This window comes from Hydra vulgaris, chromosome 11 (assembly GCF_038396675.1).
Source record: "Hydra vulgaris chromosome 11, alternate assembly HydraT2T_AEP".
Classification (NCBI taxonomy): Eukaryota; Metazoa; Cnidaria; class Hydrozoa; order Anthoathecata; family Hydridae; genus Hydra; species Hydra vulgaris.
Genome location: NC_088930.1, coordinates 36,946,944 through 37,019,032, shown reverse-complemented (window position 1 = coordinate 37,019,032; position 72,089 = coordinate 36,946,944). Strand labels below are relative to the sequence as shown.

Genomic DNA, 72,089 nt, shown 5'->3' with positions numbered 1-72,089 from the left:
AATTTTCTAAAATTATAATGGCTTCGTACATAGAATATGACAAAAAAAGTAATTCTGCTGTTTGGAAACATTTTTTAAGAGAAGAAAATGGGCAAACAGCAATGTTTAAGTCTACTGACTGCAAAAAAATTTTAAAAATTGGAGTTGGTTCAACGAAAGGTCTCCATACGCACTTACTTTCCGTCCATAAAATTAACCTCACACCAACTAATATTTCAGTAAACACACGAGATGAACCACCAATAAAAAAAAAAAAACGTTAACCAATTATTTTCCGATATTGGAGCGAGAAGAAAAATCACTTCCTGCTACACTTGCACGATTAACAGCCATTGATGGGATTTCGTTCAACGTGATATGCAGTTCTAGTGATATACGTGCAGGTCTTATAGCTACAGGATTCAAAAGTTGACCCACAACAGTCAACACTGTGCGTAAAATGGTTGTAGATTACAGCAAAAAAATAAGGAGTTTTTTTATTACTGAAATAGCTAGCAAAAAAAAACCTGAATTCGGTGTAGGAGAAAGATTTTCTTTATCTTTTGATGAATGGACATCATTGCGTAACCGCTGCTACGTGAATATTAATTTACATGCACGAAATTTTCAGTTCTGGAGCTTAGGCTTAATTCGTATCACGGGATCAATGTCTGCAGATAAGTGTATTGAGCTATTAGAACAAAAGCTTGCACAACATGGACTTGATTTGAGAAAAGATATTGTTGGTATTATGACTGACGGAGCAAGTGTGATGAAAAAAGTTGGGAGAATATTACCTGTAAATCAACAGTTATGTTTTGGCCATGGTGTGCAACTGGCCGTTATTGAAGTACTATATCAAAAGCAGGATATAGAAAGAGAAATAGATCAGCAATTCGACGAAGACGAACAATCAGATATAGAAGACGATTTTTCAGAGAGTAACTCTTGCGAGGATGATGATTTTTCTGACAACGATAAACTGGTTGATCTTGATGCTAGTCATAATTGGCATCGAGGAAACAAACTTGATGTTACTGAGGTAAATTGTGGTCCAGTGATCAAAAAGGTACGAAAAGTAATAGTAATGTTCAGACGATCACCAAAAAAAAACGATATCTTGCAGAAGTATGTTGCGGCTGAATTTGGGAAACAAACAGCTCTAATTAAAGACTGCAAGACAAGATGGAATAGTCTTTTGTCAATGCTTCAACGCGTTTATTTATTAAAAAATTGTATACAAAAGGCATTAATAGACATAAGTCTACCGGAAGGTGAATCTTTGGTTTTATATAATATTGAGCTTAAAACTGTATCTGCTATCATTAATGCGCTACTTCCAGTAAAAGCAACAGTTGAGGCCCTTTGCCGTCGGGATGCTAATTTGTTTACAGCCGATGTTGCCATAACTTTTATGTTAAAAAAACTTAAAGATGCTAACAACGTTATGTCAAAAGTTGCATTCATCTCTCGTTCTTCGAATGCAACAAAGGCGTACCAATGCAAGTGGGATCCTTCAGTATCTGCACAATGGTAGAACCAACATTCAGTCCGAATCTGAAATAGAGCTAGTAACAGTTCCGACTTCAATAAAATGTCGCAAATTAATAGTTGAGTTACTTGAAAGACTAGACGCTACAAATCCAGCTACATCATTAACAGCTAATGAGTCTGAATCAGAAGTTGAACTTTCTGTTTCAAATGAGGCACTACTCGAAATTGTTTCTGATTTTTCTGACTCTTCATCTGAATCTTTTTCTTTTGCTCTTAAAAACAGCAAAAGAATCACAGACGAGCTTAATAAAGCTATAAAAAAAGCACATTTACCCAGCATACCAACTCGATGTGAGACGTTATCGATGAAAATTCAAAAGGAAATGGTGTTGTTTGAAAATAGAGGAACACGTGGTGATTTTTTGCAAATAGCGTATGATTTTTTAATGACTATTAAGCCTACCAGTGTGGAATCAGAACGTGCTTTTTCTGCGGCCGGACTTTTTGCAACAAAAATAAGAAGTCGTCTGGGGGATGAAACTTTGGATGTGCTCTGCTTCCTCAAAACGTATTTTAAGAATAATCAAAAACAATGCATACGTATATTATATTTACAAAAACAACGTCTTTATAATTTAATAATTAAGTATGTATAATATTAACAAACCAAAGAACTTCCTTGAAATTTGTAAGTTTTTTCTAAACATACTTTAAATGTCTTATTAATTTCCTTAAAATCTTTCTAAAATAATATGTTAAAACCTTTCAAAAACAGGTATTTCAAAATCCCGGGATCCCGGGAATAGGTTAATGTAATCCCGAAATCCCGGGATTTTAAATATAGCACGGGATTACAAACCCTAAAATAAGATTATTTAATTGAATTCGCAAGTTTAGCTAATAGTAGAAAAAGCAGAAGATAAATCTTCAAAGATTGATAATTATACTTAATATATTAGAAGTCAAATAGACCTTTATCATTTTTTAGTTGTGGAAAAATGTTTATTGATACTGTTTCTTAAAAGTAAAATTTCTAGAAATAAACGTATTGATTTGAATTCAAGTAAGCTGATAGAGAACCTAGTTACTGTCATTCTCACATAAAACTTGCCTCCACAACAAAAAAATAAGCAATACATTAAAAGAAAGATGCCTATTGACTTGATTAAAAAATAAAAAAGAAGCGTTGCTTGCAAAACTAAAGGATTCGAGAAGAATCCTTTAGTTTTGCAAACAACGCTTCGGACCTTTAATAAAAACGGTAGAAATTGGACCTTTTTTTCATTTCTTGCAAGACAAAAAGGTCCAATTTCTACAGTATTTATTAGATGATCAAGCTAATTCGGCGTAATGTTGTTAATAAGATTAAAGAAGGTGATAAAAAAGAGTATTTTTGATGCAAAGCAGATGTTGTTAGAATGGTGTAAGTTGGAAAAAGTTTTTTTAGAAAATGCCGTTACTTATCTTTGCAGACACTTGTCATATATATTGATGCCATTTCATTCTTTCGTGCCACGGAATGCCCAGACTGGTAGCGGTTTTGTCTTTTCAAATGTCAACAAAAAAATAATCAATGGCACCTATTATTCTTTTACGTTCTAACCTTTTTGAAACTGTTAGTAAACATTTTTTTCTAAAAATCTAGAACCGAAAACGCTAACCAAAAACTTATGTTAAGCAGACCTCATTTTGATAGTCGATATAAAATTCAGCGGTTAAAAGTTGAGCCAAACGTCATGTGTTTGCTATTTGGAATATAATTATGGAGCCCAATTAATATGTCATAACTTTTTAAGACTAAACTTTAGCTTAGCTTGTAAATTTTTAATGAATTTATTTATTTCAGAACGTAAAAGTGTTAACAACAAATATTTCTAATTTTTATATGTTGACATCTTCAATAAATTGTATTTGTAAAAATAATTTTTTAAAAAACTTCTTTTTATGGATTAACTTCTATTTGTTAAAAGTATATTTATTTTTACAATATTTCGAGGGAATATAGATACCCTCGTTATCAAGTATATTAATATTTCTAATGTTTAACCTCGAAACAAAATGCTCGAAGTTTTGCGGAACTCAAAATGGCGTAAAGATTTATAATAAAGCATTTTTTAATAAAATATCTAAAAACGATTTTAAATAGTTTTTTTTAGTAAAATACCATAATATAATTGATCTAATTTTCTTTTCATGACATAAATCACGGAAAAATTAAAAGTTTTTATGTTGCATTTTCTGTGGCCTTTGATCTCAATCTGACAAAAAACTCTCAAAGTGGTACTCTTCATTGATTAAAAAGTGCGGGTAAACTTTAAACTTTTAATCAAATAAATATGCATTTGTAATATCGTATTTTTATGTTTTTTAAAAGATTGACGTGGTTACATTTTCTATAACTCAAATTGTAACCACGTGATAGACACGTATTTTATGTTTAAATGTTGCTTTGTAAAAGTAAATTTTGAAGTTTTTATGTTTCCAAATAATATATAGTTTGTGCTTGCTTTTTTAAGTTATGTAATAGCGTATTGGCTCAGTGGTTCTTAAAAATTTTTTTGTGCAAGTTCACTCTTTCTAATAGGTAAAAAATGTTTTAAAAATTTAAAAACAATGCCTAAAACAAATAAATATTTTCAACATTTAGTTTTTTTTTAGTTTTCTTTTCTTGTTTTATTGAAACTGTTTTCACTTCTGATGTTTATGATTATTATTTTATTAGCCTTTTATTTCGTCTTCAAAATTTTTGTTTCTACAACAACTCTACAATAATTCACTGACTTCTTTTTCTACTTCTTTTATGGTTTATGTTTTCTTTTTAAAACAACTTTTTAGATGAATGATTTTGGAATAATTTAAAATATGCGAGTTTAGTCTCTTTAATAGTTAATACATTGTCTCGTTATATTTATCAAGCTGTGATTAATTACAGATAAGTATAGAACTTCAGAAGAGATATCAACAATGGTAAAAACCTCATTTTTAATTTTTTTTTCGTTTTCTGTTGTACTGTTTGGTGGCGCTGCACTGGTTGCGGGTAAGTTTAAATCAAGTTTAACTATATATATATATATATATATATATATATATATATATATATATATATATATATATATATATATATATATATATATATATATATATATATATATATATATATATATATATATATACACTATATTAATCTATTATGTAAGCAAGTATTCTAAATATAATTTTTAAACCAGCTGATAATAGTTACCTAATACAAATATTAAAATTATACAACTCATAAAAATGTATTTTAACTATTCTGAATTACTGTGTATCCTCGTGATTTTTATTAATATTATGTTCAATCAAGATTTGATTTACTTTATAACATAATCAATCAAATTTGATCCACATTTATAGTTAAAATATTTTTTCTTTAACCTAACTTTATACATGGTCGGCATAATGTGTAATTAAACAACTTTTTACTAACTTGCATTTAGTGATGTAAATTTACCGGTAAATTTTGATTTCAAATTTCAAGGGAAAATTTTCCGGTAAATTTTATATCTGTAAGGGTAAATTTTCGTTTAAAAAAAAAGTTTTTTGAAAAAACTTCGAAAATATTTGGGGGATTTTCTCTTATTGAGTTACTTTCCTGACTACATCCTAACTGACGAGGATTACTTGCTGAGCGCTTAGGCGTTGCCAAATCAACTTGGGGTTGAAAACGGGGTGTGGAATCTAGCATTCAACAAACCAGCCATTTTTGAACCTACCTTCACATTAATGCTTTCTTTCAAAAAATGTTTCTCAATATTCTAATAAAAATAAAAAGTCTAATCATAATATAATGTTTGCTGTAGATGTCTAAAATGAAAGTTTATTTTAGACATTCACAGCAAAAAATATACTTTTTGCTGTAAATGTTTATAATTAACTTCCCTCATTTAAGAGCACTAATTGAAAATGTAGAGGCCCGCTAGATAATAAATATACAATTTTCGTCCTTATTTAACTTTGAGGTCCTGGCGTAAGAGTTTAGAATAAAGAAATAATCATTAAAATAACTAACAAAACATTCTTTGAAAGCATAACTTAACTACTACCTAATTCTTATATTGGCATTTTGTCCATTTTTTTCCTGCAAATTTTTTAATGATAATGTTGACATCAATGCTTTTCAAGATAGAAATTGATTTGATTGCTTTTGTGCTTGTGCTACGAAGCTTGTTTTTTTATTAACTTATTGATGTTTATTATTATAGCCAGCCCTTTGTTTCACAGTTAAAACAGTCTGTTTTATTTTTTTTACTATTTTTCTTTATCAAAAATATGATTTTGTAAAATATTTTTTATTATCTTATATATTTGCTACTAGCCAGACAAATTTTTTAGTTAAAACATTTACTTATAATGTACTTAATTCATGGATGTCGAGTGCTGTCGACTAAATCGACTAATATATTTTCTCAAGTCAAATAAAATTGACTATTACATTATTGAAATCGAGTAAGTTGACCAAAAGTCAATTTAGTCGAAACATGGGAATAAACTTTATTATTTTTTCAAAATAAATTGTATTGAAAATACTAAAGTAATTTGTATTCGCTTTCTATATGTTAATATCAAAATATTTAAATAATAATAGTGCAACACAATTTGGGAGCAGGAGCAATTAATTCGCAGACCCCTATGATTTAGGAGACGCCTTAAATACTTGCTAAATATCAAAAAGTCTTTACAATCATATTAAAAATATGATTGTACTGATGACATTTAGAACTTAGAGCTTCACAATTTGATTTTTCCCAAAGGCCCTAAGCCAACTTGGAACGGTACGAAAGTATTTTATGAAAATCAAAATCATAGAGTAAAAAAACAAATAATAAAAAAAAAAAAAATGAAATACATAACCGAGTGTTCAATTAGATATAAATATTACAAACATACAAAAATTAGATTTATAAACTTTAAATGAATAAACAAACAAAAAAAAAACAGTATGTAATATTTGTAGTAGTACATACTTTTGTTATTAAATAAACAAAAATTAAAGATTGAAAAAAATAAACCAAAAAAAAGTTATATTGACTTTCAGATCATTACTCGACTAAATCGACTTTTGGTTGATGAGAAGTAAACCCAAAGTCGATTAAATCGACTATTTTGTTTTTCAAAATTGACTAATTTTGATGTAGATTTTGAGAATAACTACTTTTGATAGAAAAAAGAAAATCTTCACATTTTTAAAGCCATCATAAAAGGTTCTGATGAACTTGTCTTTTTATCTAATAATTAAACTGATGCAGTTTTGAGTAGAGTAAAGGACCATGTCGCAAAAATAAAAGGACAAAAATATATATGTGTGTATGTATGTATGTATGTATGTATGTATGTATGTATGTATGTATGTATGTATGTATGTATGTATGTATGTATGTATGTATGTATGTATGTATGTATGTATGTATGTATGTATGTATGTATGTATGTATGTATGTATGTATGTATGTATGTATGTATGTATGTATGTATGTATGTATGTATGTATGTATGTATGTATGTATGTATGTATGTATGTATGTAAGTATGTATGTATGTATGTATGTATGTATGTGTGTATGTATGTATGTATGTATGTATGTATGTATGTATGTATGTATGTATGTATGTATGTATGTATGTATGTATGTATGTATGTATGTATGTATGTATGTATGTATGTATGTATGTATGTATGTTTGTATGTATGTATGTATGTATGTATGTATGTATGTATGTATGTATGTATGTATGTATGTATGTATGTATGTATGTATGTATGTATGTATGTATGTATGTATGTATGTATGTATGTATGTATGTATGTATGTATGTATGTATGTATGTATGTATGTATGTATGTTTGTATGTATGTATGTATGTATGTAAGCATGTATTTAATTCATAAATAAGAAATGTGCATATACATACATGTATAAAATATGTAAATGTAAGAATAACTTTGTCATTTCAAAATTGATCATTCAATATCACCAAAAATTATTTTTCAGAATATTGTGAAACAACAAAAAACTAATTTACTCTCAGTTGCGCATCAACAGAAATTGATTTTTTTTGTCCATTAGTACCAAAAACTTTTTAATTCGTCTAATATTTAAATTGGTGATATTTAAATTAGGTGATATGGTCTAATATTTAAATAGGTGATATTTTTCAATATATAGAATATGGAAAGAAATTAACGTAAAATTTTTATATTTGCGAATTTTTTTTTTTATATTGTGCGTTTTTTGCAAATGGGTTTCTTATTTAAAATCGTAACAAACAAAATTGTTAAAATAAAACCAAACCGTTAAAAAGATAACATTAATAAGCATGTAACAATACAAAAAAGTTAACAAAAAACTTACTCATTCAAATTTAGTAACAAACCCTCTCTTTACTATCCAACTATTGGCGAACACTGGCTTTGTTTATTTCATGTTATTTTCTAACTTAATTAAAACGCATCGGCCATAACTGCTATTAGAGTTAAATCTATAGGACCTAAATGAGGTAATAATGTAAAAATCTTGAAGAGTGTCTATTTTGAATTTTAGTATGTGAATGCGTCATTAAGTTGTTTACAGAATAACGTTAATGCTTTGTTAAGTTAACTTTTAATTTTAATTTTAGAAAATTTAGAGAAGTTTTTAAACAGTCTTCTCTTAGAATTTTGGCCTGCGTTGATTTATCCACTTTTTTAAGTTGTAGAACGCAAGTTTCAATAATAGCAATATTGTCCAAATGAGGAAGTTTTTTTCATAGTTGAGCAAAATATTAATCTAGATTGTTGTGCTTAGTTGTTGCTTTATCCAGAGAAATTTTACTTACATTAAGTATAGCAGGTTTACCAGCTCAAATGGAAAAATATTTTTCAAATGTTTTTTTCGTTTTTTCCGCATTTAGTGATTTATTTTTTTTCTTTCATTTCCGTCGTTCTGTTAATTTTAATATAACCTTAAATTTTTAATTTGTTGGTTGTTCTATTACTTACCTTATTATCGTGCAACCTTTCTGTCTAAAGATATATGTCTAATGTATCAACTAATTTCTTACTTATAATCCGTCACGTGCTTAAATTAATAGTTTTTTTCTGTATCCTTCAATTATACCAGGCCAAACTCAATTATACCATGGCCAAATAGCAACTCGCGAGCCGCATACGGCTCTAATAAGGTCATTGCGGCTTTTTCATTAGTTTTATCGATTGACTAATAACAAAAACTTTTGAGAAAATATAGCCGTAAGATATATCGTTTGAAAAATGAATATAGCAAAAGGAGGTGTTAATGCTCTCCACAATAAAAATAAGAAAAGAAAAATTGAAGATGAGAACTAATTATTTCATGATGATTGGACAGAAAAATACGCATTTATTAAAAAAGAAAATGAACCTATGTGTTTCATTTGCAATACTGAACCTGCTCATAATAAGACATGTAATGTTAAACGTCACTATGAAACAAAACATATGTATTTTTCTGAAAAATACCCATTAAATTCATGTCATAGAAAAATAAAATCGAGTTGCTTAAAACAATATTTAAAAATCAACAAATGAACATTTCATCTTCCAGCAAAGAATCAAATATTACTATAGAAGCAAGTTTTATTATAGCACGGAATATTGCAAAAAGTAAACATCCTTACACCGATGAAGAGTTTGTAAAACAAAATCTTTTTGATATGATCTCAGTTTTAGATCATAATAATAGCAAAATTCAAAGGTTAATTTCAAATATTTCTGTTTCTCAACATACAACTGAAAGAAGAATATCTGAGATTAGTGTCGAAGTTGAACAGCATTTGTTAAATGAATTGTTAAATGAAAAATGGGAAGCTTTCCGTTTAGCATTGGATGAATCAACAGATATTCAAGATAAACCTCAAATAGCAGTATTTGTTAGGTATGTAACATCTGATGTACTAGTGAAAGAAGAGTTGCTAGATTTAGTAGAGCTAAAAGACACTTCGTTTAAATTTAACTTTAAAGGAAGTTTAAATTTAAATTTAACTTTAAAGGAATTTAAAGGAAGCCCTTGACACTTCTGGTGAAAGCCAATGCTCCTAAGAACAAGCTTGTTAGTGTTGCTACAGATGGTGCAACAGCAATGGTTGGAAGACACATTGGGCTTATGCGTATACTAAATAGTGATCCTACGTATCCAGAGGTTATCCCAGTTCATTGTGTGATTCATCAACAACATTAAGCAGCAAAACATTTAATTTTCCGATTGTTTTTAAATCAGCGCCGGATTAAAAAACAATTTTGTAAAGTGATTTTTTGCATTAGATTGTAAATTATAGTCAATCTAATGCAAAAAATCACAGACAGTTTAAAAATTTCATTAGTGAATTGGATCTTGCTGACAAACCAAGTGACTTGTCGTTTTACTGTGCTGTAAGGTGGCTTTCAAGTAGTGACGTTCTTTATAGGCTTGTAGAACTATTTAAACCAATTAAATGTTTTTTGCTTGAAAAGCAGAAGACATTTGAAATCTTTGACAATGTGAATTTTTTGCAAGATCTTTAATTTTTAACTGATGTAATGCAACTTTTACAAAATCTGAATTTGTCGCTTCAGGGAAAAGGAAAAAATATATCTGATCTTGCTCAGACTATATTTAGTTTTTAAAAAAAGTTGCTCTATTTCAGAAAGATTTTACCTTAAAAACTTTTAATCATTTTTCTCAAATGAAGATTATTCATATGAAATATGAAGAATGAAGAAGAATTATTCAAATGTAGAAGAAGATTCATAATCCTAATCCTATGATTCAGTGTGATGATCATAAGATTGAATCATACCAGGAAAAACTACAGAATTTATTCGAAGACTTTCAAAACAGGTTTAAAGATTTGTATGCTCTTAAATCATCATTAGCATTTTTAGTAAACCCTTTTTTAATTGATATTATTAGTGATGGTTGTCCAATACCAAAAAATATACTTGAAGAAACATCTCAATTTGAAATGGAATTACTAGATCTCCAAGAAGATCAAAGTCTTCATATGCTGTATAAAACACTAACTTTATTGAATTTTCGGAAAATGGTTCCTGAAGTTAAGTATCCTCAACTAAAAAGGATTAGTATAAAATTTGTTTCAATTTTTGGTTCAACATATACATGTGAATCTTTATTTTCGATTATGAAATTTGTTAAATCAAAGTATCATGCCAATCTAACTAGTGAGCATTTGTCATAGTTGCTTAGAATATCAACTAGAAGCTTGAAACCAGTTTTTAAAAAACTTACCAGTAGTGTTGAAAATCTTGGTGCCTAATAAATTTATAGTAAATTATGCAAGTTATTATACAAGAAGAATTTTCTAATGGTCTTTTACAAAAAATGATTGATGTTATAAAAAGAATTCTCTCTGTTATGTCTAATTTTTTGCTGAATGATGAAAAGATATTTTTCAATTGTAAAAATAAAAGTAATTTGAACTTAATTGAAGTTTATTAAAAAATTTTTTTAATTGTCTAGTCATTTATTTATTTGATGTTTTGCAGTTTTTAGTAACTTTTGTTATTAAGTGGTTATAAGCAAGTTTTATTCAAATAAAAGTAAGTTTAATTCAAATACATTAAAATAATTTTTTTTCTCAAAAAAACCTTTTTATCTTTTGATTTTTATATCTTGGTTACAATTATTTTTTATAAGAAAATTTATGGTTGTTGTAATTGTGTTAATTCAAAAAAAAATTATGGTTTGCAGATTTTTTTCTCAATTTTTTCTACACGTGGTTTTCTAGTGTGAATAAAAAGAAATCAGATTTTATGAAGCCAAGTTTACATTTAAAGAATAGCTTTCACTTTTTTTATTGTAAAAAAAACTTAATATTAAACATTGTGTACATTCTAAGTTTATTTATAAAAGTACAATTTCCATTTAAAAATCAAAATATTGATGTATAAAAAATCTAAATTTACATTCGCCAATTTTTTTTTTTTTAAAGATGAAGTTGGCATAGCAACATATTTATTGCGGCACTTCGGCGCACACGTCAGTATTTATATGCGGCTCTCGCGTCTAAAATTCTGGCCAGCGCTGAATTATCACTTTCGCTTTTTTTGTATGTAATGAAGTTTTAATTTAAAACAATTTTAAAGTTCTTATTCTTTATGCCCTTTTCAAATAACACAAATTGGTTTATTGCGTTAGTATTCATTATCTTTTATCTTAGTAACATTGGCATCGTTATAAATAAATATGTCTTAAAAGGCAGTAATATACCTTTAGAGATCACACTTTTGTTATATGATGTATAATAAGTTTGGCCATAATATGAAAATGAATAAGTGCTGGATTAAGATGGGGCTAGGAAGGACTATAGCCTCGGATAATGGAGATTTGGGCGCTCGGATTCAAAAAAAAAAAGTAAATACTTTTAAAAAGAAATTATGAAAATAAAACTTATATATAAAGATATATATATATATATATATATATATATATATTTATATATATATATATATATGTATATATATATATATATATATATATATATATATGTATATATATATATATATATATATATATATATATATATTTATATATGTATATATGTATATATATGTATGTATGTATATATATATATATATATATATATATATATATATATATATATATATATATATATATATATATATATATATATATATATAGGTACGTGAGTAAAAAATTTAAAATTGTTTGAATACTTCAATGTTATATATCATTAGAAAGAGGATTATTACAGTATTTTAAAGATGAAAAAATTATCAAAATCGAACAATTGGTTCAAAAGTTATGACGGTTTAAGTAGCGATTTTTCTACATATGGATTTGTTGAAGAAACTGTGGTCAAAATGAAGTTTTTCTTCACTTAAATTGTCATAACTTTGCTAATTCTTATCGAAATACAAATATCTTGGTGTCAAAAGATAGGTGTAAGAGTGGGTTACAACTTTATGTTGAACTCTAACCACCGGGTGTATCGGATGGACAGAGGGGGCACCAAACCACCACCTCGCCCATATAAAACTGAACACTTTTTCAGAAATTTTTTTTTTTTAAATACATAACCAACATAAATACACAAAAAAGTTGTTTTAAATTTATAGTAACCACCAAAATATACGAGAGGTGAATGTTAGCAATAGAGGTGGGTGTGGTGGCGATTGGTGTATCACACCCTAGGATCAAAAACAACTTGATTTTATAAATATTTATATCTTTACTATAATGAGTAAAATTAGTACACAATATAAAATCATGTTATACTATCTTATGTATAAAAGTGGTGTTTCTATTACGAAGGGGCGTATGCCCACCACCTGCTTATCCCCCCCCCCCCACCTCTCCACCCAACCTAAAAAAAAATAAATATTTTTTTCAAAATTTAAACAATAAATTTAAAAAATAAATTAAAAAATTGGAAATAAATTAAAAAATAAATTCATACCAGACAACCACCAAATATGGGAGGTTAATGTAAAACTCACAGTAGATATGTTGATGATGTTTTAGTACTATAATATCAAAAAATGTTTCAATTCTTGAAATATCTGATTGAATATTTAAAGTACAACAACAAAGAAGTAAAAAACATATTCCACTAGATTAAAAGATACATTAGTGGTGCATCCATGGTCATAAGAGAGTGGAGTATAAAGGAGGGCGTATCCAAATATGTCATAAGAAAGAGGCATTCTAATGCCCCTTCCACCTCTTACCAAAAATTATTATTTAATTGGATATATATTACAAAAAAAATTATACAACTACTAATGTGGGGCTATAAGTCAATTGGCTGTAAAAAACATGTCATCTTTCTAACCAAGTATAGCAAAAACCTATAATAAAGTCTTTCATGTGATTATTACATTAACAGAAGTAAGGACCATACAAAAATTGCAAATATTTTTTAATATAAACTCATGTGGCAAAGTTGATATATATAGCCTTACAAGTTGCAACAGATAAAGAAAAAAAAGCATAATAATAATAATAATAATAATAATAATAATAATAAATACTTAAATCAATTTTCAAAGAAAGAAAATATATGTCATTACAAACTGGAACAGATGAAATTTGTACTAAAATAAAGAAATAGGCATAATAAACTAAAATCAAATTCTTGTAATAATTTTCCAATTACAAGTTCACTTTATACACCTTACCAATTCGTTCAGATGACGATGGCACTAAAAAATAAATATAAAATACAGCCACGTCTTAAAATTATTTGGTTGTTAAAAAGTAAAAATATGTAAACCTTACCAGTATTAACAGAAGAAGATAAAACTAAAAAATAAAAATACATTACATTATCTTGCAATTATATATGTAAATTATTTGTCGGTACTGGAAAATATTTCTTATTTAAGATCTATAAATTCTTATTGAAAATATATGACATTACCAACTGGAACAGATGCAAGTGGCACTAAAATAAAAAATAAAATCTTGTATTTATTTTGTAATAACAATCATGTTAAAAGGTTTAGATTATACCTTACCAACTTGTTTCGATGATGATGGCACTAAAAAATAAAATATAAAATACTATAGCATAGACTTATATGATAAAAAAATGTTATATGAAAAGCTTTATATGAAAAAATTGAATAATATAGCACAACCTTAAAATAATTTAGAAATTAAAATCATATATGAAAATAAAAATATAAAAACCCTACCCATTATAACAGATGAAGTTGATACTAAAAAACAAAAAATGCAATACACAACATAACTGTTCAATTATTTAATAATTGAAACCATACTTAAAATTACTTGTAATTAGCAATATATATATATATCTATATATATATATATATATATATATATATATATATATATATATATATATATATATATATATATATATATATATATATATATATATATATATATATATATGTATATATATATACACATATATATATATATGTATGTATATATATATATATATATATATATATATATATATATATATATATATATATATATATATATATATATATATAAACCTTACCAACAGTAACAGATGAAGATGATACTAAAAAATAAAAAGACAATACACGAAACAACCTTACAATTATTTTATAATTAAAACTAAAATGCACTTGTTTCGAGTTATAATATCTATATAATGATGTATTAACAAGTATACACTTTAAAATATTAAAACCTACAAAACTTACATATTTGTTTGCCATATTCACCTAAATACCAATTTTAAATTAAAACATTTACTTGAAGTTTATATTTGTAATGATGTATCAATTAGTTATACGTTGAAAAATAAAGAAATCTATGAAACTTACGTATCTGCTGGCCGTACTCACCTAAATACCAATTTTAAATCAAAACGTTTATTCAAAGCTAACAAGGAATACTAACACAGCATACAAATACTTTTAAATGATATAGTAACTAAAACAATTTAAACTAAACTTACTGATTGTTTGTTCTAATTTTTCTACAGAAAAAAAAAGTGACTTAATAAAATGTAAGAATTAGGTATACAAAAATACAACTAACAACAATCTACATAGGCATAATAAAGAACTGTATTTGAAAACTAATAGTAAATGACTAAATACTAAATTAATTCATATAATAGGGTTATAACTGACTGATCCTCTCTAGAGCAAGTTCATCTAAACAAATTAAATTAACTTTATTTTTACAAAGTAATATAAAAATTTGCATATAGTAAGTCATTTGTATATATATATATATATATATATATATATATATATATATATATATATATATATATATATATATATATATATATATATATATATATATACATATATATATATATATATATATATATATATATATATATATATATATATATATATATATATATATATATATATATATAATAAAAATAACTACTGAGCTAGTGAAAAAAGAAAGTAACTAACTGATGATGTTGGCTGACGCCATTTCACAACTTAGAGCATCTAAAACAGCGAAAGAAATATTTAAGTTATACATAAAGGTTTAGATAGTGGCCAAATAATAATTTAAAAATAGTTTAATAAATTTATATAAAATAACTTATTTATTAGTTATAAATTATAATCTAAAAGCTTTCCTTGTTAAATAAAGACAACGTTCAAACTTCAAATTAGATATGATTCATAACTAATTTGATTCATATATAAATTATATTATGAATATGATACGAAATACTATGTGAAACCTTTATTTTCTTTCTCCATTTTGTTTCTAAATGAAATATAAAATTTAAGTCTTATTTTATTATTTACTAAAAATCCTTTTAATAAAACAATTTCGTTTAAATTTACATATTTTTAAATCATATTTTTACTATAAAGTATCTAGGTTTATAATATCAATTTATGAAATAAGTTAAATATTGCTAATAATATTAATAATATGAATGTTATATATAAAAAAAATGTATATATACAAATAATCAATGGACCCCTCTGTCTCCCGCGCTAACAACAGGGAAAATGTAAATTAGGTAACAAAAGTGCAGCAAGAAATAGGGTGACTGCTACATAATATTTTTCAACGAAATTTGGCAGGTGCATAGATAAATGAATAACTTAAAAATAAAAATTGAATAGATAAAATATAGACTATATCCTGGACATTAATTTCACCACAGAAGTACAACTAAAACTTTGACATCAATAAACTCGGTAATATATCAATTGAGTATAATTAAAACCAAATTAATAATAAGCTTCAACTATTCTTCTTTCTAAAAATACTCTATGTTGATAACGAATACTAAAAAGTTATTTCAGAAAGCCTTCCTCAAGCACGCTAACTTTGAAGAGACTGCGAAAATCGTGGCACAAAATTTTAGCACAAAATTCGGTTCCGTAAAACGCAATTGTCACGTACCTAATATATATATATATATATACATGCGCACATATGCATATACATAATAGCAATATTATTGATTGTTTACAGATGTTCCACAAATAGCCATAGCATGCGAAAGGGATGATCTTAAAATAGATTGCAAAGGCAAAGGAACAATTGAAATAATTGATGCAAACTATGGCAGGACAGTATCAGGTATTTGCCCTGGTGCCAACAACCTGAACACAAAATGTGATAACCAAAAAAAGTCACTTGAGGTCCTTTATAACAGCTGTTCATTCAAATCTTCTTGTACAGTTAAAGCTGCTAATAGTGTGTTTGGTGATCCGTGTGTTGGAACATACAAATATCTTGAAGTAAAATATACTTGTAAGTGAAACCAAGAGATTTTTTATTTTATTATTTGAAGGGAATTTCCGCTTCTTAACCATTTCTTAACCTAAAATATTAGAAAAGTTATTTTATTTCACACAACAAATTCTACTTTTATTTTAGCATCCGCATATCAGTTTTAGGGGCCCTAGGCAAAAAAAAAAGCCTGTGGCCCCATATTTAGAAGTAATATGTTAGTTTAAAAAAATGTAATCTTAGTTTAACGTAATTAAAAGTTTTATTTCAATTTTTTAAAATTATTGTTTAAAATCTACGTAATCATTTTTCTGTATTTTTCATTAACGAAATCTTCAATCAATGAATCTATATTAATTGACTTCATTTTGTCTGCGTTGCTTGATAATAATGCAAAATTGTTTTACTTTTTTTGTGACATGATTGATCGCAAAAAAACTTTTTGCTAATTTTAATTTTGAAAATGTCTTTTCTCCAGAGCAGTTGGATATCATAAAACATATGAAAATCCTAAAAATGATTTCAGTATTTAGAAATGAAGCCTCCATTTGTGTAGTCTCCCACCAGATGATTAACACATGTCTTCAGCTTATCTTTGTTGAATCTTGTGTCTATTAAAAATACAAATTTGTCATTCAATTCCTGATAGCATTGAGTTTTTTCTTTTAAATTCGTAATAAGATTATTGATAGTTTTTAAAAAAATGTTTGTCTTAAACTCTTCACGTGGACTTAGTTGAGGTTCTGTTTTGTAAATAATCTATGTCTGGTAGCAGTAATTTTGCATCTTGTTCTATTAAATCGAATGTGTTAGTTAATCCAAGAAGATAATCTCCAAGAGATGAATAAAGTTCAGCACATGTATCTAGAGTAAAAGTTGCACTTTGCAATGATTTGGAAACAGCGTTCATTTGTTGCAAAATTTGATCCCATATTACTGTTTGTAAAGCAAATTCAAAAGTTTCCATTTTTGATAGTAAATTTCCAGCCGCAGCTCTTGTTTCTGTTTCAAAACTTTCACACATTGATTTTGACCAATCCTTCCATTAATTTATTGTAGTTCTGGTGAATGGTTTTGAGCGCTCCACCGAATATTCGATTGTGATTTCAATGAACTACTTGCAAACTGTTCCAAAACACTCCACAACTTTGTAGAAGCAGAGAAAAAATTGTACAGTTCTTGAACAATACCAAAAAAATTAGTTCCCTCGATGCAGCAATCTACAGCAGCCTCTCTTACCAAGTTAATAGAATGACCTGAATATGGCATAAATTTTGCCAGCTTATTGAACTCCAAAATTCTAGTTTTCATTCCTTTATAATTTCCAGTCATACTGCTTGAGTTATCATAAGACTGGCTTCTGCAGTTGCTGATTTCCAAGTTCAATTTTACGTTTAAAAAGTCCACACTTGCATTTCCTAAATTTTACCCGCTGTGATTATCAATGTGAATGAAGTTGACAAATCTTTCAATAGGCTCATTAGAAATTTGATCAATGTACCTCAAGATCACACATAGTTGACCTTTGTGACTCACATCAGGTGTTGAATCAACTGATAATATATAATACTTAGATTTTAAAACATGGTCGCTGACTGATTGCAAAACTTTTCTTGCCATCAATAAGATTAATTCATCACATCGATCGCAATCTTGATACATTTTTTTAGAGGATTTAAAGTCATAATCTGCATTTTGACATTTTAATGGACCGTTCTCTATCCAAAATTGTATATCCTCAGCTAAAAGAGTTTCCCAAAGTCCTGGATCACTTTTCCTATTCAATGGCCAATTGATAGGGAAACATATCCTCTCCTTATTGAGTTCCGATTGTTCGTTTAAAGTTTGAGTTTCATTAATTGAGTCCTCTACAAAATCCGATATTTTTGCCTCTTTATTTATGCCACAATTTGCAAGATTATCTGAAGTTGGTGAATTACCATGACATTCTGCTCTTAATAAAAAACTATCAAGTTTTCGATGTTTCTTTATGTTTTCTTCTATTATTGCTTTTTTCTTTCTTTTTGTAGCTCCACTTTCATAGCTTCTTCCCATATCTGTTAAAAGATTCTGAAAATGAACACATTTAATTAATTTAATTGCTATCGTTTACGAGCACTGATTTTACTTATAGATAACATTCCACTACTTTTTATTATTAAAATTAAGTAAAATAGCCTACATAAATAAGCGAAAGTTTGTTAAAAATAAACAGGAAAACATTAAAAACGTTAAAATTTTATGATTACTTTTTCCCAGTGCTTATTTACTTTACTTAAAAGCGTCCAAAATATCGCTCAAAGTTTAATGCAATTTAAAATTTAAAACAATTACTTTCTTCAATGACTAAGATATTTTACTTAATAGCGTGCAAAATTTTTCTTAAAATAAACGCATTCATTTTATTTTAAATCGAATATTTTAAAACATTATGCACAAATAATAAAAAAACAAATTTATTAACTACCGTTTTTAATATCAATCTGGAAAATTAATCAGGATGTTTTGCAAATAAATAATGTTTATTACTATTGTAAACCTTAATTAATTAGAAAAACAACCCTAATTATAGTTATTTTTTTAGTTTGATAAGTTGAACCAAGTGATTCTAGAAAATAATATTTTAGAAGGTTCTTGGTTGAACTCTATATAAAAAAAAGGTAATGTTATTAAAAAAACGTCAAATGTTAGATAAAATCGTTAAGTTGATTGTTCGTTAAAGTTATTCATACTAATGAACAAAATGTTGCAAAATGCTTTTTGTTTAATTTTTATCTTAAAAAATATATATTTTTTTTAATCACGAAAATATTAAGAAAAATAAAAAAGTAAAATTTTTTTTACACAATAACTTTCTAATGAAAATTTATGCACTTTTCAAAAACTAAAATTTAATTTTAGCTTTTGAAAAGTGCATAAATTTTTTTAGTTGCAATTCGATTTTGGGGTCCCTTTAATTGTGGGGCCCCTAGGCCATGGCCTATTTGGCCTGCCTGTAAATCCGGCTCTCCACACACACACACACACACACACACACACACACACACACACACACACACACACACACACACACACACACACACACACACACACACTCACACTCACACACACACACACACAGATATATATATATATATATATATATATATATATATATATATATATATCAGTATATTTTTAGGTAAACCAAAATTTTTACGAGCTTGCGAAGGTAGCGATCTGAACATTGATTGCAATGGTGAAGGAACAATTGAAGTTGTTTCTGCAAACTATGGAAGAACATCTTCAGAATTTTGTCCTGGAGTACAAGACTCTAATATAAAATGTGATAACCAATTAGAATCATTTGACATTGTTCATAAAAGCTGTTCAAGTAAATCTTCATGCTCCGTTAAAGCTTCTAACTCGGTGTTCGGCGATCCATGCGTCGGGACTTATAAATATCTTGAAGTGCAATACACGTGTAAATAATTGATTTTTTAAAATACTTTTTTTTAAATCAGACAGACTTGGTTTTAATATACTTTTTTACAAAGGTTATTATAAAGTTTGAATTAAAAACACAAACTTAATTATAAAAATATAATCAGATCATTAAATTAGTTATTATTTATAATATGGAGAATATATGTTAATAAATGCTCTATATAGTTTTAATATTTTTTTTATGTATTATATTATTATATGGTATTATTAAATGTTATAGTACAATAATTGTTACATTAAACATTGTGTTAATCATAATAGGTAAACCATTTGTTACTCTTGCTTGCGAAGGGGACAATCTCAAAATTGACTGTAATGGACTAGGATTTATTGAAGTTGTATATGCTAACTACGGAAGAACTATGTCATGTATATGTCCTGGTTCTAATGATTCTAACACAGAATGTAATAACGAAAAGAGTTCTCTTGAAATTGTCCGCAATAGATGCTCTAATCAACCATCTTGTAATGTTAAAGCTTGCAACACAATATTTGGTGATCCATGCGTCGGAACGTATAAGTTTCTGGAAGTGCAACATATATGTAAACTAAGTTCTATTATTATGTTTAGTCATAATTACTCTCGGCGTTTTAACTAATAATTCTTGTTTTAACTTTACTATTTTTATTTCAACACTATATTCTATATTAACTGTATATTATGCATATTTAATCAAAAATAACAGTTTAAACAAATACAATCTTAAATGTTTACTTGAGAGTTTTTTTTTTTTAATAATAAATGACTGGTTTATTTAATTTTTGGAAAATATTTAGTCCACTATTGCTCTATACTTTCCTAAATTGATAAAATTTTAGGTAAACATCAATCACAAGTTGCACGAGCATGCGAAGGAAATGATCTAAATATGGATTGCAAAGATAAAGGAACTATTGAAGTAGTCAATGCAAACTATGGTAGAACAATGTCTGGTGTTTGTCCTGGTGCCAACGACATAAACACAAAATGTGATAACAAAAAAAAGTCACTCGATATTGTTCAAAGCAGCTGTTCAGCTAAGTCGTCATGTATTGTGAAAGCTGCCAACGCAGTGTTTGGTGATCCATGTTATGGAACATACAAATATCTTGAAGTAGAGTATAATTGTAAATATTTTTATTTTTTGCTTAACCCTTTCATATTTCAATAGTAATGAATTGTAACTAATATAATATGCTTTAATATTACTTTCAACTAAATTAAATTGGCTCAGTATTTAACATAAATTTTCTTTTGTATTTTGACAACTTGAAGGCAAACCACAGGTTGCAAGAGCATGTGAAGGCAATGACCTTATAATTGACTGTAACGGAAAAGGGACAGTTGAAGTGGTTTACGCAAACTATGGTAGAACATTAGCTGGTGTATGCCCTGGCATCAATGACATAAACACGAAATGTATTAATCCAGAAAAATCAATTGATGTTGTTCAGAACACTTGTTCAGCTAAGTCTTCTTGTATTATTAAAGCCAGCAATACTGTATTTGGTGATCCATGCGTAGGAACATATAAGTATCTCGAAGTACAATATAACTGTATGTAATAAAGTTTAGTGTTAATGATTTGTAACGAAGTTAGACTTTAGTCTAAAAAAGCTTCATATAAAATAAACATATTACAAAATATTTACATTAACAACAATTCTTTATAGGTAAACCGCAAACTGCGCGTGCGTGTGAAGGAAAGGATCTAAAAATAGACTGTGAAGGAAAAGGAGTGATAGATGTTATTAATGCAAACTACGGTAGAATTGTATCCGGTGTTTGTCCTGGTGCTAATGATATGAACACAAAATGTGAAAACCAAAAAAAATCACTAGAAGTTGTGTATAACAGTTGTTCATCAAAATCCACTTGTGTTGTTAAAGCTGAAAATGCTGTGTTCGGTGATCCATGTTATGGAACTTATAAATACCTCGATGTGCAGTTTACTTGTAAGATATATTTTGCATTCACTTATATGTGTTGTTTAATGAATCTTATATATATATATATATATATATATATATATATATATATATATATATATATATATATATATATATATATATATATATATATATACACACACATATATAGAAGGTATTATAAAGTTATTAGTGACTAACAGGTAGACCACAAGTTGCACGAGCATGCGAGGGAAAAGAACTTAGAATTGATTGCAATGAAGATGAAACAATTGAAGTTATTAATGCAAACTATGGTCGAAATTTGGTAGGTATATGTCCAGGTGCTAACGATATGAACACAAAATGTAATCATCATAAAAAGTCTTATGATGTTGTTCAGAGCAGCTGTTCGACTAAATCTTCATGTACTGTCAAAGCTGAAAATGCAGTGTTTGGTGATCCATGTGTAGGAACGTATAAGTATCTTGAAGTACAGTATAATTGTAAGTTATTGCATTTGTCATTGTAAAAGTCATTTCATCATAACATTGAAGTTTTATCAAATTTATCTTATAAGATGCAAAGCATAAATTAATTTTTTTCAACAAGTTATTTAAAATTCCATGTTGTTATTTAAAGTGAAGTATTTTGGTGTTACAAAAAATTAATAAGATTGGAAAGGTGTAATCCGAAAGATCTAATGACGTCTTTTACCTTATTTAATGACGTCTTTTACCTTTTTTAATGAATGAATTTTACATTAATTAAATGACGTCTTTTACCTTATTTAATCAATGATGCTATTCTTTTTTCATAAATACTAATAAATTAAAAGATTGTTTATTTCTAAACAATTTTTGTAAAAGTGGTTTTAATATTATCGTTTTTATTATAGGTAAACCAAAACCACAAGTTGCGCGAGCATGCGAAGGAAACGATTTAAAAATTGATTGTAATGGAAAAGGAACAATTAATGTAGTGAATGCAAACTATGGTAGAACTCTGTCTGGTGTTTGTCCTGGGGCTAACGACTCCAATACAAAGTGTGATAACCAAATAAAATCAATTGAAATTGTTCAAAACAACTGTTCCTCAAAATCAAGTTGCATTGTTAAAGCTGCCAATTCATTGTTTGGCGATCCCTGCTATGGGACATACAAATATCTTGAAGTGCAATACACATGTAAATGATACAAATTTACTTAAATATCTATTACAAAATACCAAATTAAAACACTACATAAATTAAAGTCAGCATTTATTTTTTTTTAATTCGAAAAAGAGTTTTATTTTGTAAAAAATTATTTATAAAGAATATTTCACTAATACTCCGTTCATACTGACGATAAAACACGTTTTATTTTCAAAATTGTGTTAGATTGTTATTGTAAAAACCGTATAAAACAACAACAAAATAATACTGCAAGGTTGTTTTGTCAATATAAAAGCTTGTTTTAATATAAAACAACATCGGCATGATGTTTTACTGCTGTTTAAAGTTTATAACACTAAAACTATATAACATATTAAATAAAGCGTCTTCTATCATCAGTATGAACGAGGTATAAAAAATTTATTATTAAACAGATTTTATTTCATGTTTTAATGGAAAATATGAGTTTAGGCGTTCGTTCAATTTTGTTACTCAATTATAAGAAGGGGTTTTAGATTTGCCAAAGTAAGACACAAGTGGGAAAGTTGAAAAAACACTTTAGAGAACTTGTTGTTTGGTGGACCAAGTAACTTTTAAATATCATTTGATTTTGACAGAATAAATGTCAAAAAATTGATTTGACTAATGCGTTAAAATAAAAACCGAAAATCCTGGCCCATAATTTATTTCATGTAATTTAAATAAAGTTGCAGTTCAGTATACTTAAAAATTTAAGGTATAGTATATTTGTGTTTGCAAAGAAACACTGCATAATTTTTTAGTATAATCTAATTTTTTAGTATAGGCTTTACCATCCAAATATTGGGTTGACGTTCTTTAGGATGGTTCAAAATAAGATTTTGAATACTTTTTAAAACGCAGATCTGGAAAGTTATTGCTAACATTTGAATTAGTATTGAAAGACAATGACTTCTTATCTCTGCGTTTTATTAAAAAGTTAAAGTCTTTGAATCATCCGAAAGAACGCTAACCCAAATATCGTATAAACACTTAATTACGGATAAGACCTAATTGCAGTCGGTTTTATAAAAAGATTCGTATCTTTTATATCGAATTTATAATTTTTGTTTTGATAAATAAACTTTTAAAAATGTTTAATAAAAAAATCGAACGATAGAAAAACAATTTTGAAAACATATTTAAAATCGTGTTGGTTTTGAACTTGACATCTAACAAAACTAAGTTAACAAAAAAATGAGAAAAAAACATACTTAGTTTTGCAAATAAAAATGAAAGTTATGTAAATTCTATTTGGTCCTTATTTTGTACTAATAAATATTATGCAAAAAAATTGCAATGAGGTTAATATTTCTTGGAATAAACTCAAAATAAGACAGAAGCAAGCAAAAAATAAATATACTTAATAATTACGAATACAGGTAATCAATATTAATTCACGCATTATCTTGCTTATATAAACTATAAATAAATCAGTTAAAAAAGCAGGAAAATATATCAACCTATCAGTTTTAATGTTGCTTAAAGATCAACTTACACTTTTAAATGATAAAAAAGAAAAAGACAAAATAACTAAATGGCCTGTCAATTATAATATGACCTCAGCCAATGCTATAGCTTTTGACAAAGGCAAACAAGAATCTAAAAAAAAAAATAAGCTTTCCAATAATAAGAGAGCAAAAAAAATGCAAATGCGTCTCAAAAATAAAAAAAAAAAAAAAAAAGGAAACGAAAATTTTTTTTGGAAAGCAAGGCAGGCATCTAAAACTAGCACAAATAATTTAAAGAGTCCCAAAGACTCACTAAACATTAATCCGGTAGAAGAGCCTGTTCGTTTATTTTATTTTTGTGCTATTGATTGGGTTAGTAGCAATGGCTTAAATGAGAACAGGGTGCTAGTTAGTTTTGCGTCGTTTGTGTGATTGATTATTATCCTACTGTGGAATTCCCATGCATTAAATGCCAATAGAATACTTTTTACTATTTGGTTTGTTACACAACATGGTTTACTACATAACATGGTTTGTTACATAACATGGTTTGTTACACAACATGGTTTGTAACATGCCTTTACACAACATGCCATGTAACATGCCATGTTACACAACATGGCTTTACACTTGTTCTCATTAAAACTCATGCTCCATTTGTGGGCCCATTTAAATAGGCAATTGAGGTCCTCTTGGATGAATTGTTTGTCAAAGATGTCTTTGATAACAGTCATAAAAAGTTTAGGATTATCTTTGCACTTGATTATGATGTTACATTTATTTATAAACAAGTTTTTTGAATTTCCGTGAGGCTTTTTTAAACTCCGACTTTACTAAGTGTTTTCAGTCTCGGGGTGCTGCAAATGGTTGGGCAAAAATAGCAGATTTCTCTTTTGACGCTTGCTTAACTTCATCAATAAGCCATTTCGGGTTCTTCTAATTGAGAATAATTTGAGAGTTGGAGTGATTAATGATATGGCAGTGAGATACACTTTCAATAGATGGGCGTAACGCTGATCAACCGTCATGTTAGCAAATTATAGAACCCAATTAATCATGTTGAAGTAGCTATTCATGCTTTTAAAGTTGGTTCGTTTATGGTAGAGATTTTTGAAACTTTTGTCAATGCTGTGCGAACGGTTATTCTTTATTATAAAATCCCAACAAAGCAAAGCATATAGGTGATTTCTATGTGTGGTTCCAAAAGAGAAATCAACTTTTACATTGTAAGTGTATGACTGATAATTTGATTACACAAGGTCTATTTGATTTTTTTATAAATGTTTGTTGCAGGACGAACTAAGTGAGTAGACAGTCTTGAATTATTTTGAAGAATGCAATAGCCTGTGGATTGGATTCTGTAGAAAATCCACCAGAACTATTCCATTTGATTCCAGAGTAGTTGAAATCTCTAAGGATAAGAAGTTTAGTGAATTTCTTTTGCTCAACTAAAATAGAAGCTTGACGGATCGAACGGTCGATGATTTCGTTTATTGGAGGTTCGGAGCTAGGTGGTCTATAAATACACTCTATTAAAATGTGTTCAGAGCCAATAATTATTTAAACCCATATCTGATTGCTACCAATTCCATTGAGTTTTTTCATTTTTGAATTCGAAAGCGCTGAGTGTATTTTTTGTGTAGACAGCGACTCCTCTTTGGGAGGAAGTACGAGAGAGGCAGAAGGGTATCAAGTAGTTTTCAATCAAATGTGGTTTGTCAGGGTCAAACCAGGTCTCACAGAAACAGAGTAGTTGTGGATATTTTTTCTAAAAAAGTAGAAAATTGAGTTCGTCAAATTTATTTGAGAGAAAGGTCGGATTAGTGTTGAGGCATTTTGGTAGTTTAGGAAATATTGAAGGTGGCTGATAAGGTGGTTGTGGATGCTGGATTGAAGAATCAAAATTTTTGACTTGGCGGCATTACTAGCAGCCTTCCAGCTGCCAAATTGGCATTCTCTGTACCCTTGATCAAAAGACGTTCAAAACGTTCAAAATAGACATAAGACGTCTCTTTAGGACCAAATGCCGGCTGGATGAGGTAACAGATAACTATAAGATAATAACTAAGAAAAAAAAAAGGAATTTTAAGTGTTTAATGAAATAAACAAAAACAAATATTCTTCTAAATTTTAAACTTTACCTACTTATAAAGATAAAGAAGTTGGGAATCCAACTGCTTATTGCTACCAACTACAATTTAATACATCCTTTTATCTACTACAATCTATTATCTACTACAACCTATTATCTAATACAACCTCTTATCTACTACAGCTTATTATCTACTATAACCTATTATTTACTATATCCTGTCACCTTCTACAATCTAAAATAGCCTCAAAATTTTTGTGCAGCTTATTGATAAAGTATTCTAGGCAAAGTGTTCGAGGCAAAGTGTTCGAGGCAAAGTGTTCGAGGCAAAGTGTTCGAGGCAAAGTGTTCGAGGCAAAGTGTTCGAGGCAAAGTGTTCGAGGCAAAGTGTTCGAGGCACGTACGGAGAATTTTAATATACCTTTTCTTGTAAATGGCCAGCACACTTTTCATTATAAATGCTGAAACACACCTTTGAGAAATTAGAAGTTCTATTAATGATGAGATTACTTCTTTCTTTTCAAAAAAAAAAAAAAACAGTTGCAAATTTTTACAGAAATAGTTATCATGAAATCGAATCACAACAAAAAAATATTTAAGGCAAAGGAATAAAGTTTATAATATAAAAATGGTTCGATATTTGTTGGTGATAATTGCAATACAATTTTAGTTCATCAAATGAAAAAAATCATTAAATATACAGATGAATGAATTAGCGAAAAAATAATATAGAGGAAAATTATGATCTACATTAGTGACCTAAAATTAAAAGTCCTTTATAAGAATATTGAAGATAAGAACAAAATAAATAACTAATGATTAGATACGAGCAGTGAGTGCAACTGCGATGGCAAAAAAGAAATATCAAAGTACTAATATTTTTATTAACAATTATTATTGGCACTACTAGAAAAATTCAGTTATTTACTCAAACAAAAATTAGACAAGAAGGTTTACATAGAAAACTTATGTATAATGAACTAATTGTCTATGAACTCAATTAAAAAAAAACTGACAAAACCCGCAAAAATTTTGAGTTAATTAATACTTTTATAGCTGATATTTTATCGCTCATACATTTATTTCATTTAAAATTTTTTAGCTTATTAGATTCGAATGATGCTATCGAGCAACATATATTTCCCCTTTGATGTCATAGAAGGAAAAGTTTGAAAACTCAAACTTTTCCCCCTTTTTTTTTTTTTTTTTTTTTTAATATATATTTGCCGTATATTAAAATTTACAATGAAATAAATCGTGTTAATAAATAAGAGAGCTGGAGCAAGCAGAAGACATAAACTGTCTTATCATCGAGCCCCATTTACATTGAAAAAAAAAATCGTCAGCTTATATATAAAAAAAGAAAAGTAGCAAAGTACATAATAAGCATTTTACACGTTAGTTACAATATAAATATAAGTGTTGAAATATAATGCAATATATCAAAAATTAACAAAAGTTAAATATAAATAAAACAGCAACAAAAGAGAAGTAGTGTCAATAACTATTTTTTAGATAATTTATATTATTTATTTTAAAAGAGATATTTTAAATCAAGGTCATTTTGCAATAAGAGACTCTTAGATTCTTTCCTGAATTGTTCCAAAGAGATGTTTTGAATATTATTTTTTTTTGTAATAAATTTTAAAAAATGTTTCCACAGAAACGGTCCACGATATTGAATTTGGTAAGAACCTAGTTTTAAATTAGTTTTTGGTACAATGAAGTTGTTAATTGAAAATTTAGTAGGATACTTGTGCGAGATTTCACTAAAGTAAGATTGAAACACAATAGGAGAAAGCCCACGTTTTATTTTAAACATGAATTGTAGAACCTGGTGTATATTAAGTTTATAGATACTTAGGGCACCAAGCTTCCTTAAAAGAGGTTCGCAATGAAAAGTTCTGTGTGCACCAAATACAATCCTGCATTCGTGTTTTTGCTTACTATAAAGTTTTTTTAATTTACTATAATTAGTACTACCCCATACAATATTACAGTACGAGATAAAACTATGAATAAATGAAAAGTATATTTTTTTTAAGGAAGCAGTGTTAAGATATGGTTTAGTTTTATATAATATGGAAATATTTATTGAGATTTTATTTTCTATGTATATTATATGTGGTTTCATGACAAATTTTCATCTAGTATTACTCCAAAAAAATTAACGATTGATTCCCTTTTAATAAATGTTTTATTGATTATAAGATTAGGTAATTTTAGAGGAACATCATCACCTTTACTAGGTTTGGAGAATAAGATAAATTTAGTTTTTTCTACATTTAACGAAAGCCTATTACTTGTAAACCACTCGTTTATTTTTAATAGTTCTTCATTAAATATATTAAAGAGAACTTTTATGTTTTTGTCGGAATGAAAAAGATTGCAGTCGTCTGCAAACAATATAACATTTAAAATATTTGATGCTAAGTACAAATCATTTATATACAATAAAAATAATAATGGTCCTAAGATTGAACCTTGGGGCACACCACAAGTTATGTGTTTTTCTTTTTCAGTTTTTTTATAAATAATACATTGTGACCTGTTTGCTAGATAATCTTCAAACCAAAGTAAGTTTTATTTCTTACTCCATAGAGTTCCAGTTTTTTTATAAGTATCTTATGGTTAACAGTGTCAAAGGCTTTTGACAGATCAATAAAAACTCCTAAGGTAAAATAGTCATTAATGAATGCATTTGTTACATGATTAATCAGTTCAATTACCGCATGGTTAGTTGAATTATCTTTTTTAAACCCAAATTGTTTGCTGTACAGCAAACTGTTTGACATCAAATAGTTATAAAGTCTGTTATACATAATTCTTTCCAATAATTTTGAGAAGCAAGGTAAGACGGAAATTGGTCTGTAGTTGAAAATATTAGTTTCGTCACCAGATTTAAAAATTGGAGTGATTACGGCAACTTTAAGTTTTTTTGGCACAACACCTAGTTTTAATGAAAGGTTAAAAATATGAAATAATGACGGTTCAATGATATCGTAAACTGATTTAACAACATTTACACTAATTTTGTCAATGCCGGCACTTTTATTACTTTTAAGACTATTAAAAGCATTTCTTAACTCGCTTAGATTTAAATTAGATTCTTCCATAATAGTATTACACGGTTTGATATAAGATTCAAACTCTATGGTACTTGGTAGAATTTTACTCGCCAAGTTTGGCCCTACTTCAAGAAAAAATGAGTTAAGCTTTTCAGCTATTTTTTTTTTATCGTAAGTCATTTCCCCGTCAATTAAAAGCTTTTGGGGGAGATTATTTGTTACACATTTATTTTTACCAATTACTTGTTTAATTATATTCCACGTTTTTTTAGTGTCGCCGTTGGTTTTTTCTAGCAACTTTGCATAATAAATTTTTTTAGAATGTTTTTTTGTTTTTTCAAATAAGTTTTTACATTTTTTGTAGTTTATTTCATTTTTATATGTTTTATGCCTTAAATATTTAACATATAGTTTTTGTTTTTTTTTAGACGATTTTGTTAGACCCTTGGTCATCCAGGGATTTAGAAGAGACTTGCATTTTATAACTACTTTTTTAACAGGAAATGCTATGTCATACTGTTTACAGAATTGTGTTAAAAATAGTTCATATGCATTATTGACTTCATGGGGTTGTAAAATAAGATTCAAATCGAGATTTTCTGATAAAAGAGTTCGAAAATACAATAAGGAGTTTTCATTGATCTGTCGCATTAAAATTGTAGAGTTCAAGGGAGGATTAGTTTGGGTAATGTTATCAGTAATTAAGAATATTGGATAGTGATCTGTTAAATCAGTTTTGGTTATGCCCGAACCTAAACGACAATTTTGAAAATTGTTAGTAACTATATTATCAAGTAATGAAGATGTAGTCTTAGTTATTCTCGTTGACTTATTTATTGTTGGTAATAGATTATATTGGGTTAAAGTATCTAAAAAATATTGAACATTTTTATTTGAAGCATAATTAAGCAAGTTTAAGTTAAAATCACCAGCCAAGTAAACATGTTTCCGTGTTAAGCTAATTTTGGTTAAAAAACTGCTTAAATAAGTTTTAAATTTTTTTAAACTACCAGATGGTTGTCTATAAATAGAATTGATTACAATGTTTTTGGTGGTTTTGTTTATGATTTCTATGCACAGCGACTCACAATCTGTTTTATTAACATTAAGATCATTACGTAAAATAAAGTTTATTGATTTGTGAACAAAAATACTAACACCACCACCAGCGTAGTTAAAACGCGGTTGGTGAACTGATACGTAATTACTTAATTCAAGATTTGAATTTTTTCCATTGGTTTTAAGCCAAGTTTCCGTAATACAAATTATTTGAAATTCGTGGTGTAGTTGATGCAATAAGAGTCTAAGATTTTCAAAATTTTTGTTAATACTTCGAATATTTACATGTAATATAGAAAAGTTTTTTTTGTTCTGACAGAGATATTGAGTAGATTCAAAAATTGAATAATACTCGCTTTCTAAATTTATTCCATTAAAATAGTTATTATCACTAGCATTCTCATCACTAAAATTAAATGAAAGATTGACCTCCATTTTTATAAGTAAAATTTAAAATAATTAATAAAGCAAAGTAACATATAGAAAGAAAAACAAAATATAAATAAATATGTAAATATAAATGTTACGAAAATAATATTTTACTTTTTGTTCGCAGCCCAATCCCGAATGATCAACTTATCGTAAGAGATGAATGCATATTTTTCGGCTGCTCGTTCAACTTTCATTTGTTCCCGTAGCGCTTTCCTAATTGTGAATATAAATATTTTTACCTTTTAATTGAGATGTTTTTTTTTAAATTTCAACTTTATCTTTATAATCTAACAGTTTTAATACAATTGTTCTGGGTTTGTTTAAATCTCTCTGACCAGTTCTATGAGCTCTTTCAATCCTAATATTTGTTAACCCCAAATGCTCTTCAAAAACTTTACTGACTTTTAATTCGCTTTCAATCCACGTTTCACCTTCGTTTTCTTTTATCCCGTCTACCCTTAAATTGTTTCTGCGAGATCTATCCTCCATCTCTCTTAGTTTACTTTTTATTTTATGATAGTCGGAATTATGATTTTGCTTTTCAATGTGAGATGTTTGTTTTTTTTCCTGAGAAGTAATAGCTGTCTTAATTTTTTCTTCAAAAAGGTGTTCGTGAAAATTTAAGCTTCTTTTGATTTCTTCTACGTCTTTTTCCATTATCTTTATTTGTTTTGCATGCTGATTAACCTTCAAATCTACTTTATCTAATCTATCGTATATGATTTTCGTGTTTGCGCTTAATATGTTTAACGCGTTTTTTTCATGTTGCTTCATCATTTCGTCTATTTCGTTCTTAAATACTTTAAACATTTTTTGTATCGTTTTTTTTACTTGATCCATTGTAATAGCCATTATTAATCAATATATAAAATATATATTCAACGTTTTCTTAAAAAAAAAAAAAAAAAAAATTTATTTTTATTTTTATTTTACACTGAAAAAACACGTCTGCTCATGAAGAAAGCATGCACAAAAATGATGACATCTTAACAAATATCAAATTTTTTTTCGAAGAAACATATAAGTTAATATTATTTAGGAAAACAGTCATTTGATAGCTGTCATTTGATAGCTGCCAAGTAATTATTAGTAAGTTTTTAAAAAGATTTTTATATGGCATGTTACAAGTAAATTTTATATACATACTATATAAAATTTATGAACACATTACTTTATAAACCTAACTACTATTCATACTTGTCAACTAATCGACTGTCAGATTCAACTAGTTGATCCAACAAGTACAAATAATAGTCATGTTTAAGAAGTTACACTTGATTTGTTTAATACATTTTTATGTTAAAATATTTTAATTGTTTTAAAAAAAATCACCAGTTATATAGTATTCATTTATTTTATATTATATTATCATACGATAGTTACAATGAATCGTCAGATATACAGACGAAAGTGAATGACAACAACATGTGGGAAGTGCAGCTGTTTTTGTGCCGGCTGCTGCAGACGTTGTTTACCTACCATCTGCATCCGTAAGTCAGGTGAATCCGGCACATATTTCATCAGCAGCATACAAATTAAAAATGGTTAGTAGAAGTTACAATACTTTAATTGATACTTTTTGTAACAATTACAAAAAATAAAAGAACAAAAGTATTACTGTTTTTTACAAGAAACTTAAAAAAATTTGATCGTACTTATTAGGTTTACCCACAAATTTTGTGGCCCAAACCTGCTAGACAGCAAAATGTTGAATTCAAATCAATTCAAAACCACAACAAATAATTTTGCACAAAAAATGAAATTTATTTCAGCAAATATTTTAAATTGAGGTTTTTCTTTCCGTAAAACAAGTGTTTTGCTACTTTATGGACTTACTTTCAAGATTCAACTTAAAAAGTTGAATCTTGAAAAGTTGAATATATACATTTTAAAAGGGCTGAAAAATGAAATGCTTAATTATCATTAAAAATATTCATATACCTTCATATTCATATACCATATACCTTTTTATGGTAATTGGTTATGCGGTAAACATTTTGAGTACTTTTATTAGCTATTGTAAATATATGGTTTTAAACTTTAATTAGACGGTTCTAAAAAGATTGTCAAAGATGCGAACAGATAGAGGAAGAAGTTAGAGAGGTGTTAAAACATGCTCCTAATTGACCAAGTGGAGTTAACTAAGAGGTACATGAAAAAAAATTGTTTATTTTTCTACCTGTAAAGTTGATTCTTAGATACATTTAAGTAATTTTTTACTAGTATTGAATATCATAGTGTTAATCATTAAGTCTTTATAGTAAAGAAATGTTATTGCATTTATTTAGACAAAACTTACAGCAAATACTCAAAATAAAGATGTGTTGCAGCAACATTTTAAAGAAAGTAATGACAGTACGGACTAGCATCGTTATGTTATATGTTTCTTATATGTAATATGACCAGATCAAAAAAATTGTTTAGTGGCTAGATGTTTAAATGTTGTTAATTGATGAAAAAAATAATTCCTTAAAATTTCAAAGCATTATTCCAATGTTAGGTAACAGCTCAATTAACTTTACATTTCAATGGGGTTCATATATTAACAAAAATGTTTTTTTAAAGTAGGTCAACCTGTTACTCAAAAGAAGCAAAAAGATAATATATAATTTTCAACAATAGTATTTGTTTTAGAAAAAAGTATATAAATTATTTTTTTAATAAACATGCACTTTTATTTTTGGTTAAAAAAACCATAGTTTTTATTTAATTAAATATAAAATAATAGTTCTAATTATTAAAATAAAAATATAAAATAATAGTTGTAAGTATTAAAATAAAAATATAAAATAATAGTTGTATTGTTAAATGATTATTTATTTGAAAAATTAGATAATTTCACTACATTGAAGATCCAACATGACATTTTTGAAAATTTTAGGGACCCGTTAAAAAGTAAAAATAATTATGCTGTCTCTAAAACACATTATTGTGAACTAATGTCATTCTTAGTGTATAGATAATTCATAAATAAAACTAGTTTTTTTATTAAATCCACAAAAAGCATTTGATTTTAATTAAGAACTTTATTTATAATGAAGAATAGTAAGTTTTGGTATTTAAAATACGACGTGCATGACGACGTCATACTGACGTGCATGTTTTTTATGAATTTTTGTAGAATTAGCTGCACTTTTTCACTGGAATAACATGTATTAATTTTTTAATGTTGTTGATGTCGTTTTGTAAAAATTTAGTTTAAATTGATGTAAATTGTTATTTATGCCATATAGGGCGCTAACTAGTTCTAATAAATAAACTTTTTCATTGCAAGAGGTATTATTTTTTTAAATTGTAATCAGCTTAGCTAACTGTGTGCCTTTTGATTGAAATTTAATAGTTAATCCGTGGGTTTTCATATAAGCTTCATATGGAGTAATTTAGCTGTAAAACATGGTGAATTTGTATTTATTAAGTTAAAAAAGGTTATGTAAGTTCAAAAAAGCATTACATTACAAGTACTAGAAAAAGGTAAGTTTAAACAGAAAGTATGTTTAAATCTATACATTAAAAAGAAAAAGAAAATGTTGGGTAAACGTATGTGTTCGTTATAACACGTTTAAGGTGGACGTTCAAGAACTATCAAAGTGACGTTTGCAGCGAACGTTAAGTCAAAGTTCGTTATTTGTTACTTAAACGTTCACAGCGAACAATTAGACTTTTTAAGAAATTGCAAGATGCAAGATCAGGCAAAAAGATTAGTGGATCACCACGTAAAAATAGTAGTTTATGTTTCTGTTTTTAAAAAATGGCTGAGTTTTGAAACCACACGCACAGAAGGCTAGCCATAAAAAAACTTTATTAAAAAATGGTTTGATTTTGATTGTTTGTGGCAGAAGCCCAGGGTTCATTCCTTTCAGAAACGTATAAAATTGCTGGCTTGGAGAGTTAAACAGTCAAATTTGCAGTAGGTTTCATCATCCATTATGATGAAAATTTGACCTTTTTTTTGGCCTTCGCTGAATTGCTGTTGGTATCTTCCCGGGAATATCTGCTCTTTGTATGTCAAGCAGCAATATCTCTTTTTGACTTCTTGAATTGTGGGCTTGAGAACCGTTTTTTTTCGATATCTTTAACAGAATACTCTGGGTTTCCATAAATATACAACAAATCACTTTTTAATCAAGTTTTAAACTTGACAGACATCTTTCTTGGTTTCTCAATTTTCTTTCTAATTCGCGACCTTCAATCCATGATTTGATAATACGACTGATGGTTTTCTTTTGAACTTTTACTTTTTTAAAAGCAAATTATTTGAAACTACAATTTTTAAGTCACTCGACTAAAGTGAACTTTCTTACTTCTACTTGTAAGTACATTTTTTTTGTTTACAATCAAGTTTAAAACTACGATTTTATTATTTGAAAGGAAGATAAATTTGCTTTAAAACAAAAAAAAAATCATCAAATTTAATTAAGTAATTGTTGAAATATATCAAAAGTCCCATGGTTGATTATACCGAACAGCCTTTAAATCTGGAAAACTTTCTACAATTATATCTTTCAAACTCTAACAGTTTTTTAGTTGAGAAATGAAATTCGTTTTGATTTTGAGAAAAAAAAGTCGTTTTGATTTTGAGAAATAAAAGTCGTTTTGATTCTCAACTAATAACAAATAATAGTAATAAATCTAATAATAAAAAAAAGCTAATAAATAAACTTTTAGAGTATTCTTGTTTCTAAATTTCAAAGATTTGAGTCAAAAGAGGTTGCAAAATGAGCCATTTTGAAACTAATTTTGAAAAAAGGTAACTTAAAAACCACTAAAGAATAGATAGCCTAATATTTGGCAAAACGTGCTACATTGCATAAAATAAAGGGCCCGAACCAAAAACATTGCCAAATGTTGTAGTATAAACTGTAATTTTTAACTTTTTTTGGAAAAACATCAAAATTGATATCTGTTTTGACTATGGCCCTCCATCGATATAAAAAGAACAAGCTCTTAAAGTTTGAAGCAAAAAGCTTAATTCATTTATAATTTATAACTTTTCAAGAATTACAAATTGCACAAAAAAGCAAAAAAACAATAATAAACATTTTATAAGTAATAAAAGTATCAAAAACTTCCAGACGAGTAGAGTTTCTAGTTGTTGTTCTTCATCTTGCCAACCCTTATTAATGTCTTTTAATTGCAACATTTTCTTCTATTTTTTTTACCAACTATTAGGACCAACAGGACATAACACGTGGCGATGAGACTGATCTAGAAAACTAGTGCATTTGTAAAGAACCACACGAATGTTTTTTTTTATTTGGTAAACTTGTTCATTTTCTGTTAAAGAATTGTTAGCTACAGCCTGTCGAATAACCATACAAAAATAATTTTTTATTCTATTAACTGCGCATTCTGTTAATTTTCCTTTTTTTAATTGATTACCATGATGTTGAGATTTTTTTCGATTACGTGGTCTGGTACCAATACGCTTCTGGATATGACCAAAGCACTCTAACTTTTCTGGTTGAATTTGATATTGTGGCTATCACAGTCTTTAGCAAAATATGCTTTCGCTTTTGCCATGAGCCTTCAGAAGAAACTCTAATGAGCTTTTTTTTTGACCCACTAAGCTCCTCCTTAATATTATTTTTAATTTTTAATGCAGCTGCTTTTGTGGATTACTCTGCTGATAACTTATAAGCATTCTGAAATGTGATGCTGATTTTGTTGAATGCATTGTTGTTCATACATGAAGTGTTTTCTGGTTTTTCAATTTTTCATTTAATTTTTAATGGCAAATTAACTAATGCTTGGTGTCCATTGCCAATATCGCGAAAAGCAATGACCATTCTAAGGCTTTTATCAAAATAGTTTCTGCCTTGTCTAGGTACAGTTTTTTTAATATCATCAGATTTATATGCGTAATATTGAAAAATACATTTGAAATATTTAAAACATAACTTGCGAGAAAATCCACTTTGTTTATCGTTGTCATTAACAACAAATAATACCTCTGCACATTCTGAGCAACTTCAAATATTACCAATAACTTTCATTAAAATAGAGAAGAGTATCATAATGTTATAGATTTCTTTATGACTATCATCTTCAGCTTCTGTTAAAAAAACACTGCTAGCACTTACAGAAACAGGATTTTGGCTTTTTAGGTTAACGTTCTTGACCTTTTCCCTTCGTTTTTAGGTTTGCTGTGTTGTTCCACTGGTTGCCACAATATTTTTTTTTTCTCTTAAAATTTACCTTTTTTTGCTCCCCCATATGTAGTATTATATTAAAACAAAACTAATACTTATACAAAACAATTTGGAAAACAAAAAGCTTTACCAATACAATGAGAAATTATCACAAATAACCAAAATATTTTGGATTAGGCCTTAAAGAAGTAAAATAACTCGCAATATACTTAAGTTATGTCAAAATAGATTTCAGAAACATTTACAGCTAATTAATGTTAATTTGGTATAAAATATAAGAAACCCAAAAAACCAAGTTTTGACAAAAAAGTTTTTTTTTAAAGATTTATTTAGTGGTGAGAGGCTAACTTAATTTCATCTGATTCCATATCAGATGAATTTTCTCTTTAAACTGCTATAAACTGCTAACGAACTTTTTACTTTTTCAGATAGGCACAATATTTTTTTATATTTCAATCTTTTTGTTAATGAGATAAAAAAATTTTTTTAAACATCTTAACTTCAAACAAGTCTGCAAGCAACCACTATTAGAGTTGGAAGCTATTGGAAGAAAAAAGATAAAGTTTATAGATAACGATTAACAGACAACTTAAAAGATTGCAAATTACATGAGTCGGGAAAACAAGATAAAGGAAAATAATTCCAAAGAACTGATGTTCAAGGAAAAAAGCAAGACGAATAAGATTTTTGGAGCGCTAAAAAATAGTCACAGTAAAAGGATGAGACTTAATAGAATGACGAGAAACACGAGAATGAATTTTAATTGATGCCACAAGAGACGCTAGCTCTTTAGAGTAGTGCTCATTATAGTATTTTTAGAAAAGAGAAAGAGATGCAACATTAAGATGATGTAATAACGGTTGGAGGTCGGGTGCAAGAGCAGGTCTAACTATGTTTACAATTACGGGATCAGAAGTATGTACACAACAAAAATGTTTAATAAGTTTTTTTATCTGCTTTTTATTTCGATAAAACTTATAAATTCTGTGTTGAAATTCATGAATCTTGACACATGACACATCAGTTGCAATTGCTATAAATTGCAATTAAAGTATTATGTAATCTGATAGTAACTTCTTCATCAGTTTCTAAAATTTTGTTGAGTTATAGAGAATCAGAAAATGCTCGTAGGCATTAACTTTCGTCATAACTAGTTTTTGATCTGCCAGCTCTTGGTTCATCAACTCTCTAACCAAATTCTTTAAATATCCTATCATGAATATTTTTTCTCAATAAATATTGATCTTTTAAAACTTTTTTTAACTTTCCTAGTTTTTATTTCAGTTCTATTGGAAATATGTAATGTAAATTCAACTTAATCCAAGCATGTAGTGGTGAAATGCAATAGTACAATGCCTATCTATCCTGTCCTGGAAAGTAACCTCAACCAGGATATAAGTTAAGAATTTCTTTTTTAATTTTCTACTTAATACCATTTCTTTATTTTCCTTTATATACTCCAGCATAAATTTTGTCTACAAACTCTGAGGCATATGTTATTTCATAAAATATTATTTGAATCTAAATGTACATATAGTCGAAGAGGTAATGCTTTCGTGAATATTAGATCCGAATCTTGGAGGTTATTTTGATTGAAATTATTAAAAGGTTAATGGTATTTTGAGTGACTTGATGTTCCCCCAATACCCCAATTACTAATTAGTATTAACTCTTTTGGTGGAACTCGATTCATTCAACTCTTTTGTTGGTCAACCTCTTTTTGCTGATTCATTTATTAAACCCTCTTGATTACCTGCTGATTCAACTAAATTATTTGTTTTCAAACCGAATTCAACCAAACCTGATTTCTACTGTCAAATATTTCTTTTTTTCAATATGATGCATGCCATGGTGCAAAATACTTTGCAAGAGTTAGTTTTAATCTCTTTCTCAATAAATTTACTTTGCCTTCTCTGACTTTAATCCTAGTAAAAACGTAACTAAACCCACTATCTACATTATCAAAAGTATTTTTTGAAACCTGAAAGCATTGCACAACTTGTCTTAAATTGATTTCCTCTATTACTTAAGTTTACAACAATATACTTACAAAGTAAAAATAAACTTTTTAACAACATTTAAATATTCATATTGTTTTGGTCCATCAGTGGGACATCGAAAATGCACTTTAGGGCTATTTTTTCTTAAATTATATATTTTAAAACAATAAACAATTGAAATTAAAGTTTTAGTAATGAATGAAATAAAGAAATTGGTTTTATTTGAAGAAATTTTCATTTGCTTAAAATTATTTAACGCTCAAGATCGACGATGATCGCCGTCACACATTTTAGGGTAGTTAGTAAACTAAAATATATAAAAATATGGAAAAGGTGCAAACTGAATAAATATTTTAATTCTTCCTCCAAGTTGAAATTTAGTACTTTTGTGATAAACTTCTTACTTTTAATGCATATATGTTGTAATACCAACTTTTTCAGGAAATTTTTTATTTTTATTTTTAACAGCCTAATTATAATCTTTGTAATGATGTTTATTTTATCAATTTTTTAATAGGCCCACGTACGTATTATAGTGAATAAACGATTTTGACATCACTTTAGTAATCTTTTGTGTAAAACTGTTCCTTAAATAATTTGGGGGGAAGCACATTTTACTCCGGGGCAATAGATGTGCATTTAATGTTATACTTATTTAAACAATATCTCGTTTTTTATTGAAATCAAAGCAATTTTTATTTGTTTATTCTAACTAACCATAACTCAAAGTTATGGTTAATTAGAATTAACCTTAGTACTATTAAGCTAAAAGATATTTGGTATCAATAGTAAACTTAGGAAAGTATAAATTATACCTAGAAACTCTGGGTATAACTCATACTTTCCTGAGCTTTTTATTGATACCAAATATTTTTAAATTCCCTCGCCTATACCACCCTGGGCTAGGTTATCATGGTAAGTGAATTTTTACGAGGCAAGTGTGAATCATCTTAAACTAACTCAAAAAAATACTCAAGCTGAGTAATGCTTTAAGCATATCCTAAAAAATAGGCAAAAATTTTAATATCAAAACTTTTATCGATATTTTTTATTCAAATATCTGTCGATATATCTTTTCAGCCTCATTGTTCAAGACTAAGTTACATTGTTCAGCACTGTAAAATTTTAGTTTCAAAGGAATAAAGTTTTTAATTTAAAATAATACAAACTTTATAATTATATAATTTCCAATGGTGGAAAAGATTGTAGTGAATCAACTGAAGAAATCGAAAACTGTGCTTCTGACCCTTGTCCTAGTAAGTTAAATAAGTTTTAAGGTATAAAGGTATAAACAAAAACGTGCTTGAGCATCTTTTTGTTTTATTAAATGATAATTAAAATAATAGGCAATAGCCAAGAGAGTAGGCTATGTAAAATTAAGAAATGTCTGTTATTCTATTTAAGATTTTTTTATACTTAATAATTTAAATGCATCAAAAAAATTTTTTTTTCTAATACAAAATTTTTTTTCTACTATTTGTTTGCATTATTCAAGTCGTAACTTGACTTTGTAAAACTAAAAAAATCTGGTAACTGCATTCTTCGGAATTTTTCTAGTATTTGAATTTGTTTGTTTGTAAATCTTATTCGCGTTTACATAAAACCCTGCAATTAAAATTTTCTAGCTGTACTTTATGCAGCAAAAAAATTATCATTCAGTTTTATAAAACTGTGCTTATATCTAACATTGTTCTTTTTAATAATTTTTTTTGTTCAATAAGAGCATCATCAATTATAAAACAATAAATGTAATTACACTTAGCAATTAAGGACTCGTCAATGCTTTACTTAAGTGCTACATTGTTGTGTGAGCGATCACATTCCATGATTACTTTGTATTTTAATAAAGTAGTAAATGATCAATGTTTATCAGCACTACAGCAATCCTTATTTTTGTTCTTGATAACATCAGTTTCTTCAGATTTATCGAAGTATCAAGTTAAGTATTTCTTTGACAATAAAGTTCACTTCAGCCTAGATTTCATTATCATTATCAAATTATCGAGTAGGAAACTCTTAATACTGAGTTTTAAATTACTTTTGACAAAGAGTTCTGGCATCAAGCTTTCTGCTTTTTGCAACATGCGTTTGAATTAAATTATCTATTTTATCTATTCCATCCAAATAAGCAAAGCTTACATTCTTCACCAAACAAAGGAACTTGCTTGAGAAACCCTGTATTTAGTTTTTAGATGTCATTTTATTCTGGGTCTACGTATCTAGTGTGATAGCATTCTTTATTCTTAAAGTTTTAATTATTAATTGTTAAAGCTTTATGAGATTTGTAGCTTTATTAATCCATAATTTCGTTTTGAAGGTCCCATCATATCCCAGCTAGCACACTTACGTTGGGCTAACGTATGTAAATACATCGCGAACGTCGGCTGTTTTCTCTTATGCGAATACAACGTTGATCCAATGTTAGTTTTATTATATTTATATTAATAAAAACCTAAATAACAACGTGATTAAAAATGGTTAGGAAAATTACATTGGTCTAACGTATGTAAAAACATCGCAAAAGTTGGTTGTTTTACCGATCATAATCCAAGGTTGATCTAATGTATAGGGATCAACATTGACCCAACGTATAAGGATTAACGCTGATCCAATGTTTATAACGCAACGTTAATCCAATGTGTATGGAATATCGTTGCATTATAAACGTTGAATCAATTTTGCTCCATATATTATTACGGTCTTTTCACAACCGCCCAAGTCATTTTTTCATGTTATAAAAAATTAATAAAAACTAAAAAAAATTGCAATTTTTTCTCCCACATCACAATAAAACAATATAAAAAAACTATTTTCTAATTGGTTTAAGATATTATCTTGAACCAACCTATTTTTGTTTGTTTTATTGTGATAAGAGAAAAAAAAGCATTATTTTTTTAAGCTTTTCATTAATTTCTTATAACATGAAAAAATGACTTGGGGGATAGTGAAATGATCGTGACGATATATTCGAATAACAACGAATTATATACATTGAATCAACATTGTGTTTGCATCGATAAAAAGGATATATACAAATATATATTTGTATAACTTATAAAAACTATTTTCCATCCAAGTATTTTAGCTGATTATGGAAATATATTTTGATATATTTTTCTCTTTATACAGCAAAATATCAGGCCACAAGCAAAACAAACATGAATAATGCCGCTTTAATCAGATGCCTCAAGCAGACACTTTTCAACTCAGATATAAAATGTGTAAGCAAACGTTTCCTACAGACTACGTTTATATTAGTACATTAATTAGGTTATCTAATAAATTGCGAGTATTGTACATTGTATCATCTTGCGTTATCTGTTTAACTCGACTTTTTCTAATTTCTATTTCTTTCTTTTTATTCAAAATTACTTATTCTCAGTCTGCAAATTACATTTATATATATATATATATATATATATATATATATATATATATATATATATATATTTATATATATATATATATTTATATATATATATATATGTATATATATATATATATATATATATATATATATATATATATATATATATATATATATATATATATATATATATATATATATTCAAATAAAAGGATTTTGAAATAAAATTTAAAATTTTGTTCCACAGAAGTGTCTAAAGAATATCTATACATGATAGAAATGTTGTTAAATAGAACAATTTTGTTATAGCAAGGTTGTTTTGCTTGCCTTTTTCTTGGCAAAATTGTGTATTACTGTATCAAAGTTTAAATGTTTTTCAATGTTCAGCAGTGTCTGACTTAGCCTAGCCAGGTTGTTAAGGCAATCCTGACTCATGGTGGACCTGAGATAATTTTTAATAAGTTTAAGCTTGCTGAAGCTCCTTTCTGCTTATGCTGCTTATACTAAAAATAATCCTAAAACTGACTCTGAGGTTGAAAATATACTTTCTAGTTTGCACTCGGCCAAAGCATTTAATTTTTCCAGTGCACCCAAATGTTTTGCCCCAAAATTGGTATTGTGAATCATTTTTATGTGCTTCATTTCTTGCACAAAGTCTTTACTGACTATATCTTTAGAACATTTTTTTGCAAAACTAGCCGCTTTATTATTAATTCCTCCTCTGGCATTTTTTGGTAGTTCCAAAGAAAGCTGAAGGTTTCAGATAGCTGTTTTGCGGCGCTAAAACGAACTGTAAGCCCTCCAATAACGTTGTCTAATAATACATAAAAAATTTGCTTTCGGAATTGGGATTCCAAGGAAGATTTGTCTGCCTTACTTATTTTACTTACATTTTTTTATCGTAAAATTGTTTTCTGTTATTGTTCCTAAACAATTTTATTTCTATATCAAGGCTAGATGCAACAAGCTTTGCTTCATTCCATATTGCTTTCCAACTGTCACAAATAGCTACTAATTGGGAAAGTATGCATTTTATATTTGAAACTTCTATATTTAAATTTGCGTTACTGGCTTGAATAACTTAGTTACAAATGTCAATAGGAATTAATATTCTGTGCCACACAACTGACATTACGATGCAGGTAAAGGTACTGGGTATAACAAATTGCTCCACAAATCTCGTTTCTAGTTTTTGGAGTAAGATTTAGCTGGAGCAAGTCTTCCAAAGCCAGCTTTACTCCTGGATGGTCAGCTACAAGTGGTTTGACACTCTCTATTCGATCTGACCACCTAGTACCGGATATGCCGTGAAGAGAACAACCAATGCGCTCAGATAATATTTCCCACCTCTTTGGACTATAACTGAATAAGGTGTACATTAATTGCATTTACTAAAATAAAAAACAAACAAACTTAATTCTGATAAAAATTAAATATAACGCTGTGCAAATGTAAATATAACGTTGAACCAACTTAAAATACAACATTTCGCCAACGTAAAATATAACGTTGTGTCAATGTAAAATTTAACGTTGAATCAACGTAAAATATTACCCAATGCCAACTTAAAATACAGCGTTGTGCCAACGTTGTTTTTTGGTTATTGGCGACGTCGCATTTATAACTAAAATGATATAAAAACAACGCGCAACAATGTTCTAACGTTTTATCAACGTATATGTGCTAGCTGGGATACTCCAAGAACTCTTCTTGAAAATTATTGAACATACCAACTGATTGCATTATCTTTTATATATCTATATTTAAGATAATGTTTCAATATTGTTTCAAGAATGTTATTTGTTAGCAGTCCTTTAAATTTTACTGCCTTTCATTTCACTTGGCTCACCTTTCCTGTTGCATTCTGATCTGAAATAAAAATTACTTTAAATATTTAAATTCAATTAATTCATGTACAAGCAATTAAACACAAACCTTGACAAAAATGGAAACAAGTTGAGCGCGGTACTATCAGGGACATAGTGGACTTTTGTGAAATAGTTTTTTTTCAGTATCTTTTTCTTGAATTTTCTTCTACTTCTAATTCAATATTTCTTAACACGTTTTCATTGGTTTACTAATAACCTTAAAAGCCTGTGAAACTTCTTAATAGCTTTCAATTGTATTGTCAATTTAAAATAATAAATTAAATTTATGTTAATTATGTAGAACGGGCTTTTATTTCAAATCTTAAAGATTTACATTTTGATTATTTGATGATTTTTTTTTACTTAACGCTTTGTGATAGACTACTCAACATTTTTAGGTAAACCTCCTTCGCTAGTAGTCCGAGCATGTGAATGGAACGATTTAGTTATTGATTGCAACGGTAAAGGAGTTATTGAAATAGTCAGCGCTAACTACGGTAGAACTATGTCTAGTATTTGCCCTGGTGCTAATTATTTGAACTTGAAATGTGATAACAAACAAAAATCACTCGATATTGTTCAGAGCAGTTGTTCAAATAAATCCTATTGTATTGTTAAAGCTGCTAATACAGTGTTTGGTGATCCATGCATAGGAACATATAAATATCTTGAAGTGGAGTATAATTGTAATTGAGCCTTTCAAATCCTAATTTAATGCATTATTGTGAATAAAGAATAAATATTTATAACTAATTGAAGTTACTGATTACTAAAAAAATTTTTATATTTGTTTTAAATTATGATAATGTACAGGCAAATCACAAGTTGTGCGAGCATGTGAATGGAACGAACTTAAAATTGATTGTAATGCTGATGAAGAAATTGAGGTGGTCTATGCGAACTATGGTCGGACATTGGCAGGCATATGCCCTGGTTCTAACGAGATAAACACAAAATGCAATTATCAAAACACGTCCCTTGATATTGTTCAGAGCAGCTGTTCAGCTAAATCTTCTTGTGTTGTTAAAGCTACAAATGCAGTTTTTGGTGATCCATGCGTAGGAACATTTAAATATCTTGAAGTGCGATATAATTGTAAGCAATAAATTTTAGAATAACTATTTTATTAGTGAGTTGCAATAGTTTATACGTTGAGTTATATCATAAGCTATATAATACAATTTTTGTTTAATCTTGCTTTAAAAACTACAAGTTTGTTGCAATCGAAACCAAAGAATATTTTTTAACTAAAAAAATAAAATATTATTTTATATGTTTTCAGTTTTTTTTAGTTTTTAAATTAATAGTTTATTTTAAAACAAATTTTATTACTTGTTTGAGATTGAAATTGATTAAAATAAAGTTGAGAGCTTTTTGTTTATCTCTTTACAATTTTTACATTGATTAGAAAAGAGAACAGTTCAAGCAAATAATGTTAATAAATAGCAACTTTAAAGCATTGAAAGGATTATTTTTGAAATGCATTTTGATAAACTGGATACAGGAAGTTAAGTTAAACGTAAATTTTTTATTCTCCAGTTGGTAGGCACTACATAAGAGATTATTTAAGTAATTTTATTACTTAGAATAATCTCATTTCTAAATCTTTCCAAAGGAAACCATATTTAATATGGCGTTGAATGTTCTCGTGCAGCTTGATCTTAGAATTCAGGCTTTGCCATTAAAATAATACTTCAATGATTACAAAAGCGCTACTATTATACTGAAGAAGCTGGCAAGGAAACCATTATCTGCCTAACTTTTCAATGTATGCTAAAGGTTTTAAAGCCAGTCTTAAGATAAGGATTGATTACTGTGATTTTTTGGAAATTGGTTCTTCTTTATTTCGGATAGTAAAAAGATCATCTTTAATTAGTTCCTATTTTGAATGTTCATTTAAAACTAATGGCCAATAGCCTACATCATTAAATACATCTAGAATTGTCACATTGTCATCCATGTATTTACTAACTAGTATAGAATTTGACTCAGCCTTAAAATATTTACCTGTGGGTTTTGGTATATTTTCTACTTCTTCAGCAAACAGCTTTCCACGCGCATCATCTTCTCAATTGAGGTTTTTTAGGTGTGAGCATTCATTGATTGAAATTACTATTTTGCTGTGAGCTTTTTTTTCTCCGTGAGAGCGCTAATCTTTTAAGACGAGACAGTAAGCTTATAGAAATTGTCAAAAAATATTTGTACAGTTTTTTCAGATTTTTCATACTTATAAGTGAAATTTTATTATATCAATAAAATGTTAAAAGATATTTTAATTTAAAGAGTTTAATGTATATAGTTAAATAAAAACTTCTTCTATGGATAAAACTATTTATTTTTAAACTAATTTTTATGACAATATTTCAAGGGAGTATAGATACCCTCGTTATCAAGTAACTTACTTACTTGATAACGAGGGTATCTATACTCTCTTGAAGTATTGTTATAAAATTAGTTTAAAAATAGAGAGTTTCACCCATAGTAGAAGTTTTTATTCAACTATTATACCAATGAATTAAGCGAGAAACATTTAATCTGAGTCATGTGTTGTGTTATTATGCAGGTATTTGCATTTTATATAGTTGTGATATATATATATATATATATATATATATATATATATATATATATATATATATATATATATATATATATATATATATATATATATATATATATAAAGTTCACATTGAAATTTTAACAGCGTATATACCATATTTGTTTAAATAATTATGCCTTTATACAAAGTTTATGTGTTTTATGTATTACAAAGTGTTATGTATTTATTCATAATGTACTTAGAAAACCAGTCTTTTAAGTTTAAAAAAAGTATCATTTTTAGGTAAACCTCAATTTCAAGTTGCACGAGCCTGTGAAGGAAATGATTTAATTATTGATTGTAATGCTAAAGGAGTTATTGAAATAACCAATGCTAATTACGGTAGAACTATGTCCAGTATTTGCCCTGGTGCTTCCGACTTCAACTCGAAATGTGATAACAAAAAAACTTCACTAGAAATTGTTCAGAGAAGCTGTTCATACAACTCTGCATGTACTGTTAAAGCTACCAATGCAGTGTTTGGTGATCCATGTGTTGGAACATATAAATATCTCGAAGTAGAATATACATGTGAATAATTTTATTTTTTTACATAATCTTTTAATTTTCTTACGAATTGGTAATAAGAAATAAGTTACTATGTTAATGTTTCTACAAATTTTAGTTTCTACTTTGAAAAATTGTAGGCAAATCACAAGTTGTGCGAGCTTGTGAATGGAACGATCTTAAAATTGATTGCAATGCCAATGAAGAAATTGAAGTGGTCTATGCGAACTATGGTCGGACATTGGCAGGCATATGTCCGGGTTCTAACGAGATAAACACAAAATGCAACCATCAAAAAACGTCCTATGATGTTGTTCAGAGCAGCTGTTCAGCTAAATCTTCTTGTGTTGTTAAAGCTACAAATGCAGTTTTTGGTGATCCATGCGTAGGAACATTTAAATATCTTGAAGTGCGATATAATTGTAAGCAATAAATTTTATAATAACTATTTTATTAGTGAGTTGCGATAGCTAATTAAGGATGAAATTATCGCAACACCAACATCGTATAAATGCGAAATTATCGCAAAAACAAAACTAATCGAATAAAAAAACATTGCAATTCCAAAGAACTTAAAATCGGTATTCACAAAACGCGATATGATGCAATGGTTGATGACATAGTTTTGACATAAATCGATATAAAAAAGACAAAGCAAACGTTTCTAATTTACAACTAACCTTGAACCAAGGCGATTCAACTCAACTTTACCTAAATTGAAATTGAAATTTTTATTGAAAATTCCTTTAGTAACTTGTACAAATTAAATTGAATTTGAATATTTCATTCTAGTTAAGCTGATTGAGGTTTTAACAAACTGTTAAAGTTAAAACAGTCAAACATTTGAACTTTGATTTATAGCAAAGTTTAAGTGAATTTTATGCTAATTTTTAAAACTTTTTAAAATTATTGGATTCATACGCTTTAACATTCACGATATTAAAGTGTCATTGGTGCTTACTCTTAGCTATAGGGGGAGACGATTGTTTAGCTTTTTACTTCCCCCTCTTCTGGAACTAATTAGGACTTCCTTGATTATTAACTTTGAATAGTTTTGAAAGTTTTTGGCTTTAAGAAATTGTTTTTTTCTTTCCTCAAATGTGTTAAATAAAAAACTAACTCATTATGAAAAAACGTTAAAACATAATTCTCTCCATCATAAATAAAAATTTATGTTAAATGATAACAAATTTATCAACAAAGTCAATATCCAATGACAATGCAAATTGACTCTTTAAATATACCGGCATTTTAAAAACTAGTGCGATAGGATTTTTGATATATGAATCAGCAAACCCGTCCTTTTAAAAAACACTGATTCATATATATCGTTATTCGCAAGTTGCAATTATTCTACCCTTATATTTAGTACGTAGAATTAACGATTTTCTTAGTTTTAACATGTTATATATATACTCATAAAGTACTAATTCATTTCATACTATATTAGTGGTATAAAATAACATGCGTGTAAAGCGGGTAAATGTGTAGAATAATTAGAATAAATTAAAATAACTAATATAGCAAAATTGCTTGCGAATAATTAACATCTATTAATAACGAATAGTTTTGTTAAACAAATTTGTTTAAATGTCTAACTTTAAAGACAACAGTTATTTTATTTATTAAGATCTTTTTTAGGCAAACCAAAACTTCAAATTGCACGTGCCTGCGAAGGAAACGATTTGAAAATAGATTGCAACGGAAAAGGAAAAATTGAGGTGGTAAACGCAAACTATGGTAGAACCTTGCCTGGTCTTTGTCCTGCTGGAGACACATCTAATACAAAATGTGATAATAAAAAAAAGTCAATTGAAATAGTTCAATACAACTGTTCTTCCAAACCTAGTTGCATTGTGAAAGCTGCAAATGAAGTGTTTGGTGATCCATGTTTTGGTACTTACAAATATCTCGAAGTACAATATACTTGTGGATAATACAAGTTTATGCTACTGCGTTACAAATTTTTTCTATTTTCCTTATCTAAAATTAAAACTCTAAAATAATAGGATACAAATAAAAAAAAAGTTTTTATGATTATTAAAATTTACATTAAATAAGATTAATTTAAAGTAGAACTTGTTTTATTTATTTGCGTTAAAGTTCCATACTAGAAATGTTTTTTGCAGACTTCTTCCCTACTTCTGGCTATGTGCGTACATAACAGATGACATTAACGTTCTGTTCATTATTTTCCTATAAGGTTTTTCAAAAGTTTTACAAAAAGACAATAATAAATGCTGAAACAGATTTCGCTTTATTTTACAAGAGCAACTAAACAAAAAAAATTGGTTTGTCTAATGTATGTATGCAACTATAAAAAATTACTAGAAGTGTTATATTATTCAATAACTGCTAATCATGATTAATTGTCATCTATAATTATGTTATTGGTATATTAATTTTCTATGTTTAACGTATCCTAATATATAAGAATTAACAACATTTTTGCCCATTATGTGGATATATTTGATTACCCAACCTGTTTATTAAATTGATAATTTTCCCAGTGAAACGTTTTAAATTTGTTTTATATTGTGTTCTAATTTAGTAAAACTCCAAAAAAACTATCAATAACACTTGTGCGGAAGGTAAAATTAACAAGCCTTTATAAAACTGTTAGGTTATTAAAGTCACCCCAATAAAGAGATGAGATTGACAAAATTTTGAAGATAAAAAAAAATGTAGTAAGACAAGAAATTTTTTTTTAATAGAATTCTACAAAGAAGAGTTTATTCTAGAAAAAAAACAATAGTAAAAAAAAAGGGTGCACTGAAAAGTTATTTGGCAAAAATGCTCCAAAACCTATCACAGTCACCCCTCAAAGTCCATTTTAAGGTAGTTTCCAAATAATAAAGAGTTAAATGAACGTTGCTCATTTTTTTTTTAACTTAATGTGTATAATAGTTTTTATTGCTTTTTCGTTATGTTTTCATGTTTTTTCATTTATGTGGATTGTGTACCTCAGTGTCTCATTTATGTTTACATAGATATATATAATATACATAGATAGTTACGGAGACATAACATACATATTGGTTATGGAGAAAACAAGTGACGTTAAGGTTCGATGTTCATAACACCATCGTTGTAACTTATTTTTCATTTTCGTATTTCGTATATACTTTATTAGAGATAAATCTATTTGTGATATCGAGTTAAGGTTCGTAACTCCTACATCAAACTAGTTCTTTCGTGCTTTACACCAAAATAGAACAAGTTTTAAAATATTTTTTCTTACTTGTATTAATAGTTTTTAATGATAACTTATCTTAGGTGTATGAAATTAATATTGCAGAATCATACATGTGATTAGCACATTTGTTGACTGCTGATGAAATAAACTGATCGCATGCCTTTACAGGTTTGTGGTACCTAATCTACCTTGACAAATTGAAAGAGTAAATAAGTGCCTCGCTATTTTTTGAAATTTAAGTGCAAATGCATTGGATATTATAAAGTGCGGTTTTTCTCTTTAGCAAATTAAAGGTATTTTTTTGTGTGGACAATAGTTACAACATTACTATCTTCATATAAAAACCTTTCTTTCATTGCGTGAACTGCAGTCTCTGCTCCCACCTCTAGACTGGTGCATGCTCATGATGGCCATGCAGCTTCTTAAATGTCAGACTTCATCGTAAAAAAACTCCGAAGTATTTAGCAGACTTCCGTTGTTATGTTACGGAAAAAATCCGTTTTCAATAAATTACGGTCTTTTAACTATACTTTAAATATTTTTAGAGATAATCACATCATTTTATATGACTGTACGTATTTACGATAAGGAGAAGTTCCTTAACTTTAAATAACGGACTTTAACCGTATATTTTAGCATAGCCTTTAATTTGAAGAGCACCATATTTCTTTTTCACAAAAAGAAATTATAAACGTATATAATTTCAAGTTAGATTTTAATATATTTATATTTGCTTTATTGGAACTAAAGTGCTATATGTTTTTACTTATGAACTTGATATTGAACATAAGTTCCACATTCTAACACCTAGTACAATGCTGTCCTCTGTCTCAATGCCAACTTTCTAACTCAACTTCTTCTAACATTCTTTCTAATATCCTTTATTCTTCTAAAAATCACTTACTCTTGGTCTGGGAAGAGGTTATTTATTGAGCTTAACTCGTCTTTGTGGGCCTTGGTATGTGAACTCTATATGGCAATTAGCCCAAGGAAAATAAACCAGGAGGATAAACGCATGAAAAGAAGGTATATATTAAATAAAATAGTAGTGTAATGGAGGAGCAAAATGAGACACTTAAGCTGTAATTTATCCAATAGAGACCGTCTAAGAACTTTTGAAAAAAAAACTTGTTTTTCAAATCTTCTACCATCCTACTATAGCCTTACAAAATATGAGTTGCAAAAATGTAGTAGTTTGGTCACCAAAGATCATTTACTGACAACACCTACCCTGTCTCATTTTGCTCCGCTATGTGGGGCAAAATGAGACAGATTTTTTTAATAAGGAATTCAAATAAATAATGACAAACGAAACAGCTTTTTAAGAGGTTTAGCAAGATAAATATTTTATAATATAATACAATATATGTAATCAAAAAAATATAATACATAATCAAACTGTAACTAGTTAATCATATAATCAAACGCACTATCATTAGTCACATAAATCACATAATGCTTCACCAGTATTAACAGAAGTTAATACCAGTCTGAATGAGCCTAAGTTGTAATTTTTAAACATTGACTCTGCTTCAATACTTTTGCAGCCATACTCCATAATCCATTACAAAAACATTTACAGTTTTTAACACTTAAACTTTTATTTCTTTCTTTACCCTACCCAAATGCCCATTTATTTTCTATTTTTTGTTCTTTTAACTTTTTTGATTTTTCAGAGGATTTGAATAGTGATTTTCTATAATGTGATGTTGTTGTTATCTGTGATTCTTCTCCTTTTCTTGGTAATAAAGTGTTCTTTGAAATAGCTAAAATATTAGAAAAGCAGGGTATTACTATATTAAAATCAATTTTTTCTGAACATTCTGATGACAAAGGTAATAAGGTGCTTGAATTAACTTGTAAATCAATTTTATCAGGTTTATGTAAGTTGGCATTAGAGCTTTTGGTCATTATTAAATTTAATGTCTGGAATTTTATCCCGATACAAAAGATAAATTCCAGATGTATGAAAGCCAGATTAGGCAACTTCTCCAGAGGTAGCTTTATGATATGCTTTAGAGAATATACCTCTAAGTTGATCATTTGTTATTTTTGTCCAGGATGCTCATGTAACCATGATCCACATTATATATTATAAAAAGTTTTAAGCTGTTTAAAACAACAGTTGTCGTTACACCTCGTTCACCACTAGTTACAGAAAAACACAATGTTTTCCTTTTATTGTTACAACTTTAACAGATTTATGAACAGTTGTAATGCCTGATTCATCACAGTTAAAAATTTGATGAGGTTCAAACTTGTACTTTTTCATAACAACTTCGATATCATTGAAATAAATGTTCACAGAACTGTTGTTTAAACCATAAACACAATTTAGAGACAACCCTTAAAGCTTTCTGATTGAAAGGTCTGGATGTCTCTTTAAAAATCCACTTACAATCTTAAAAAATCTCTTCCTGCAACACCATTATACTTATTAAATGGATGAACTATTTTGTACTTTTCAACATACTGGCAACTCGTTGAATATCACTTATAGACAATCCATTTCTTTTATGCAGTTAACTAATTGACTTTCAGTATCATCTGCCAATACTTAAATTTTAGTACCATCTCGCAATAATTAAATGAACCAAGTTATATTTTTATGCATAATAGCCTATACTCTTTAATTTTCTTTAAATCCTTCTGTGTTAAGCATCTTTATTTACGATAAATGTCAAAGCAGCAATTATCAACGAGATTTCTTTTAATTTTAACATAACGTGCTCTGCTAAGAAAAATTGCCACATTTAGTTTTCCTCATAGTTTCTAACCATATTTAACTTTCTAAATAAACAATAAACAATTTAACTTTTTAAATAAACATGGTTGATATCGGCAAAATAAAAAAACCAAATTGTCTCGTTTTGACCCTTAACATGTTGGCATCAAAATTGTGTAATTTCCTGACAATTTTTTCATAGAAATAAAATATCAGTATATGGAAATGAAAGAGCAATGCCTAAAGATGATAATAAAACACTAACTTTAAATATAAAATTTTTTTCCACTCCGTAAGATAAAAAAATACTAAGAAAAACTAAAACAACAACACATCGAAATTCGTAATTGTCGTAATTGTCGTTCTCTTCATCTACTTCATTTCAAAGTGACTCAAGATATTTTTTGTAACAATAAATAATTTAAGAGCACAACTAAACTTTTAAAAACCATTATAACAATGAATTTGGAGGTTAGGATTATTATAAATGCGATCTGTCTTATTTTGCCCCGCTGTCTCATTTTGCCCCGTGTTAGATGTATTTTTAAATCTACTTTTTTGTAGTGCAGTCTTTTTAAAAAAGCTCTCTTAATTATTATTCTCGTTATCTGATCTATATTTAAGTTATTTATAATTGTGGTTTTTGATTGTAACTTATAAAATGAAATACTACAATTGAAAGTTTTTCTCAGGTTTATGCTTTGGTTTTGGTTTTAACCCAACCTTGAATTTCAAATGTACCTACATCTAAAGCTTCCAGTGCTACGCTAGACAATTGGATAGATTTTTTCAAAATTCCCTATAAAAGCTGCCAGCTGAAATCAAGGATTTACTCCACAAAAATGCTCCTAATTTTATCTACTTCTAACCTACACTTTCTTCCATATCACTACATCCTGATTATCTGAAACTGTACGCTCTACATGCTTGTTCTACATACAGTTTTTAAATATTTTCAACATTACTTTCTTTTCTTTTTTTTTACAGTAAATAATGATTTATTCATTTGATCTAATTATTACTTAGATCGCAAAAACTAATCTTGAAAAAGGAAATTAAATAATAAAAAAAAACTGGTAAAAAACAGTATGTCGGACCTCACTCAAAAGTCTTAAGTTTTGTAAATGAACTAGCGCTGTTTGAATAAAGAAAGCATCAGTAGATCAAAACACGTTTTGTTCATATTTATTATTACTATTATAATATATATAATAACTATTATAATATATTACAATTTGTCATAATAAAATATTATTTGTTATCATAAATATTATATAGTATATATAATAACTACTATAATATAATATAATTTGTTTATATTCATTATAACTATTATTATTATATAACTATTTTATGGACATATGAGAATTTCATCTGGAAAACGCGCTTAGTCAAAGCAAACTGAATTTAAGAAAACTAGTAAAAACTGAGCCACTCATAGTTGTGCATAAACAGAAATTGATATACTTTAGACTTAGCACGTTTTGCATATGGTCTATGTGATTAAAATAGATTTTCTTAAATGTTTTGTAAGTGGCTAAACTACTCAAAACTACTGAGTTTCTTTATGTTGTGTTTGATGTGTATTACATAATTTTTAATCATTTAAAGTATGAGGAGTTTCTTAATAGTGGAATTACATTTTTATAACAACATAAATTCTATTCATTTGTTTTTGACTTCTGCGAACACTCTGTAAAATGAGTAACTGTCTATTTGCTGAATTAACGGAGTTTTTCCTTTAATTTGAACGGAAAAAATGAAATACGCAAACCGTAAATTTTACGGAGAAAGTTCTGTATCTTATTTAACGGGCTTTTTCCTTTGATTTTTACGGAAAATAAAACAGGGTAGCTACAGCTCCTCTAAAATCCTCTAAAGTCCTCTTTTTTTAAAAATCTCCTTTAAAGTCCTCTTTTATCCTATAAAAAGTTGAAAATGTGATCAAATCTCCTCTATAAGTCCTCTTTTTTTTTTTCAGGTACACTAACTTTTTAGAAAAATTAAAAATAAATATACTTTTATTAAAAATAGTATTTTCATTAAAAAATAATATTTTTATTTTTTCGATTATCAAATTTTTATTTTAGTTATTAGAGTACTAACATTTATATTAGTTACAGTAGTACATTTTTAAAAATATTTGCTTATTCTTATAACATTTTAAAGAGTTTATTTCAGTGTAGAAATTGATTTGAATGCAGTTTTTTTCTAATATGTCTACCATAAAGAATTTGTTTTGTTTAGAATAATAGAAATAATGCCTAAGTATAAAAGTAAATTTCAAGACTTGTGACTCATTGAAGAGGAGTTCAGATGCTGGTTGCAAAAAGATAAAAAAGATGAAGCAAGTGCATTTTGTAAAAATGTCGAAGTCCTTTAGCATTGCAAACAGTGGAATAGAGAATATAAAACAGCATGCTAAAGGGAAGAAACATGAGGAAAGATGCCTATCTAATAGCATCTGAAGGAACTAATCCACCAGAACAATAACAACTCAAAAGCAAACAAATTTGATTGATATGATGTCAAGAGATCAGACTTTAAATGCAGAGGTGAATTGGTTACTAGAAGTTTTGAAATGTAAATATTCTTACCGTTCTTTAGAATCAAAAAGTAAGCTCCATGTTTCCAGACAGTCAAATTGCTCAAAGTTGCACTTGTGTAAAAATAAAATGCAGTTACATTTTATGTCACGGTGTTGCTATTATGCTACATTATTTGATGAATCTTATAACAAAATTTCTAAAAAAAGTCACATGTTCGCTTTTTTTCGCATGTTCGCTTTTGTGATGACACAGACAATGAAGTAAAAACACCTTATTGGAGTTCTTATGTCATCTGCTGGTGATATCTTTCAACATATAAAAATTGTTTAAGTTCTTTGGATCGTAGTAAAGTTCTCCAAGTTTGTTCTGACGGGCCTGATGTAAATTTAGCCTTTTTAAATCTGGTAAATGAAAGTAAAAAAGAAGATATACTTGATCCTTTAATTTATATAGGAACATGTAGTCTCCATACCCTTCATCATTCTATCCAAACTGGGGAAATGGCTAGTAACTGTAACATTAAGAAACTACTTTTTTCTTTGTATAAAATATTTGGTGAGTCTCCTTCTCGCCGAGCTGACTATGAATGTCTAACATCTGCTACTTTTTCAGATTACCCTCTGAAATTCTGCGCACACAGATGGATTAAAAATAGTAATGTTTCCAAATGTGCCCAAAGGTTTGGTCTAAAATAATTTAAGTTGTAAAGTTTTGGAAAGGCTTACCAAAATCGAAGCAACCTGGAAACGGAAAGCCCGGACAAAACACCAGTTTTGATTGTCTTGCTAAAGCTGTAGAAGATTTCACCATACCACTTAAACTTAGATTTTTTGAAGAAATTGCAACATCATTAAATGATTTCCCAATCATTTTTAAAACTGACAATCCAATAATGCCGTTTCTTACCGAGTCACTAGACAACGTCCTTCGTAATTTATGCAGCCGCTTTTTGAAGAAGGATGTTTTAGAAAAAGCAAACTTTGTAAATAAGCTGCTCAAAGTTAACTTTACTGATAAAGTTAATCAAGTGTTGTTGGAGTCTGTTGATCTTGATTTTGCTATAAAACATGATATCAAAGTTTTGAAACAAAATGGAAAGTTGAGCGATAATCATTTACGCAATCTTCAGTGTGGCGCTTTACAGTTCTGGTCTAGTTTATGTGCACATTTTACAGAAAAAAAGGTATATTAAAAAATAATCTTGTTCGATGTACTTCTTGTTTGTCTCCTAAAGTAATGTTAGAACCGGTATCTACAGCTTTATTAGACAAAATGCTTGAAATCCTTGTTGGTTTGAAAAAACTGACTTCTGAAACCGCAATGAAAAGCAAACAAGAGTATTCAAATTTTGTCCAATTTTGTTAAGGCTAACAGAGAATTATTCAAAGAATTTGGTGAATCTAAAGATTTGTTGGACTCATTTCTCTGGAAGCACATTGGTCAAGATCCTAACTATAAATTCCTTTGGTCTGTTGCCAAAATAGTTTTAGTTCTATCTCATGGTCAGGCAACTGTTGAGCGAGGATTTACTGAAAACAAAATGCTTCTTGTTGAAAATCTTGACATGGAAAGTCTTATTTCTCAACGAATAATATTGGACTATATGAAACAAAAAAACTTTGAACCTCACAGTTTTCCCATGTCAAAGAATTGGTTATCTTATGTGAAATCTTCTCATCAAAAGTATCAATAATTACTTGTTCATAAATCAAATTGAGCAAGGAGAAGAATGAAAAAGAAATTAAGATTGCTTTAGAAATTCAAAAAATAAATATTACGGTTGTCTCTTTGGAAAAAAACTATTATCCAGCTTCAAAAAGATGCGGATAACTTTGCATTTGAGACAGAAAAAAAGACCGATATAACTATTTTATCCAAAGTGATCGACAAAGTGAGTATTCTCTGTGAATTGAAATGCAAGAAAGCAAAGCTGGTAGAACTTAAGGAACGAATTCATCAATAAAATATATATATTTTCATTATTTTGTGTAATAAAGTTTCATTTATTGATTTTAGTATAATGTTATGAATACCCTGGTCTGCAAAACTGGTTAATGCCAATCTAAGTCATTCAACTTAAAAAATGGCATTATAAAAGTCTTTCAGAGCCACACAAGTGACGAAAGATTGACGTTAAAACGTGTAAAAAAATCCCCCAAAATCCTCCATTTTTGTTTAAAACTTTTTAGTTTTGCGATAAAAAATCCTCTAAATTTTATGCAAAATCTCCTTTAGAATCATAAAATATCCTCCTTTTTTAATAAAAATTTTGCGTGGCCACCCTGATAGAAACTACGGAAACCGTTAATTTTTACAGAGAAAGTGCTGTCACTTTGCTGCCGGACATTCTTCGTTGAATCTAAGGCGAATTTTTTAACAGTGTTTAAAAGCTATTCTTTCATTTACCCAATTAATTGTCCCAGAACTTCTCCAATACAGATTGGTTTAACTCCACCCTCAGCTTCGCTTAAAGGAATTAAGCAACAAGCTGTTAACAACTCAAAGGTGAATGAATTTATTTATTTTTTAATTTTTTTTAGGTGCCCCAAGAAGTCTTAACGGTCTTGTCACAAAGCACCGTGGAAGTGCATTTAACCAGGAAGTTCACGCCTCCTTCCTTTTCATACCGTGACGTAAAAATATGTCCAGAGCTCGTTTTGAACCTGGATCTCCTGCTTATGAAGCAAGCGCTCTAACCACTGCGCCACGGCCGAGTTTGTTCTAGGGTTGCAATTCGTTCTCGGAGTTCTTTTCTTTTTTTAAAATATTTTTAACATGATAGAATTGGTTTGTTTTGATCAGCAGATTTAAAGGACCTTCTGCCCATCTATTTAAACGTGCTGCCTTAACATAATACTCTGCTACATAGGAAAAATCTAGTTTTTTCCCATGTAGTAGAGTATTATGTTGAATGGATGCTGCTTTACGATGTTTATGGATAAGTTTTTTTTAATACCCTACCATTGATAAGTAACAGACTGCTTTCGCAATCATTAGATATATACTTTAATGCACTCCAAATTTTACCTCCATACATCGATTTTGAGAATATTTTAGCAAAATTTTCTTTGGAACGAGCCATCGTGTCTTTGAATTTGAGAGAATTATTTTGAATTGTAACCTATAAAGTTGCAAAACTCTTTCAATATTTCCGTGCAAACAGTAAATCTATTAAACTGATGATATACTTTTAGCATCATTCTTTCGATATCGGTAGCTGCAGAGAGTGCATTATGCATTATATGAGCAGCACAACTACTGTCAACATTTCTCTCTGTAAAATCTTTTCAAGCTTTGCATGATATTCAGTTCTTTTAACTGATAAATTATCTTATTCTGCATATTGTAAAAGTTAATGTCTTATAAAATGTTATTTGCTATTGTTTCTGCAGTTTTATTTAGAAAATTATGAACTTTTAAAATACAAGACTTTTTTTCGAAAGCTGATTTAAATACACTGTGTCTTAATATAATAAGTAAAAGTTTTGTATTTTTGTGGATTGATGCATCTCATGTAACAAACTTTGATAATTGCAAATCTTTTTTTAACAAATCTTCGGACCAATTTAAAATTACGTTCTTAATAATACACTCTGACTTGTTTCTTTCATAAGTAAACTTATAGTCACTGGATTTTATCAATAAGTTTGATGTGGAGTCCATATCCCTAAAAGAATGGTCGTGTTTTACATTGTGGTATGACTATATAAGTTTGACGACTGTAAGTTTTGCATTGTTAGCAGCAAAATTCCTAGAGAAGAAAAACTTTTTTATCTTTTCTTTCTTAAAAGCTGATGAAAAGCTGTGTGTTGAAAAGCATTTGCGTTTATTAATTACAGAAACTGTTGTGTTATGCATATAATGAAGAATAATTTATGGTGATCAGAATTTTTTTTTTCTTTTTTTGCAAGTTCTTTTGCAAACTACAAGTTATTAGTAATACTTTCAAGCATCTCCATGTATTTTTTTTCTAAAGAAACAGATAGGCTAAGTTTTTGATTTCGTTTATGCGTAAAAACATGCCACTTTTTTTCCGTTTATGCTCGGTATTTGTTTATTTATTTTTCGTATTTATAAGCATACGATAGGAACGGAACAAGGAAGTTTTTGATTCTGCGTTTTTTTTTTTTTTTTTTTTTTTTTGCTTCTACCTGTGTTTTGCCGAAAACTTACCATTATCAATAAACCATAGAAAAATTTTCAAGTTTTTTTATTTCTATAGTATATTTTTCTAGTTAAAATAAACCTACATCTTTGTTTAGGTATTTTTTAATTCAAAACGGACTTTATCTTAGTTTTATCAGGTGTCAGACCCAAAGAATGTTTTTTGATCTAATTCAGAGACAAGTAACATCAAACATTGATAAACAATTAAAAAATTTAGAACATTACATATTAGCAAAAGATAATTACTCAGACGAACAAATAAAAGAGTAAAGTAGTAAATTATAAATGGGGTTGTGACGGATCACAGCAAAAACAAAATATGAGCAGAGATTTCTGAATGGTGCTGGTTTTGATGCAAGTATATTTCAGAGTTCTTTTGTACCACTCCAATTAACTTGTACGGAAGACAAAAAATTGATCTGGCAAAATCCAACTCCTTCTATGTCACGTTTTTGTCACCCTATAAAAATTAGTTTGTCAAAAAATTTAATGATAAAACAAATGAAGAGATATACTTTATTGAAAATTTAATTATCTCATTATATGATACAAAATTAACAGTGGGTTTTTAGTTAAACATAGTATGATGCTCACTATGCTTGATGCTAAGATTTATAATGCAGCCACTCAAACGACTTTAACTATAAGATGCTACATTTGTGGTGCAACATCAAAAGACTTATTTAATTTGACAATAAAAAAAGAAGTCAATTAGATACTGCTTGCCATTTTCTTACTCCTGATTCCATTCTCTACCACTACAAATCTCTTATTTGTCCCTGTATGGTATATTGTTGTCATTTTTGGGCTGATTCTTCTAATGATGCTTTTTCTCTTCTAGACAAGGTACAAAAATACATCGTAAACGTAGTTAGACCAGCTCAATCTGCTCAATCTGAGCCTCTTTCCTGTTGAAGTAATGTTGCATCTCTTTCTTTTTTCTACAAATATCATCATGGTCGCTAATCAAAGAAGCTATCGTCTCTAGTTTCATCAGCTATAAGTCATTCTCGCTTTACTTGCCATTAAGCAAAGTTTCATTCGTTTACTGTATCTGTTCCTGCATAAAGCCTTTAGAACTCTCTCTAATTTCATGTTTTCCTGACTCATACAACCTTTTAAGTCTTGTGTCGACCATTTCCTTGCTCTATAAATCTATTCTTTTTTTTTCTAGTAACTCCAAACTTGATAGTGGTTACTTGCAGCCTTGTTGCGAGTGAATCAGAATAAAAAAAAAAAATTAAAGTAAGATAATTTGCCTACAAGAAAATGGCAAATGAAATAAAAAAAACGAATATGTCCTCAACCACTCTTAAGTTGTTTCACCAGCCTTTGTGCTTATCTGTAATAAAACAGACATAATTACATTCTGCCTATCAGGTTGTGGTAATTAAACACTTTTCAATTTTTGTGTAAAAACTGTACAAAGCCACAAAGCCAAAATATGTGACTACTGCAATTCATGGGTCATGCTAAGTGCAACCAAATAGATTTGCTCAGTTATAATCTTCTTGCTTAAGACTCTTCTAAATGATATTGTTTCAGCTATTTGCCTTCTGTTCATTCCTTTTTTATTGATCCTGTGAGTGAAATAGAGGTATCTAATCTTTTTGTTAATGTTTTGATTTCTTAAAAATGATAAAAGTTATGGACGTAATAGCATGCCTAAATTTTTTCAAACTAGTATATTCATTACGGTTTATAAAAAAGACTCCTCATTATTCATTTCTAACTATCAACTCATTTCCCCTCTTTCTAACTTGAGCAAACTTTTTGAAAAAGCTACGCCCTACAGGCCATACAATTTTCTCGGAAAATTTAAATGCCTATACCAATATCAAAAAGAAATTCGAAGCAAACATTCCACACAGTGGGCCTGAGTATGATCAAATTTTTTTTTTTGTTCCTAATTTTTTTACATAGTAGATCTGAAAGGTGTTACTTTTCTCAACTCAAATCTGTTAAAATTAAAATGATTGAACGGGGGTTTTTGATAAAAAGGTATTTCCATTTTTATGAATTTCTTAGTAAAAAGTGCAAAAAATAACATGAATTGCTGTCTATGTTGTCTTTACTACTTCATAAATATTTAGATATAATAGAGCAATTTAAATATTAATAATAAAAAACATTAATTTAAGATTAAAGCAAGTAATTCTATAATAGCATTGTTCCTATACTGATAATAAATAAAAAATCGCAAAATGTGAAAAAATAAATAAAATAATGTCATTAGTGAATATTTATGCATTATATTACAGATATATAACAATTTTTTGATATCATCTTTGTAAGTTTTACACAATGTTTTCCCAAAACATCCTTCTAGAACTTTTTTGAAAGATATTTGAATACCAATGGCCCCATGTGTATAAAAAAATCTATTTAAAATATCAAATTCTTCTAAAAATGAGTTTAAAGCATTTCCTTCAAGTCTGTGTTATCCTTGATATGATACTCTGTCAACTTTTATTAGACTTGAGATAGGCTGACATGAGGTTAAAACCATCATCTTTGTTCTTAAACATATTTTTTTCAATTTCAGAAATAATTTTGTCAAAAATACCAAGTATTGAGTTAGGGAACAAGTTCGTTCGGTTTTTTTCAAAGAGCTTTCTTTAAACAAAAAACAATAATTATAACAATAAATTAATCAATTATGTATTCGCCGTTACTGTTTACAACCTCCTTCCACTTCTCGACCAATTTGCTGATGCCACTCCGCCAAAATTGCCCGGTCTGGTGTCGAAGAAGTTTTTGAGATCTTTTTGCCGTCGAAGTAAACACCCCTCATTTGATTTAACAAGGAGCGGAAAAGACGATAATCTATTGGCGCAAGGTCCGTAGAATACGGTGGATGTTGAAGAACCTCCCATTCGAACACTTGAAGTGCGGTTTTGACGACTTGTGCAACTTGGATCCCCAGTGAAAAAGCGCACATGGGATACGCGTGGGTTTTTTCCACATGTAACCCATGTGGGGATTATTATTTTGTCCCATGTGGGTTTCATATGGTAAATCCCACATGGATTCCATATGGTAAATCCCATATGGGATACGCGTGGGTTTTTACCATATGTAACCCATATGGGGATTATTATTTTGTCCCATGTGGGTTTCATATGGTAAATCCCACATGGGTTTTATGTGGTAAATCCTACATGGGATATAGGTGGAAAATACTACATGTTATAGATCTTAAATGCCACATATTTTAATCCAAATGGTATAAAAGTAGTCAATACTAGACAAATGAAAATCCGAATGCTTCTATGATAATTTTTAAAATTCTTTTAATTTAAAAATTACTTAAATAGTAATTTAAAATTAATCATCGAAGCTTTCAGAGAGGCTTAACTTAATCTGGTATTTGCTACTTTATCCCATTTGGTATTCAAAACGTGTAGCATTTTTGATCTTTTACATGTGATGTTTTCCACCTATAACCTATGTGGGATTTACCTTAAACTATTATGACGAAATTTATAAAATTAAAAAACGTGTTGCAAAATGAATTTTTTTTTAAATAAATGCTATTAATCAATACATCCAAAACGAATATTAAAAATATTATTTTTTGTTTTGCGATTTACACGCCGTTTTTTGTCAATTGAATTAATTAAATCGCTTCGGCTTGTATAATACCAAGGTTTTTAGTATCTTCTAACTTTCTTCAAACATTTTCTAAAAAAAAAAAATATAAATACAAATATATATAAATATATATATATAGAAAGAGAGAGAGAGAGAGAGAGAGAGAGAGAGAGAGAGAGAGAGAGAGAGAGAGAGAGAGAGAGAGGGAGAGAGAGAGAGAGAGAGAGAGAGAGAGAAAGAGAGCAATTTTAATAAGGAACCTTATTAGTCAAGCAATTTTAATTATTAGCCAGTTTGAAGTCATTAATGACTACAATATTTCACAAATAATTATTTCATAATTTATTACTTACAATGACAAACGTATTATGCGTAATTGAACACATATTATGCGTAATGAGCTTGAACCCATGAGGAGAATCCTGAAAAAAAGTGATCAATAAGGATAAGTAGTTAAACAAAAAAACAAAAACAAAAATGTAAAAACCTACTTTTTCAATGATGTAGACTTCTATAATAACAGGCCTTGACATCGCGCAAAATGCCGTAAAAACTGAAGGCCGATTAAACTTTCACTTTTACTTATATTGATATATTTTTATATTAGGTAGGGTGTAATGGCAGTCTATGTTTTCTAATAATAATCTCTAGTAAAAACGGAAATATAAAAAGAAAACCAAAAAATTGTTAAAAGATAATCATGCTTTTCGTATTTCAAATTTCATTAAGAATATTTATGTAATATTAAATAGTATCAATAACAAGCAGAACCATAACAAAGTATATATCTATATATTAGAAAGATAACTATATATTTAATTTTTTTTGCTAAAAATGGTAACAATAAAAATCACCAACAATAAAAAACACCAACAAAAGTTGATTCAAGCAAAAAAAAAAGTTTTATCAATATATCTCAACAGGGTTAAAGTCCTTATACTTGGCAACTTGTAGTCAATACACAAACAATCATATAAACTTCGTCGCATAGCAAAATACTCATATGCTCTACATATAATATCTGAAGTATATAAAACTTCACCAACATTAACTTTTCTCATAGCATTAAGGTGTTCGAATAGAATATTTGACAGAAGCGAACTTTCTTTATTTTTTAAAAATCTAACTGCTTCAAATAAAGCTGATTTTGTTTTTATTAACTTTAATTTGTTTACAACTAAATATAAAATATTACAAATTGTGCCATTATGGTTAGCTACAAATAAATAATCATTAAAAATTACTAAAATAAATAATGGAACACCAAGTTTGCACATTTTTGATTGTATGTGCAAACTTTTTTTATTAAGCTGGAAAACAATAACATTTTATTATCACTTAACAAAGATTGAATATTGTCAAATATAAGTTCATCCTCTTTAAGAAAATCATTTAACTCATCTGGTAAAATGCTTCAAAAACCGCTTGAAGTTACATTTTTTCTAACTTTACTTGCTGGTGTGGCTAAACAACTAGGCGGAATATTTTAAAAACAGATGGTGCGTTTAAAGGTCGTTGCTTCCCATATTTGCTTTAAAAAGGTGCTTCATTTGGCCAATGCAGTTGATATAATGCTATATAGCCTGTAACAATAAAACCAGTTCTTGGGATAGCTTCACTACATCTTTTTCTCTCCTCTAGATTCTTCGGGAATTTATAAATTGATGTTTTTGTCGTAGTTGAGTATTGATATTTTTGTTGTAGTTGTAATTGATATTGTAGTTGTAGTTGAATAAATTGATATTTTTGTTGTAGTTGAGATAGTTCCACTTGCAAAGAGATACAAAGCATTTTAAAGGCATTTTAATTATTAAAAAAACTTATCGACAATGACAATATTATTATGACAATATTATTACCTTACAATGTTAACGCCTTGAACCTTACAACGTTATCGTCTTGATGTTGGGCTATCTAATTTATAAACCAATCACATTTTAAAGATTTATTAAAAAAGCGCGAACACAAAATTTCGTCTAATGTTAAAAGATGAAAATGTAAACAAAGTATTAGGAATTGGCCTTCAGTTTAACAACTTTGTTGCGCGATGTCAAGGCCTTTTATTATAGAAGGCCGCGGTCACACATTATATAATATTCTGAAACTAATACACAAACATCTAAATTTCTATAAGTAAATTTATTCTTTGATCATTGCCTTCATATTCTATCTTATTTTCATATCATAATCTATTATGGAAATATTTATATAACATATCACAACAATATTATTAAATTTGTGATGTTCAAATATCATATGAACATTCTCTAACATGTTCATATGATATTTGAATATAGTTCTTGAGTATATTATCTGCAAACAATTGACTGATGCAAGTTCTAATGTTGTCAAAAACCAAGCATGCATGCATGGGACACTGCAGTGTCCCGCAAAGAAATGCTGGTTTGAAAGTCAAATTTTGTTTTATTAAAAAAAAAAATTAAAATAGGGGGAGAAAGGGAGGTTTCTGTAACTTTTTTTAGGCTCCAAAACTTTTAACTTTATATATAATAAGGTTCATAAAACTTAAGGGACTTACGAAGTACATTGAGGAACAAAAACAGGATATTTACAGAAACTTTTCAATTTTTAATCTGGAGTACCACAGTGTAATTGGGAATAAAGACTCTGGGTCCAGTATTCAAAGTAATACGATCTAAAGTAATATATAAATTAAATAAAATGCTTTAAAATGCATGCAGTTATACATATAACTCCTGATAGTTAACTATATGTATAACTAGTTATACATAAAATTTATTATATAAACTTATTTTTCAAGGTTATGCTTGAACAAATTAGAACCAATTAATTCAAATTCAAGATTTAGTTCAAGTTCAAGCTATTTGTTCATTGTTTTTTTACTATTTTATAATTATTTGTTCAAATTTGTTAACTAGTACTAATTCTTACTACAGTAAGAATATTTATCATTGTTGAACGTGATTTTATTAGTAACTTAATTTTACTATCAACATATTTTGACAACACTCTTTACATTTTAAATGATGACAGCTTTACTTTTCTATTGATGTTAAATTTATTACGTTTCAATAACTCAGACAGAATTTTAACTGAATTATTGTAAGCTTTGTAAGGGTTTGTTGTATCTCAAATGGTGTTGTATATAAAGTAAAAATAATATATATATATAAATATATATATATATATATATATATATATATATATATATATATATATATATATATATATATATATATATATACATAAATATATGTATATATATATATATATATATATATATATATATATATATATATATATATATATATATATATATATATATATATATATAGTATTTAGGCTATGGGATCATCCATAAATGATGCCAGTAGATAGAGGGGCAGTGTGAGTTTAACAATAATTGACAATGGGGAGGGGATGTTGAGACCAAAATAATGTCAATTAAAAAATTGAATTAAAAATAAAAAAGTAAAATATTTTATTTTAAAAAAAAGTAAAACAATTTATGCTAACTATGAGCAGGTTTTAAAGGTATTTACACCAACAATGTGGTCTAAAAACGTTTTGCTTTTGTTGCTTAAAACTGTAGAGGATTATAGGAAAAACAATTTAAATTCAGAAATTAGCTTGCTTATCTGAAAGAACAATTTATGTTGTTTTTTTTTTACTTTTAGTACTGTTGAGAATAAATGTATAATTGAACCCAAATAAAATTGATGGTATATGCATTTTTTATATTATATTAACAATTCAGATATACCATCATAATACGATAACAAAAACTGACATCATTTTCAATGGGAGATGGCAAAAAATTGACTGAGTTTGATAAAGGGTGAAGTTGTTCAATAAACCGGGTCATCATCTGACATCATTATGCATAGATGACCCTACGATTTAGGTAAAATAAGTAATCAATTTGCCATATTTCTCTTTAGAAAGTGTAAGAAAAAAGCATTGTTATGCTGAGAACCTACCTATTGAGCAAGCTTTGACCACCTATTTTATAAATTTGAGAGACAGAAGTGGAAGTGCGAATCGCAAAAGAACTAATAACAATGCTCTAAATTGATTTTAACTTTGTAGACTAACATTAATATAGTATTTAGTAATAATAAATGAAGTTTACATGATTTTTATAATTTGTATTTATTTCCACTAATTATTAGTTGTCAGTCTCCATTTTATAAAATGAATTAAAAAACTATTTATTTATAGTACAATAATAATACATAAATACTAGTTTCCTAATGCTATTATCATCACAATGTTAATGGTATTCGTTTTAAAGTGAAATTTTGTATCAATTTTATTGTTTTAATGTTATATTTATATATATATATATATATATATATATATATATATATATATATATATATATATATATATATATATATATATATATATATGTATATATATATGTGTATATATATATATATATATATATATATATATATATAAATATGTATATATATATATATATATATATATATAAATATGTATATATATATATATATATATATATATGTATATATATATATATATATATATATATATATATAAATATGTATATATATATATATATATATATATAAATATGTATATATATATATATATATATATATATATATATATATATGTATATATATATATATATATATATATATAAATATGTATATATATATATATATATATATATATGTATATATATATATATATATATATATATATATATATATATATATATATATATATATATATTTATATATATATATATATTATTTTTACTTTATTTACAACACCATTTGATATACAACGAACCCCTACAAAGCTTACAATAATTCAGTTAAAATTCATTCTGAGTTATTGAAACGTAATAAATTTAACATCAATAGAAAAGTAAAGCTGTCATCATTTAAAATGTAAAGAGTGTTGTCAAAATATGTTGATAGTAAAATTAAGTTACTAATAAAATCACGTTCAACAATGATAAATATTCTTACTGTAGTAAAATATAGTACTAACTGATAAATTTGAACAAATAAATATAAAATTAACAAAAACAATGAATAAATAAGAACATTAACTTGAACTTTAACTAAATCTTGAATTTGAATTAATTGGTACTAATTTGTTCAAGCATAACCTTAAAAAATAAGTTTTTATAACAAATTATATGTATAACTTGTTATACATATAGTTAACTATCAGGAGTTATATGTATAACTATATGCATTTTAAAGCATATTATTTTATTTAAACATTACTTAGATCATATTACTTTGAAAACTGAACCCAGAGGCTTTATTCTCAATAACACTGGGTACTCCAGTGTTATTGAGAATAAAGCCTCTGGGTTCAGTTTTCTGTGGTTCTGTGGTACTGTGGGACACTGCAGTGTCCCATGCATGCAAGATTGGTTTTTGACAACATTTCAACTTGCATCAGTTAATTGTTCGCAAATAAATTACTCAAGATCTATATTCAAATAACTATTATATTATCCTAATAATACGTCTATTTGCACAAATCTTAATCTTATTTCTATAAAGAAAGATAAAAATTATTCGTGGTACTTACATACTTGCTTGCCATTCTCTTTATTGATATAAAATATTTTCACACAAAATAAACGTAACGCAATGCAATGTTGATTTAAATTTTTTTTCTTTAGTTTCCAGCTCTTAAATTAATTCCCATGCAAATCCCACAGGAAACCCACGTGGGATTTCCCATATGTGTAAATACCATATGGTTCCCACATGTAACCCATGTGGGATTACCCACATGGGTTTAAGGTGACAAATTTCCATACGGATACCACATGGGAAAATCCGTCCCACATAAATCCCATCAATCCCACACGGAACCCACGCGGAACCCATGTGGGACGCGATTTTATTTTTCACTGGGTTTTCATTCGCAAAGTCTCAGTTACGCGGCGTAGTTGGGCAAAGTAGAGCTCCTTGTTCACTGTTGCGTTCCTTTCTAGCATTTCCCAGTATATCATGCTTTCCCAGTCCCACTAAACGCAGATCATGGTCTTTTTCGAGTGGAGATCTTGCTTGACTCTCTGCGTCGGCGTGTCTCCTGGGGCCAACCACCCCTTTCTTTGTTTCATATTGACGCAGAGGCACCAATTTCTCATCTCCCGTGATAATTTGGTATAAAAAGCGCTGTTTATGGCCGCGTGTTGCTCGATGGCGCGCAAGGTGTTGAGCAGCAATTAGAAGACGATTTTCATTGTTGACTTCGTTAAACTTGTGAATCCCCCAGTCTCCAAGCTTTTCGGCAAATCTCATTGAGCGAAGATGATTGAGGATCATCTTATGATAACAGTTCATTTTTTCGGCCAATTCACAACTTGTTTGACAACCATCTTCCTTTCAAAAGTGCCTTGAGATGCTCCTCATCGAACTCTGTGGGTTTTCCACTGCAAGGTATGTCTTCGAGATCAAAGTCGCCGTTTTTGTCACCTATGACACCTTCTCCATACACGTTGCATATGTCACTTCAGCTGCATTTTGACCGCGATAAAAAGCGAAGAAAAGTAGGTGTCAAAAATGCTGATTTTTGCCACCTGGGTATTCCATTTCTAAGGGTGGAAAATAGGAAAAACCAAAAGTATTCAAAAAAACAAGCAACACAGTTCTGTAGAGCAAAAAAGGCACTGTCTAATGAAGAAAAATACTTTGCTCAACAACAAGCAAATCCTTTAAACAATCCTCTTTGAAAAAAACCGAATGAACTTATTCCCCAACCCAATAAAATATGTAGTCATGGAATGTTTATTATCTCAATGATTTTTTTCTCAGGATCTCCTGTGACAAAAGGAGGATGAAAGCTATTTTAAAATTTTTTGGCCTGATTAAGTTTAGAACTTAGTTTTTTTGGCCTGATTAAGTTTAATGATTGTGTTTGCCTTAGCTTTAGGCAATAAAGGTATCTCAGAATAAAATTTTTAAAAACGTTTTTGCAGAATGGACACGGGTGTTTAGAAGATGCGCATTGTTTTCCGACCATTTGTAGTTGAACCTAATGTCTCCTGAAAATGAGCAGTTTAAAGATCCTATACTGTGTTTTCCACTAAGCACTCTTAAGTTTACATAACCTTTATCCATGTAAGGTACAATTGCTAGAATAAGGGTTTTAAAAACACTGGAATCTTTAAACTCTTTTTTTCACAGCCTTCTGAATGTTTTGTTGTCTTTTGAGGAGTTTCCTGATCACTTACATCAGGTTTGTATGTTATAGAGGCAGTACACTTTAAAAGCCTTGTACACCATCTTTTCCTACCCTAATATCAATCTCATTTGGTAGTAGTTTCCTGTTTTTCATTACCATAGGTATCAGATTCTCTACATCAATGCAAATCACCCCAAGAACTTCTTGTTCAATATACTCGAGAAATCATTGTTTGATAAAATTAACAATCAATATATAACCTTTTATAAAACATTAGACTACCTCATGTGAATTTTCCACTTTATCTTTTGTGAAAACATTTAAAAAATTTAGAACTCAATAAGGGTTGAGTTCTAAATTTTTAAATGTTTTCACAAAATGCTGTAAGAGTTACAGAAAACTTATTACAAAATAACTTGTAATGAGTTTTCTGTAACTTTTACAGCTCTGTAGTTACTTGCAACAGAACTTCTATATTCAGTCTCGTACCAAAGAAAACGATCTCTAACATTTTTTTGTTGCTAATATTAAATTTTGAATAATTTGATTTGATATTTAATATACTTTATAGGTTTATAACTGTAAAATAAAAAATTAAGTATTAAATTCTTGCCAAACATGAGACTTAAATTGCAGCATTTTCAATTTCTCTAAACTAAAGTGTTGTTTTTTACTTTCAATATTGGTAAAATATACCAAACATTTATTTTGTCCATAAGTTTTAACTTGATTTTATTGTCACTTTTTCCAGCCAAATTTTTTAGAGGAGAAGATACTACTCTTTCTGAAAAATATCTTACAATATATATGACAATATTTTAGTTATCAATTAAA

At 28.1% G+C, this 72,089-nt stretch overlaps 2 protein-coding genes and 2 long non-coding RNA genes across 8 annotated transcripts; 2 read left to right on the top strand and 2 right to left on the bottom strand.

Moving 5' to 3' along the window:
- The first annotated feature begins 4,356 nt into the window (after nucleotides 1-4,356).
- LOC100205717 (uncharacterized) lies at nucleotides 4,357-23,675 on the top strand. 2 transcript variants are annotated; one of them, XM_065810960.1, is made up of 9 exons: nucleotides 4,357-4,510; nucleotides 16,455-16,736; nucleotides 19,897-20,178; nucleotides 20,463-20,744; nucleotides 21,021-21,308; nucleotides 21,457-21,738; nucleotides 21,855-22,136; nucleotides 22,313-22,594; nucleotides 22,987-23,675. In XM_065810960.1, the coding sequence occupies exons 1-9, from the start codon at nucleotides 4,438-4,440 to the stop codon at nucleotides 23,280-23,282; spliced, it is 2,349 nt and encodes a 782-aa protein (XP_065667032.1). In that variant the 5' UTR covers nucleotides 4,357-4,437; the 3' UTR covers nucleotides 23,283-23,675. The 2 variants fall into 2 exon arrangements, with proteins under 2 accessions (XP_065667032.1, XP_065667033.1); XM_065810961.1 differs by lacking the exon at nucleotides 16,455-16,736 and having other exon boundaries at nucleotides 4,371-4,510.
- Nucleotides 12,850-16,394, bottom strand: LOC136087623 (uncharacterized). 3 transcript variants are annotated; one of them, XR_010641941.1, is made up of 5 exons: nucleotides 15,425-16,394; nucleotides 14,690-14,833; nucleotides 14,521-14,544; nucleotides 14,183-14,206; nucleotides 12,850-14,026 (listed from the first exon to the last, which is right to left on the bottom strand). It is a non-coding gene; the product is annotated as an uncharacterized LOC136087623 (long non-coding RNA). The 3 variants fall into 3 exon arrangements; XR_010641940.1 differs by lacking the exon at nucleotides 15,425-16,394 and having other exon boundaries at nucleotides 12,850-13,929; nucleotides 14,003-14,026; nucleotides 14,690-15,167; XR_010641939.1 differs by lacking the exon at nucleotides 15,425-16,394 and having other exon boundaries at nucleotides 14,690-15,167.
- A 17,030-nt stretch (nucleotides 23,676-40,705) lies between the features above and the next one.
- On the top strand, nucleotides 40,706-49,929 carry LOC124814017 (L-rhamnose-binding lectin CSL3-like). Its single transcript, XM_065810959.1, has 6 exons — nucleotides 40,706-40,769; nucleotides 45,147-45,434; nucleotides 45,562-45,843; nucleotides 47,591-47,878; nucleotides 47,995-48,276; nucleotides 49,496-49,929. The coding sequence occupies exons 2-6, from the start codon at nucleotides 45,254-45,256 to the stop codon at nucleotides 49,789-49,791; spliced, it is 1,329 nt and encodes a 442-aa protein (XP_065667031.1). The 5' UTR covers nucleotides 40,706-40,769; nucleotides 45,147-45,253; the 3' UTR covers nucleotides 49,792-49,929.
- Nucleotides 49,930-63,992: 14,063 nt separating this feature from the next.
- On the bottom strand, nucleotides 63,993-70,866 carry LOC136087622 (uncharacterized). 2 transcript variants are annotated; one of them, XR_010641937.1, is made up of 3 exons: nucleotides 69,651-70,866; nucleotides 64,439-64,507; nucleotides 63,993-64,175 (listed from the first exon to the last, which is right to left on the bottom strand). It is a non-coding gene; the product is annotated as an uncharacterized LOC136087622 (long non-coding RNA). The 2 variants fall into 2 exon arrangements; XR_010641938.1 differs by lacking the exon at nucleotides 69,651-70,866 and having other exon boundaries at nucleotides 64,439-66,935.
- Between the last annotated feature and the right edge of the window lie 1,223 nt (nucleotides 70,867-72,089).

Bases quoted from the DNA above. Each gene is read 5' to 3' on its own strand.
- LOC100205717 (XM_065810960.1), top strand. From the start codon at position 4,438: ATGGTAAAAACCTCATTTTTAATTTTTTTTTCGTTTTCTGTTGTACTG. The intron at 21,309-21,456 runs GTAAATATTTTT...GACAACTTGAAG, and splicing joins TCTTGAAGTAGAGTATAATT to GCAAACCACAGGTTGCAAGA. The intron at 21,739-21,854 runs GTATGTAATAAA...AATTCTTTATAG, and splicing joins TCTCGAAGTACAATATAACT to GTAAACCGCAAACTGCGCGT.
- LOC124814017 (XM_065810959.1), top strand. From the start codon at position 45,254: ATGTCTAGTATTTGCCCTGGTGCTAATTATTTGAACTTGAAATGTGAT. The intron at 45,435-45,561 runs GTAATTGAGCCT...GATAATGTACAG, and splicing joins TCTTGAAGTGGAGTATAATT to GCAAATCACAAGTTGTGCGA. The intron at 48,277-49,495 runs GTAAGCAATAAA...GATCTTTTTTAG, and splicing joins TCTTGAAGTGCGATATAATT to GCAAACCAAAACTTCAAATT.